Source organism: Falco punctatus (assembly GCF_963210335.1).
Source record: "Falco punctatus genome assembly, chromosome: 5".
In the NCBI taxonomy this organism is placed as follows: domain Eukaryota; kingdom Metazoa; phylum Chordata; class Aves; order Falconiformes; family Falconidae; genus Falco; species Falco punctatus.
In genome coordinates, this window is record NC_137584.1 from 58,502,943 (window position 1) to 58,570,453 (window position 67,511).

Consider the following 67,511-nt stretch of genomic DNA (forward strand, 5'->3'; position numbering starts at 1 on the left):
AGTGCAATTAAAAAAAACTGGAAACAATATTTATTACTAATCAGATGGTGGTCAATGATAGATATACAAGTGCTGTAATCATGTTCATGCTAGTTCTTGCTAATCTTCTATCAGTCTTTTTTTTTTTTTTTTTTTTTTGCCTCTTCAGCAGGTTTTTCATTAAGTAGATGGAGCTCTGCCAGATTCAGCTTTCATTCATATCATTGTAAATTATGGCTGAAACCTGTGGTATTATTCCTACTTTCTCCATGTTCAACTTAGATGAGCTTTTAGGCTGTTGCCTTAGGGCTCGATACATCTTGATACCTTTTGGAAAAATATTTGAAGAGTGAAAGAACAGCTCTGAGCCATCTTTCCTATTCTTCTCTTCTCTCTTCTCTTCTCTTCTCTTCTCTTCTCTTCTCTTCTCTTCTCTTCTCTTCTCTTCTCTTCTCTTCTCTTCTCTTCTCTTCTCTTCTCTTCTCTTCTCTTCTCTTCTCTTCTCTTCTCTTCTCTTCTCTTCTCTTCTCTCTTCCCTTCCCTTCCCTTCCCTTCCTTCTTTTTTTCCCTTCTTTTGCTTGCCTGCTGCCCCAGGCTCATGTCATCTCCCCTGACTATCTGAAAAAAATTGGAAAAATGCAGTTGTGATGAGCTAGTGAGGTAATTTGGAACTTCTCCCGGCATTCCAGCAATGTTGTGGTAAAAGTGAAATACCTGCATTTCAGAGTTGCTACAATGGCATACCTACTCCTTCTGCCATCTGTTCTCTCACCTGCAAGCCTGTTCACATGCTAAAATCCTCTCATGTCAAAAATCATGCACAATGTCAAGCTTCATAAAGGCATGAAATGTGAGACTCCAGTAACAGCAGCTTTCTTAAATAACAACGTTTGCACTAGGATTTTCTTACTGCCTTAGGTGGAATTCAAGTATTTTCTTTTATATCCCGCCTTTAAGAAAATAAATTATTTAATTGTTACCTTTTTGGTTGACTCAAGTCTGAAATTAGTGCTGCTTCAAGCATCCTGACTATCATTTTAAAATGCCCCAAGCTTTTGATAGCTGGGGAACCTCTCGGTAAGGCTGTGGTCTATTAAAACAGGTACAAGTATGGTCAGTGGAGTACCAGGCCATTCAGTAAGTTATGAAGGCAGGTGTGCTTTGAAAATACCTATGCAGTTACATAGAATAGATATGGTAGATGACACAACAACCCCTCACTGAAACTGGCTTCCAATCCCAATTAGGTCACAAGTGAATTAATTTCAAATTTCCAATTCATTGTGTTGTAAACCACCAAGTAATTGTTGTAGACGGCAATGTCTGCTCAGCAGCTGCTGAAGATGACAGTCACTGGACTCAGAACAATGATGTTCTCCAGTACCCCAGCTGGGTTTACAAAGATGAAGCACCTCCAGCATGTGCAGGTGCTCACTATTCAGCCTGGCACAGAGCTGTGCTGTGTATCAGGCACCACGCTAACAGGGTGCCCCAGAGCATTTTGTTCCTAAGAATTTCTTTCTTCCTCTTTCTTTTTTGCTCTCTTCACATGATCCTGCTACAACCCAGATCCACTATACACCTCAAACTACAAATTTTGCTTGAAATAGGGCAGCAAAACCTTGCCGGTGTCAGAGCCTTGGAAAACCAGGATGGAAGACGCTGCTGAAGAGTAAGGCCAAAAACACAGGGCTGCAGTTTCTGCTGAGGCCACCTGGACTGTTTCTGCCTTCACTTCCAACATTCCTTGGAAGCTGTACCTATCTTGCTTCTCCTAGCCTCTTCCTGCAGCTCTGTTCCAGCTCCGAGCATGGGTGGAATAATCGGGCCCCTGCCTGGCACAAGCCCTGATGTTTGGGGCAGCTGACATCAGTTTTGCTTATGCTGCAGGTAAGTTTTGAACTGGTTCCTGTTACCTAGTCACAAGATTCAAGTCTTACCTTAAAAAGTATGATTTATTTCAATTCTTTCTGCATCTTCCTCAGCAGGTTACACTGTCCCTTAGTTGTATCATCCTTACACAGGCCTGATATTACTTGAGATAGGAGATCACACAGTGAGTATATGCATTCCTTTAGGACTAATTATTTAAAGTTTGCTTCCAGCATTTTTTGGTGCATATAGTCTAGGGCCAAAGGACATAGCCCGCCTTAGTGTTTAGGAGATGCTAGATAAAGAGAAGTTGAAGAAAACGTGCTGTGCTGAGTGTTGTAATTGCTGACACATTCCTGTGGTATACTTGATCATTAGAACAGCTCACTTAAAACAATATTTTCTTTATAGAAAGGAAGTTAGTAATCGAGTTGTCATGCTTCTCTGCTTTGCATTTTCAGTTTAAATATTCAGCTGGCATTCAGTGTATGGTTATTGGTTACCAGAGCACGTTGATTCAAATTTTCATTATCTGACTGGAAGATGATTTTGTCGAATGCTGTTTAAGCACTTGGTTGCTGCAGATTTTCATGTATGGGCCTTTTGGACTTAAGTCATGAATGTGGGCCATTTGAAACTGCTGTAATCTCTAACTGCTCTGTGATTACAATGGCTGTGACACAGATTTGAATTTGGTCAAGTCTGTCCCTATACCACTGTGACCAAAATGAACAGGCTGCAGAAACCATGCAAGGAAATACATTATGTAAAGTGCAAATCTAGCTCTTAAGTGTATGAGAATAAGTGGAGTCTTGCTAAAACAACCCGTTTTATTGGCTGGGGATGAGCTACACTTGTACTTTTGATGAGTTTCAAGTGCTTGTGGCTGGAGTCTAAAGTGATATATAGGGAAAGAGTAGCCCTACACAAGTCCAGCTTCTTCCCTCTAACCCAAGCTGTTCCCATTTCAGTATTGTCACTCTCCACCACTCAGTGTCATTCTGCTAGCTGAGCCATTCCCACTCTCTGCTGTGAAATGTCCTCATCTCACTGTTGCCCTCACTGCCCTGCAGCATGCAAGCCCTAGCTGAATCCTAGGTTCTTCTCTCTGAATTACTTTCCCTGCTCAGACTCCCCTTGCCTATATCATCCTTCCTCAACTTTTTTTGGCACTTTTGAAACCAACACAATGCATTCAGAGGGGGTTATGTGATGGAAATGAAACAAAGAGAAAAGGGAAAAGATAATCTACCTCCTCCTGTGAAACAGTCTTTCCAGCAGAAAGGACTCTCCTTCTCAAAAAAGCCTGATGCTAGTTACTAACTGCCTTGAAACCTCTATGAAAAAGAATCTGCAGTGAGATAATACAAACTATGGACTTCATTGGGCTGGGATTCATCTGATCTCTCTTCAAGTTAGGTGTCTTGTCCACATATGCCATCTCTGCTCCTTTGGAAGAAGTAATACTGGAACCTCAGGAAAGTAATTCAGTGCACCTATCTGAAACCTCTGCTTTAAGATAGCGTTACCTGTGTCTCTCCACTGAAAATAGAAGTTGTCTAAACAAGTAACTTAGGCAAGGTGCTAACTTTTTCTGTCTTGGATTAGGTCAGCTGAATCCTGCATCAAAAGAGTAATTGTGGTAGCTCTTACAGAGCATGTAGGACAGGAGAGGGTTATAGTTCCAAGCAGGAATTTACAAAATTATGATATTATTCTTCAACACAGACTAAGAAGTTAGGAACTCGCTCTGAATGAAGTCCTATGGGTGAGTTAAACCTATGGTGCCTCACTTAGTAACAGCCACTCTCTTATTTATTATAGAAATGGAAAATGAATACCTCAAAACACTCCTGGAAAATCCCAAAATAATTAATGCAGATATAAGTTGCCTGGGCACGTCAGTTAAAACTTTAAATCCTGCATGCTTGATTTAAAAGACAATTTATGTCTCAGAAAACTACTGAGGTCAATAAATCCTCCATTAAAACAGAAGTGTGCTCATAAAAGTCATCTAGTCTGTGGACTAGATCTTTTGTCAGCAGTGACTCCCTGTGCTCCCTTGTCTTTGTGAATGAAATGCGTATCCCTGCCATGAAACACTGATTTCACACTATATCCAGATTTTTTATAAGGTCTGTAGTCTTTCAATACTGCTTGAGAATAGTTTGTAAACAGTATTCAAAGTCCCAGTCTGTGATCTGATAGGATACATTTCTGCAATGAATTAACACAGAAATAATAGCTAAGTCCAGACAGATCACTTAACTTTCTTTGCTGGACAACAGCAAGAAAAATTCACAGGGAGAGTCATCTCTTCCTGAAAAAGGCACATAAACAACTGGGAAAACCTTTCTACAAAGGATATGAGGGTCCTATTTAGGTATAGGTGAATAAATTTTTTGTTAGCCTAATGTCAGACAAGATGAACAGAACACTCTTCTTTTCAGGACAGTAGAACATAACCCTTGCAAAGCAAACATCTGATCAGGCAGCTGGAAGTTGTCATGAAGTAATACCATCTCTGACTCTATTTCAAGTTTTAGCATGTGAAATTATTTCTAAGAAGCCTAATTAAAAGAGGATTAAAAATTTCAGCTAATATTTGCAGATGTTACCATATTGCCCCACTTCCACAAACATAGACCTTTGCTTGCTTCACCTTTTGTTGTTTAAGATCTATTTTTAGTTCACTTGTTCTTAGAAGTGCTTCACACTGTTGAACACTAAACTGCACTGGCAGCTCAGGAAGAATGACAGTGAAAGATTTACAACATGGATTTCTTGAAGCTCCAGTTTTCTTTCAGAGACTGTTATAAGACTATTGGATTGGTTTTCAAGCCAGGCTTCAAAAGAGTAAGTAACAGAACTACTTCAGATTTACTTGTTAAATGGAGCAATTACTGCATAGCGCGAATGTCTCAAGTTCAGCCTCCAAGTATTCTCTGAGCTTGAAATGTGTTGCACCAACAAATGGCCTCACAATTTAATGTAAGCAACCCCTTCTACTGACATAAATTTTTCTGTACTCACCATGAGGGAAGGAAAAAGGGACGTATGGGATCAGTTCTCCCTCCTCTAAGTCTCAGATATTGTTTATTCTGCAATGCATTATTTGTTTTAGCTTGGTATTTCCTTTTAAAATGTCTTTACTAGACTAGTGTGCTACAAATTTAAGCCTCACAAGGAAACTTTAGCAAGTTATGAATAACCAGGGAGTGGGATTTCAATGTTATTCAGGAATGAGAACTAAGCAAAGAGAAGAATATTCAACCTTTTCATGGAAGGATTGAGTATTCTTTTCAAAGTCATATATCAAAAAGCCACATACAATGGAAACATTCTCTCTCCCTAGAACATAAAAGAAGAGGGAACTGCCTGTTATGTGTTCTGAAATGATCCCTTTTCATTACAACTTCAGAATTTTTCTCTCTGGGGATCTCTGACTTCAAACCATGAAGAAAGGGAGAAACGACATCATACTATTTCCATTAAAAGCAGCCATGCGTAACCTATATTTTTTCCTTTCCTCTTTTTTTTCCTATTTCACAATAATATTTGCATTCCAAAAAACTTATTCTTTTTTTTTTTCAATGCACTGAGGTTAAGCAAATGAGGTTGCTGCCGACAATGTTGTTCATACCACTTGCATCCGCCTTGTTTTAAGCCAGCAGCAGAGAAACTGCTACATCTGTGTGAAATTCATTAGAAAACAAAACAGTCCATCTTTCTTCATTTGGCCTGATCCTTTCTTGTTTACCATAATTAAGTTATAAGGAAATGATCTTATGCAATAGCAACACAAAATTCTCTCAGTCTTGTAAATGCATAAGCTAGAATTGACTTGATTTTTTTTAATGATCCCATGTACAGTATATCCAGAAACCTCTTGTATATGAACAGTTAGAAAGAAGAATAAATGATTCAGAAACAGTAGAAGAAACCTGGAGAAAAGACAATAATTATGATAAGGCAAAGGTTTCATCTGACTTTTATTCCAGTGAAGAAAAATAAAATTAACAAAGAACAGCCAGTAAAACACAAGGAGTATGAAAAGAAAGAACAACATAGTCCAGAAAAGAATTTTTCTAGGTCCAATGAGACTGAAGCAGGAAGCTAACTGGACATTTCAATATTAGAAATATAAGAATACTGTAGGAAAAGTTTAGAGGAGAGAGATAAAAAATGAATGCTAGACATAAATAGACTAATTAATGAAAGAGAAAACAGCACTCCTCATTCACATATTGCTCTTCAGATGCTCTAAGCAGTGTACAGACATTATCAAGTAAGTCCCATATAATATCTGTTTAAGGCAGGTAGATTTTTTAATGCCCTTTCTACAAATCAGGAGACTAAAATAGAAATGTAAAATGGCTTGACTAGGGACCACATAATTGGATGAAACCACTTTAGTCTCATTCTTGTGTTTATTCCCACAGATAATAATGCAGCACTAATCAAAAGACATGTCTAAAGCATACTGCGTAATGCAGATTTTCAATTTTCTACCGTCAAATCACGGCAGTTACAGGTGCCATGATTCTTTATGAAATTCTGAAATGTGAGCTATCAGAAAAAAAGATAATGGTATGAAATTATTAAAAAGTCAGAAAAAATTATATTAAAGATTTCATATTTTTTATAAAAAAGGCAATGTGAAATCATTCAGATGGTAGTGTCTGGAGGCCTTAAATGGTTTCTCAAAGCATATTTTACCAAGCCCATTGCTGTGGTTTCTCAAGCCTAGACTCTTCCAACTTTGTGCTAATAATATCTAAAGCAATTCACAGTTTACAAGCAAAATTAGCAAATGTATTTAACGTGTATGTAGATGCAAATGCATGATGGTTTATGAACTTGTCATAAGCTTCAAATTCCTGACCTTTGCAACACCTGCATGACACTTACCTTTCTGCAGCCGCACAGTTATCAAGACTCTGTGAAAGCAAACTATGTACATAACTGGAATTGCTAGTGAACATCAGGAAAAACTGTTTTGAGTTCGTTAGAAAAAGTCATCTTCTCAGGAAGTGAAGACGGTAAATCTTGCTATGGGATTTGAAATTAAAAGGCCTTCTAAATATGTTCATTGTTATTACCAGTGTAAAGAAAATGGCACTTACAATACAATGTTTGAACAGGATATACGATTGCTGTTGTCTCATATTGTTTGCTAGAATAACAACACATTATAGCAGCACTAATTTTGTACTGTCTTTTCTGGAGTTTAGGAGCATAACATTGGATACTGCAGACACTTCTATTTCCTCCTGGTGCTTCCAAAGACTAAGACATGAATATATTTCTTTCTTTGTCATCGATTCATTCTCACATCTATATTAGTTTTAAAAATGTTTTCAAAAATGTTTGCTGAATAGCTACGGGAAGTGATCTGGACATCCGGTATGTTAGTGATGTTAGATTCTTTCTTGGTTTTATGAAAGTTGTGTTCTGTATTATTCCCAGCCTTTAAGTGTTTTATGATCTTTTCCCACTGCAAGTCATCTGCAAAACTGATTAATATGCTTTCTTCTAATCATTCCTGAAACTATTGCACACAGAAAAGCCCAGGAGGCACCTTCTCTCAATTAACACTGGAGTTTTTTTGAAGGCATTTATTTGCATTCCCATACTACAGATTATGACATCAAACAATTGAGATTAGGATCAGAGTCTGAGCGAGCAGGAAGGACATATGTTCTTAGGGGGAAAGATCTCACACACAGAGATATTTTCAGTAAAAGGCAGATTATAAAAGGTCAGCAAAAGCCCAGGCTTTAAATTGGCTTATTTTTGGCTGTTCATTCCTCTGGCACTTTTAAAACAATATTTGGTCCTCGTGAAAACAGAAAACTGAGAGCATGAGACCTAGTCAGTCTTAGCAAAAGTCTGGAGAAGGCACCTCTTATATGGAAGCTTTTGCCAGATCCCCATGCTTGATGTTTCCAGCTTTCACCATGTTTTCCTGAGGAACTAAGATTCAGACTTCAGACAACTCTAACGTGACCAAGACGAGCCCTTTCTGATGGGCCATCTCCTTCCTTTCTGCCTCCAAAGGAAGAACAAACCAGGCATGGGCAGAGAGGCAGAAGATGACAGGAAGTTTTTCCTGAGGGAAGGCAATTCTAGCCATCATGCTTCTGCTCATTCAAGTTGTCTTTTCTCCTTGCACAAGCAAGGATGGTGGGAAGAGAGACATTTGAGGTGCCACCTAGCCACAGGCCTTTCCTTTCCAGGGTTGGAGAGGGAGCAGGGAGGTGAAATAAAGGCTGGATCCCCCAGGCTCTGTCTGCATGGTGATTTTTGACCCTTTTGAGGTCTGCCAATGCACAGAAGGAGGGTCATCCTTATTCTGGAGTCCCTGCATTATGGAGAGCCCCATATGCTCTTGGGTATAGAGCACTGAGATAAGAAAAAAAATTAATGTTCATGCCACCGGGGTGATTCTTATCTTTTCTGTGTGGTTTTGCGTAGTGCCATGATCAAAGACCGGCTTCAAGGCAGTGGTCAAATTATGCTCAAAGCTAGACACCAACAGTTTATTTTAATAAAAAAGTGAACAATATTAGTCATGATTAATAAATAATGAGTCTTTAATATATAGTCCTGTTAGATACATTTTAAAGAGTATATGATTTTTAACTTGATGTTAACATAAAAGCATACTGGATGTAGACAACAGTAGATTATTTTGATAGTGTAGAGTAGCACTCCCATATATAGTGTTTGGATATCAAAAATGAATAAAGACCTTGATTTTGGGGGCCCACTTGCTGCCTTCTTATCTACTTAAATCAGGCACAAACTTGCAGAAACACAAGTGTGATAATATTAGAAATTAGGGCCCGTATTTTGCCAGTTAGACGTATAAACCTAGCTAGTTTTTTGTTAATAAAAAATTCTAAAATTAATCCCTTTGGTCTTCCAAAGACAGTACCTGCTTGGCATTTTCCTCAGTGATGTACCTTTGTCCAGTGAAAAAAATAGCTACACAAGCTGTCGAATGCATTTGAGCATTCATTATTTCCATAGCCAATAACACAAGAGCTGCATGACAACAGAAGCAGCAAAGCAATTTAACTCACACCAGTAGGAAAGAGCTGCTTGTCTAGTCCCACTATGTTAAATGGAAATGTTATTGTTTAAAATCACAGCTAGCCCTGACTGAAGCTGTAAGGGAGTGGAAATAGCCAGAAGAGTGCAGTGAGAAGTGCATTTAAACTTTTTCTTGTCACTTGGAGGAATTTCTTTTTTCTACATAAAATCTAAACTAACATTTATTTTTGAGTTTTTTTTTTAAAATTACAGCACGTGCACTGCCTACATAAAATGACACAAATTTATTGGTTTGCCTGACATTTTTGCATGAACTCAAAGCACATTGTGACCTTCCTAATAAGCTAAACACAGTAATTTTTAGAATGTGTCTTAATCAACGTAAAACTTTAAAAGTGATCAGATGAAAATATATGTCTTTTAAAATACCAGTAAACTGTATATTTAACCACTTAATTCTCTTTGTACTTGAATTCAAAGGAACAATTGATCTGATCCAAGTGTTTCTTCATACATAGAGAAGAAAAGTATCTTAAGACAAAGAAAATATTTTAATTCAGTGGTCTGATCCTATATTATCTGGAGACCTGAAAATATCATTCTAACATTTCCCCTGAAAGGGATTCATTCATACAGAAAAACAAAGGGAAAGGAAGTGGGAAGGTTGTCAGGCAATGCTTATTTTTTGTGAACCTACAAGCTCAGGCTAGAGTTGGTTTATTGGGTCAAATGATACTTCGTCATATGAAGAAACATATTTAAGAAATTAGGAACATCCTAGTGGTTTACTATGAGAATTCTTTTTATATTTGAATGAATTAAACAATGCATTTTCTTGAGAGGGAAAAGGAAACTTTCCTCCCCCTAGTCTTCTGAAGTTTAATTTTAAAGTTTTCCAACTGCATATGGTTGATGTTCTTAGGATTGCTGAAGCAATGAAACCAAGAATGAGAGTTTAGCACTACAATTTCATGAACATTAGGAGATATAAGGGCCCATTGTTAAGAAGTATTGATTGACCTAAAAATCAATCTCTTGAATATACTACTAGTTAAAAAGAATATGATTCAATTGATTACAGTAGCCTTCATTATGCCATGGGTTAGAAGTTGAGATGGCAATTATTATATAAAAAGACAGAAGGTAGGATGCAAAAGAGGGACTTAATGTATAGCAAAATAAAAGACAAATTTTATTGTATACAGGTTTGCTACTGCCTGGATGAACAGAAATACAAAGTTGCTACGATAGTATTTTCTCCTGGAAGTAGGAAAGGTAAACAGCATTTTTGAGGACAGCCATGGATATTGATGTCTAAAACCCTTGCGAGTATAAAAGGAAGATGGAAATAAGGAGCTAATTCCCTTGTTTCTAGAAGGTAAGGGGCCAATAGCAGGAAGGGAAAGGCACAGGCATGGACCTGCTTGAGGTCACTCTGATACGTTTATCTGATTTTTTTCTACTCCTGGCACTTACAGAAAATGCAGGAAAGAATTGAAAAAGGTAGACTCTTTGGTAGCCTCCTTTTCAAAATGGAAATCTTTCTTCAAATGCTAAGTACCTTCTTCTGCCTCTTCAGCTGGGAAAATTCATAGAAAGATCTGGAAAAGTTTCACCTTTTTAACTTCAGCTAGTAGGTATTTCATGGAAGTTGATCCATGTGAATGATAACGAAGGGAAAATTTGGGCTAGCAAAACTGAATTATACTTAGGTCAAGGGCTGAAAAGTGAGCCAGAAGTGAATTAAAATAATTAGCACTTGATTTTAATTCTGTGGGCAGTGGGATAGTAAGTGAGTGAAGTTAAGAGAAGAGAGATGAAGCCCCTTAGCAAATGATGTGGTCTGACTGCAGTTTTCTGGGCACTTTAAAGTCTAGTGAGTATGGCTTCGAGAGACCATTAAAATGAGAATTACAGTAGCTGACACAGGGAATAATTATGGTGTGGTTAAGAAGGATGGTTACAGGGGTGGATCCTGGTAATGTTTCAGAGAAAGCAGTAGAAATTCAGATACAGAAACAAAAACCAAGACATTTTTGTCAAAGGATATTCACAGATTTGGAGTTTCAGAAGTAAAGTTCAGACTTGAGATACAGATAGTGGAAACAATGTCACAGTGATGGAGCTTTTTACTGACAAAATAGCTTGATTCAGAAAAATATAGTACACAGAGAAGCTGAAAATCCTGGCAGGAAAGGAGAGTATGAAGATATCAGAGAGGTACTTCTCTGATCAGACAGGGATCTGCAGCTGTCATTTATGGTACTTGTAACAAATTAGTTTATTGAGCAAGTAGTGAGCACGTTTCTTTCTCCATTTGCTTCATATCTCTCTAGCAGCATTTTCATTCCTAGTAAAGGCTTTACATTTTCTCCCTGTCTTTCCCTTGAGGGAGTGTGCAAGGTGCTTCTTTACTTTGTCTTTCTCATGGGTGATTCATAGCTAGTGTCAGCTCTGGTCATCCTCTGCATACATTAAAAAAAAATTATATTAACCTTTAATCATCTGGTTTTCATCTTAGGATGCTTCACTCACAGAAGCAAAGTTTCTGAAGCACTTGCCAACTAGTCCAAAAGTATGATTTATAGTTGCACTTTGTCTATGGAGAAACATTTGTACAAAACATGAAATGCAAACATACAGTTTATAGACATCACTGACAAATAGCACTAAGAGCAAGGTAGACAAATAGGACACAATGGCTTTTTCATTGTCACCTCCCTCTGCGTAGCCTAGAGCTTAATATAAGAGCTAATAAAGACTAGCTGCAACTTTGCAGTTCATCCACCAATTTTTAAAGCTTTAAAAATTAAAGAAAATATTCTTGCTCTGAAATAGCAACTTTTGTCCTAAAGTATTTAATTCTTGATTAGCAAGTATTTTTGTCCCAACTATAATAAGGTCTGCAGCTTTTTTCTTCTTTGTTTTTGTTTTACAAAATGAATTTTCATGTTTTTAGGATAATATTCTTGTACAAAAGGTGTACTTATGTACTTAAAATTTTATTTTTCAATTCAAAGATACTTATGGAAAATTTTCAGTTGCTCTATCACTTCTAGATTGCCCACTTATGTGAAGGGCAAAGCATTTTTGAAACTGTGCTGTCTATCCAAGTCTTGCCAGCACTTTGTTTTCTTTTTTCAGCTTAAATAAATCAGACCCATCAAAAGACTTTGTGTTGCTCTTCTTCCTGTTTCATTCTATGCCAGGCTACTTCACGATATGCAGCTCTTCCTTCCTTCCAGTTCGTTTCAACATTTTTACAGTATTTTCTGACTGTAGCAGCTCCCTGTTTTTGAAATCTGTTCATGTAATTTAGTGATCCTAAAGACTTGACTCTCCTTTTGTACTTATGTTTATCACATTCAAAACTCATTTTCAACTCTTCTGACATTATTTCCACTAGACCACATGGGAGAACACTGAATACGCTTCATAAATTCCTGTACTTAAGCATCAAAGAACCTATACCAGCCCTACTGGCATTGCAAGCCATATTACATCTTTTGTAGATTGATACTCATCTGCAGGGGGCAAGATCTTTCTCATATTTCTTGAAAACTGTGGCTTAAAACTTTAAAAAGATGAATTAATACAAGAACATCATTTACTTGTGAAAACGCACTGAAGTCATCCAGAACAGCATACTCCAAACAGAAGTATACCACATAAAACATGCCCCTCTCTGTGGCTACAACTCTCTCTGTTTCTTGTATACAGATGTTAGTGCGGACAGTATGGGGAACATCTCATGTTGCACTCTGATGACTACCAAGAAATACTACTGACAGTCTCTGCTCTGTTTCTCTCCCTCTGCATTCAGCTCAGCCCTCATCTCCACTGTAGGGAGTTTACAGTATAAATTACAGGGACACTAGAAACTTCTGGAGGGGTGCTTAAAGTACCTCAGAGACTTTGGGCTCTTTGCAGAAAAGGATGTATTTATGAGCATAAATCTTGGCTCTCAGTGACTTCAGTGGGGACTACAGGTCTGTATGAATCTGGAAGGTGGTGAGGAGAAGGCTCTATGGAGGAGTGATACAGCCACATACTACACCAGGTGACACTGGTGGCTCCCCCATCCTCACAGGAAATGTTAATCTGCCCCTGGGCTTAGGTCATGACACCTGGTTCCTGTCCTCACATACATAAAAATCTGAGCATCACAATGCCTAGATTTTGTACTTCACCGAGGAATTCAGAATCCCTGTGGGGCATCTCAGACTCCCTGCCCTGTACATACACAGCAATAGCCTACGGTGTGGGACAGTTACGAGTAGTACCTTGGTTTCTCCACTTTATGGCACTCAAAGCAAGGAACAGCCTAAATTTAACATGCCAACCTTACCTACAGCTACAATTAAATTCGGCTGGAGGCAGGGCACGCTTTCTGCCTTGGAAGAGCTGTTCCATAAAATACACTTCCTTGCAGCAGAAACCAGCAGCTATCTGAGTTCCTCAATTGCTGGTGATGTGCTTTCTGACGCTGCTTTTTGTAGGTAACCAGTTCAAAGTACATTTTTGAGGCTACTCCAAGAACACCTTTTGGCTGTGCAGGTCTAAGGATCTAGATTAAGGAAAGACATATCTTTGGACCTTGATCAGGCTTAGATGTCAATTGGAACTTGGCTGTCCAACTATGTTATGGCCAAGGTGCTTTCGCTCATTCCCCATGGTAGACCTTTCGGGTGTCTGTACAGTTTTAGGCTGTAAAATTTCTTTAAGTTTTGGTGCAACCTGGATTACTTGAAACTGCATAAAGACTTCCAGGATTTTATCTTTCAATCTAGTCAATCAGTTTTCTCTGGAGTTGTATTTTCTTCCACTAGATCCATCTGCTTTAGATTTGTTCACTGAATGGGGAAGGACTGGGCTATGTCTTGCAGAAGCAACAAATTCTTGCAAAGTTCATCCATTATGTCATTTTTCTGCCAGGTAATGGAAAAGTTTTATATATTTGTGCCTTTTTTATGAATAGTTTTGTTGCAACTTTTTTAATGGAGATAAACTGCACTGTTAATTGACAGATGTGGATCAAGATGTTGGCCATGGGAAAGCATGCACTTTGACACGAACTAGAGCAGGAAAAGAAGAGAAGAAAAAAGCATCGTAAAGGATAGCACTAAGGAATTTTACTTTTTTTGTGGGAATGTGAGGGGTGAAAAGTAAGCTGAGGAAACCTATGTTGTTCATTAAAAGAACACAACATTGTTCAGGCATGACCCTACTTCTTCCCATTAAAGGCAGTATCGACATCTGATCCAATCTGGGGGTAAATGGCTGATGAAAAAAGGGATTTCAGTGAATAGATTTTTATTTAAACCTAGTGACAGCAAGACAATGAGGACATATAAGCAGCTTTCTTAGACTTAATTCAGTAAAGGTTTAAGGAAGCAGAAAGGCCCTCAGAAGGCTGATACAGTCTGGTGGCAGGGCATAGCAGGCTTCCAGTGCTTCTGTAGAAGATCTGTGATTACCTAAAAATAGAAAACACTTATTAAAATTGTAGCTTTCTCCTCAGTTTTTGACCAGTACTGTTTATTAGTCGATATGCCACTGATTCCAAAAGGCCAAGGCAGTTCCTATGCAATTAGAAGAAAAGTGTGCTTTGGCTCCCAGGAAAATTTCCCTCCCAGCTCCGAGTTTCCTGCTCAGGTTCTTTGTGAGGTGAGTGGTGAAACCAGCTTTTGTGAAGAAGAACCACACATGCAATCCAGACCTCTTCAGACAAGGCACCTTCATTCACATCACTCACATGTTAACCAACACTCCGGTTGTGTTGCTAGAGCAATGGCAACTGGAGCAGTGAGCACATCCCTGTTAAACACTCCCCCAAGGGCAACAAGGCCGGAGGGCAGCAGGACCAGATGGTTCCACTCATTCCCAGCAGCTGGCCATTGCTCTGCATAGGTCCAACTGGTAGCCACTTTCCAATTGTTCAGCTGGCTCAGACGGCTTGTGGGTTGTTTTTCTTTAATTGCCACTTTTTGAGAAACATATCAAAGGCCATTTTCTTCTTCTAAGCAACTCATTTGGCCACTCAAAATATTTCCAGGCTGTGTGGGCTGCAGCAGCAGTGTGAAGGATCACTGGGGTGTTGAAACACAGATGCACAAGGGGCAGGAGCAAGAAGCAGATAGCTGCTGAGACTCGCAGCCGTAAAGGGCTGCTGCCTTCCCCCTGGCCTCTGCCAGTGGCTTTCTGTGTGGCACAACTCTCTGCAAAACCCCCGGGTATTTGGACAGCCACATGCATTTGTGATGAGGGTGCAGGAGCTGTCATGGGAATGGGAGCAGGAGAGTGCACTGATGCCAGAAAAGAATGCACTTGGACGCTTTCCTTTCTCTTCTTTTTTTCGCACAAAGGTTAAAAAAAATTAGCGGGGCATACCTGCTTTAATTCTATTTGTTTTATTCTCATTTCTCTTTGCTTGGGGGGGATAGCACGTCGACGGAGGCGGGTTGCCACAAAACATGAGTTTCTCATCTTGCCTGCGTGTGCAGATCCAGTTTCCTGTCCTTGATCCCAGATTATTTTCTCCTGTCAGGAGACAGCTGCTTTGGCAGAGCTGAGTGTGGGGCGGCTCCGCAGGCAGCACCGGGGTTGCCGGGTGCGGGGTGGGGGCAGGAGGGCCGCCATGGCCGGGCAGCTGAGCTGTGCTTGGGGCAGCCTGCGGGTGACCGGCAGCAGCAAGAGGTCCTGTGAAAGCTGGTGGGGCAGCCTCCCCTGGCTGCCCTCCAACCGGGCCTCTTCACAGGCCTGTTCTCAGCCTCGCCTCTTCCATAGAGCCCAACTGGGGACAGAAAATGAATTGCTTTTTTATCAGCCTCAAAGAGGCTCTTTGACGGGCAGGCCTACGCCTGCCATTGCTGTTTGATCCCCCTCCTGCTGGGCTGACCCTGGTGCCCCTGCCCTCGCCCCGGCCTGGTAGCAGGTGACTTTCCCCCAACCCACGGGTGCCCTGAGGGGGTCCGAGCCCCGACACAGGGCACGGCCAGACCACAGCATCTCCACTGGGACCTGTGCTCAGGGCCAAGGCCTGCACCCCGCACACACAGTCCCCACAGCTGTCAGCGGCTTCCAGGAGCAGGAGGTGGCCACTTGCAGGGTGTTTATAGCGTGTTTCCCTGGCTAGGCGTTTTTCTTTCCCCCCACAGCTGCCCTAGGAGCAGCTTCTGGAGGGAGCCTGCCCTTCCCGATGACACAGCAGTTGATCCCCGCGGGCAGTCCTGGCTGCTCGTGCCCTGTTCCGGAGGCCGCAGAGCAGGCGTCCCCTCAGCACCATGGCACGGGCGAGCCCTCGCGCCACTGCTGCGAGGGGGCTGTTTGACATCGTGTGGTGTCTGGGTTTTGTAGTTGTGCTCTGGAGACCATATATCCTGGCTTTTGTGCACCTCAGGAAAGGAGTGGGAATTGGCTCAAGGAAAATAAATAAGGACTTTTAAAGACATATTTATTTATGGACTGGCTTTCATGCATGCATCTTACAGCACTCCGCATAAAATATAATTAAAACAAGCATCATGCTGAATATGATTCAGAAAATAAAAATGTCTTTAAATACAGTTTAACTGCCAGCAGCTCGACATACTTCATTCCTCAGGGGAAGGAATAACAGAGACATGAAGTTATGTGACTACAGAAGCCACAAGATGTGGGTATTTTTAGGGGAAGTACAACTGGGGGAAGTAACTGACCTGTGACAAGGGTTTAATACAAGAAACGCTCCCGAAGCCGCCAAGCTCCTGAGGGCAGTCAGGCGGCCTCAGATGGCAGTCGGGCCCTTTGGGAGGAGGATGAAGATGGAGGCCAAGACCCACCAGCTCTGCTGCTGTGGCTGGCCTTGGGACCCCATGGAGGCATACCATCACCCTAACAAAACTATTGGCAGGGCTGTCTGAGGGCTAGTTAACATCAGTAAAACAGTGTGGGATCCCGAATGCCTGCCACGGGTTTCTACTATTTCTGCCTTTCCTATTCAGGTGCCTCTAGGGAGGCACATAAAGCTGCCTGGGGGGCACCCTGTGATGCCATGCAGCCAGAGCCATGGGAGGTACTTCCCACTGCTCCACACAATATTATACAGTACCTGCTACTAAATCGGGAGAGTAGGAGTTTGGTTACAGCCCTTAAAAACTGGAGGTGCTTTTCTGCATTTGTCACTGCATTTGCCACTAGCGCTGAGATAACACAGTGTGCTTGATCGCAGCCTCTGTTGAGCAATCAAGGATGAACACATGTCGAACCTGAAATAACCTCAACTTGTAGTTTTCTTTGTCTTGCCTCCTCATTGTCATACTTACCAAGTCAGAAAAGCACCTTTTTTGGAGGTAAATACTGGTCCGCTATTGCACCGTAGAGTTGGGAAGGAGAGTATGGACTCACCTAATGTTTTTTACCTATAGACATTTTACCACTTGTGTGACTTCTCGAAGACTTTTGCCAGCATTCTTTCCATTAGACGTACCAGGACAAGAGTGTTTCTCATGGGATTTGAAAGAGACTTTATTTTAAATACCTCTGGAAAATAATATGTCAGTCTAATACTGTCTGTGATTTTCCCACATTCTTCAGAGCAACATAGGGAACTTTCAAGCTTTCTTCCCTGTTAAGTTTCATATTTTCTGTTTATTATTTGAAAATTTTTTAGGGGAAGAGCCTCAAATTCATTTTCACAGAACTGTTGTTCTAAACCTCAAGCAAGAGCATGCAAACATTGTAAGGCACTGAGGAACCAGGTTTTTTTAGCTAATGATTTAATACTGTAAATTTAATTTTTTTCTTTCTTGTTTACTCCAAGTCATCTCAACATGTACAGAATAATAGGTACCTGTCCCTGTTTTTTAATTTCCTCATTCTGTTTTCAAAAGAAAATACAATTCTTCTTTAGCTCCTGTTGCCATTGAGAGCAATACTAAAAACCCCAAAGAACACAGATGGAGTCAGGATGAATCTTGTTTAACTGTAAAATCTATAAAATAAAAGTAACCCCAAAGAAAATCCAGATTTAGATTACAGATTCATGAAATCAGAGCCCTAAAGTGATAGATTTATACATATCTTTGCAAATTCTTGAAACAAGCATTCTTATTCATTCTTATTTATTGTTAGAAATACTAAATACTTTACCTGCATAAATGTAATTATACTGCTATAGCTCATGTCTTTTGGAAAATGAAAATTGCATATAGAAGAGTGATCTATGTTCTTACTATTTCATTTTAAGTATGTTTTCCAAGAGGTTGGATTCAAGCCTTAGTTTCCTTTTTCTTATACTGAATGTTTAAATTTATTTCTAGATTTGTGTATATGATGGATGGGTTCTCTGGTTTGATGGATATCCTTTCTACTTTGCATGCACCTAAGTAGACAAATAAATGATATAGACATCAAAAAATAAATCCAACTCAAAGCTGTGTATTAGTGTGTTATACAAATATAGGTGCTTTAAATGCAGGAGTTTTATCTTCAGCTTCAGCTTCCCGTTGCACCCTGAGAGAACTGGTAACAGGTAAGGAAATAAAGAGTCAGATTTAGAGCAAGGTTTTCTCTGCTGAATTGATTGGAACTTTTCCACCGATTTTTCAAGGGACATGTCTGAACCAGCATTTACCCCAGCTGCATAAGGTCTAAGTCTGCCACTTATTCCAGATTATACACAATCCAGTGGATTTCTTCATGAGGCAATAGATAGTGACTAGGTCAATGCATTTGACCTAGGCAATGTCATCTATCAACCTCAGTTTCCACTAATACAGGCAAACCAACAACACTCATGAAAAATAAACAGACTGTGTGTGGTCGTATATTTCTGTACATAAATGTATACCAGCAGTCAAGGCACTACTATGCCCAGGTGTTAGCTGTTTAATGTGCATGAGTGGATTTGGAGGAGGAAAGGATTCAAATAGTGCAGCAGAGCTAGGAAGGTGAAAGTGGTACAATGATGCAGAAAAGTATTCAGATTAGTATACAGAACAGAAGTTCCCTTTTAACTTGCTACATTTGAGGAACTTCCCAAAAATTTTTACCTTTTTGTCCACTTGTCCAGCAGTTTGGTGGTCTGAACAGAGAAGACAAAAGGACAAAATGGTATTTGCAAACAAAAAAGCAATGCTGAACATCCTTTATAACCCTTGCAAGTATGACTTTGGCACCTTGGAGACCTAACACTCTGCCACAGGTTAAGATGAACTTGATCTCCAAAACAGATTCTTGTAACCAGTATAAAACCTACAGGTGCAAAGTCTCAAACTGCTGAATAAATGGACTCCACCATCATCAAACTACTCATTTTCAGGTATCTAAATGCAGATTTGTAAAAATTACTTCTTGTCTCTCAAGGCTAAAAAACGTGGTTTGTGTTCCTTACTGATCACCAAATATCTCAGCTGTGTCCAAATGCGTGGCCGTGTTTTCCCATGCACCGGGAGGAAATGGAGCGTCTCATTGCCCTGCAGCTGTGACTCCCCCCACAGTGAATAGGTGATGACAGACGGGACATTGGTTTTGGAATTCACATGATTTCTGAAATCCCATGTGCTTGCTGGTGGGCATGGCAGTATTTATTCTCATCATTTTACACCCAGATTTCCCCTCTGCTGGCTTATCTTAGAACAGATAAAGACAATTACTCTGTGTGTATGTATACATTACTATTATTTGAAAAAAACCTCAGATATTTCCTGCTCTTTTTCCATTCCTGCCTCCCACTATAGCCCAGCCCAGCCCACCCCACCCCGGGGAAATACTCTTCATGCTGAGGGCGTGCATTGTGTGGGTACTGGCAAGTGCTCAGAGGTTACGCTAGGAGGGAGGCAGCAGCTGAGTCAGAAGCACTGTGGTAGCGCTGGGCTGGGGGCAGTCAGCAAAGAAACAGCAGAGGCAGTTCTTCTGCTTCTGGCTGCTAATGAGCTTTCTGGTGGCAGTTCCCTTCTCATCAGGACTATTTGTTTTAACAGGCTGCTCTTTGTTGACTTTAGGCTTGTTTTCCTTGCCATGCAATACAAATATTCTCAGGCGTTAAGCTTTCCTTGCCCCTACTGCCTTCTTTTCATCTGGGACCCTGTAGGAGCTAAATTTAAACTTGATTGATAGCGTTTAATCCAGAGAGGGTCAGGGTGCTATTTTCCTGTTAAATGTTCTTTGGTTTGCATCTTCTGTTTACAATCACGTCTCTAAAGAACTGTAGTCAGCCCTGCTTCCCAATGAAATCTCTTCTGCTTTCCTTGCCACTGTGGGATAGTTGCTCTTAATTATGTGGAGCCTCATGCTGCTTTGTCTGATCCTAGATGGAAAAGAACAACAGCTATGGGCCTTTAAACCAGATGATGCCATGACTTAGATAGTCTTTCTGTTATAATAGATAGCAGGCCCCAAATTCCACTATTGTAAACCACTAAACATGGAAATATGAAAGCAGTCCTTGTTGTTTTCCCTTTCCTGACAGTCTTTGAGAAACATCTTCCTTGAACAACCACATGTTCAGCATAACCATATGAGTTCTTTTTTATAGCTCTGAAGACAGCAATCTTACTGTCTGTTTCAGTTACTGGATGTAAGTAAAAAATTTCTCTCTACCAGATGTCTGTGCAATCTTATACACGTTATTTGCACATACTTTGAGCATGACACCTCTTGCTGATGTCAGCTAACTGTATGCATAGGCTTTTATTGACTGTACCTAGTTACTTTATATTGCCATTGCCTCTGTGGTAAAATTCTGATATTCCTAGCAAGATGGAGGGGTTTAGGGCTGGGGAAAGAAAGGTAGGATGTCTTGACTTTCAACTTTACACATTTTCACTTTTTCGGGAGAGTATACACTCTTTTGTTGAGGAGTTACAGTCTTCTGTTTTCAAAAATAAATCCTCTATCACTGATGATATATGCACACATGCACACACATGAAAGCAAATGAAAGAAAAACACCTGAGCCACTATGTGAGGTTAGAATACTTTTTAATAGTTTTAAAAGCCTTTTTCATTTGTTCGCCTCTATAGTCATGTCATATTCTTCATGATATACCTGCAGTGTTCCAATGTACAAGAAGTACATTGACAGTCCTCTGCCTGCACATGTGTATAAGGTTAACTAGTCAGTACTCTTCCATGGTAGAGTCAATCAGGGTTAGAAATTGTATTTTATGAGTTGTTGACAAATTTATCCTAAAAAATGCATGTCCTGACTCTAACACTGCTCTCAAGTAGCTGGTGCTTTCTGTTCAGGCAACCTGTCAAAAAAAATTCTTTAATACACAGAATTTTGAGTATGAATTATTTTTAAAATATATCATAGCAGAGAGATACCTCACAGGCAAGAACCTTGCCGTTTTTACGCAGTTTTTACACATGATTATGCGTTTACAAGTTGTTGCTGTAATAGTTGAAGTGTATATTCTTGTGCAGAGTTATGCAGGTATATGCACACACACTCAAATGCTCTACCTCATGCAGAGAGAGAACACATTTAAACAAGTCAGTACACCTCTTGAACTATGCTGCTAGAATCCTTAGGGCTTAGCTGCTAGGAAGCCAGCAGCACTAGACTGGCTTATATGTTAAAAATGATACTGGATGGAATAATACTTATTTGAAGTGCAAAATTTTGAAGCAGAAAATTACTCTCCTGAGAAACACAAAAATAATGCAAAAAAACCCCAACCAAACCCCTCCAAAAACCTAACAAGAAAACATGAAGAAAATAGATGGGAAGAACTGGGGACTAGTGCTTGTTGAAGACCCTGTGAAGTGCTTGAAAATAGGAGAAGGATCAACTCATTTTTCAAGAAAGAATCACAAGAAAAAAGATGAGGAGATCTCTGCATCTTATATATACAAGATGAGGGCTCAAATTTACCTAGTTTAGTTGTATAAAAATTAGGTGTCTGTCTTGGGTAGTGCCTTCATCTCACTTTGTCAGCATGGGATGCAGGAGTGGCCACAGGAATGTATGTACTAGTTGAGAGCAGACGCCACTCTTACCTGGTCTTCCTTTTCCAACAGAGTCCATAAATGCATGATTAGGAGTAAATAAGGACAGAAAAAGTATGCATTATTCTTACCTCTTTAAGTCCTGTGCCATACCCAACATTTTTTAGCTGAGGAGGATTTTGGGGGACCTGCTGCAGTTTGTCTGTTTAACAGCCTTTGGCAGCTCCTTCCTCCAAATACTTGTCCAGTCTATCTTTGAGCCCATGTGAATTCTTTCCTTAGACAAGAACAGCTATAGATCTATGTTGCATGAAGAACCATCTCCATTTTTTGCTCCAAACCTGGATCTTACTGCCTTTGTGTGATGGTTCCTAGTTCGTATATTGGAAGAGAGAGGGAAAAGGTAATTCCTAAGCATCTTCTTAAGGCCACTCATGATTTTGTAGACATCCATCATATTTCACTCAAGTTGCCTCTTTTCCAGCCTGAGGACTCCTACTACTACTCCGTTGTTCCTTATGTAGAAGATGTTTCATGCCTTTTCCATCTTTATGGCTCTTTCCTAGTTTTCATATGTCGTTTTCAAAAGAAGGTGACCAGTACATTACACACTGATACAGCATCTAACTTCCCTGAGTGATCATCACTTAGCATTTCTGGACTTTCTAGAGGGCATTTTCCTCCTATGTGCTAGAATAATTTAGTCCTGTTTTTGACTCCTTCAGCATTTGCTTCTTGCTCTTTTTTTGGTTTCCTTATGTTTTTATATTTGATATGCTAGAATGCATATTACTGTATATGTTCTTTGCCTGGATACCACTTCCATCTTTTTTAAGAGTATCTTGTGTCTAATTAAGTGCCCTATTTTGCTATTTGATCATATCAGCTTCCCTTTAACCTTCTTCAAGGCTTACCTAATAGATGACAAATGAGGAACCACTAGCAAGATTTCAGCACTGAGCCCTGCACTATTATCTCCATCACATTTTTACCTGCATCTTCTACCTTATTTTTAACAAAGTTCTTGTAAAATCAAAACAAACCAAAACAAACCAAAATACAGTTCTCATCTGGAAGCTGAGCACAAGGGTTTGGATTTCTTGACCTATGGTGTCCTGAAAGACATCAAATTTAAGCACATTGGAGTCATGGTACATGGAGAGGGCAGGTAGCCCCAAGGGGATTTATTCCCCCTATCTTAAAACTAGACTGGAAACTGCCTATCTTGTCTCATCGCTGACTACAGGGGGATCTGGGTGACCAACTTAGATATGAGGCTAGATGACTCATGGTTAATGTGCTATAGTTAGTTTAATTTCAGTGTCAAATAATCCGATGCTGCTTTCTCAGTCAGCTTGGAAAAGCACCAATGTTAGGTAAGAAACACATCGCTGTGGGTAGAAGCATGTGAAATAAAGGCTCTGATGAAGACAGTGGTTACTGGAGATTAGCTGCAGAAGTAATTTGACGAGAACAGCTGATTTTTCCCAACTTTAGTTGAATCAAATATACTTGAAACTATTGGTGTTAGATTTATATAACTTGAAGTTATTTGTCCAAAGCATTCAATATTTTCCTCCGTCTTCCTGCTTTCCTTTAAGCTCCTGCAGCTTTTCCTTCACCCTCATATAACCATAAGTAGGGAGGAGGTTTGATAGTGATATTTTCTATTCTCACTTTCCTTTTGCTTACCTAGCTGATCTAAGTTGGTGTGTGGTGTGTGATCCCAAGATTATATAGTCAGTAAAGGGACTTGGGGAGATGTATAACAGGAGATAGTGAAAGAGGGACCACAGCTTTGGCACAAGTTTGCTCATAGACTGGACTAAGCCAGTCGTGAAACCTCACCCTTGGTTTATAAACACTAATTATCTTTTAATGTTACCATTGTAATTAATACTCTATTCCCATTTTTTTTGTTGTTTATGCCACTCCCTGGGGGAACAATTTATATTTTCATTGTGTTTCTTTGTAGAGAAAAGGCTAGGAACATTTTAAAAATGCATGAAAGCTTAGTAGTCCCTTCATACTGTATTTTAAATGAGTTGATGTTAAATGACTCACAATAACATTACCTTAAATCTTAGTAAGTGTAATATGTCTGTGGCCAAAGCAAAACTGTCTAAGCAACTAGTCTGAACGCCACTTTGTGCAAATTTCATGACTGCAGAAGAAAATCTGTGTGTAGCATTGAAACTCAGTTTTACATTTTTGCTCTCCTACATGCAAATGTGTATGTCCAATAAGACAGTGGTGGTGTTCATGTGGGGTTCTCGCAAAAGGCAGCTGAGTTTTTGTTACTAGGGTCCTACCAGATATGCTGACCACTTCAGGGGAACATCAGGAGGCAACTTGTCTACTAATAAATAATGTTTATGAGAAACATCATGATACACATATGAAAGGCTAACATAGAAAAATGTGGGAAAGGTCTTCATCTTCAAAATGAATACTCAGCTTGTGACACTGCATGAGTTTTGCTTTTCCAGAGCAACTTATACAGAGGACAAAACTATACATCCCTCTTTTCAGTGCCTTGCCTTTAGCCTCTCAGCCTTCATATGTTTTTAAATGAAGGCCTTTATGTATTAGGTCACAAATGCCTGAGCTTCCAGAAAGCACTTCTAATAAAAAGCAGTTGTGTGGGGTCTTAAATGGGACTCAATAATTCACAGCTTTCAGACTTTCCTCTTCTATCCTGTTTAATGTCTCTGTTTGCCCGAGTTCAGAATCATTCTTCCTCTCCCTTATTACTAATGGCAATGACTAAACCGTTACTGGTTTCAATGCTGTACTTAAACCCAAAATTACTTCAGGTCCTCAACCTCAACACAGCTTATCATGAACACAAGATAAAAACTCTCTTCCTCCATCTTGGTGGCATGTTGCTAAAGTTAGTTAATTCATGGTGTTTGATATTTTTTTAATTCACATATGAAGTAATACCCCGTATCTGTGTGCTCAGGACATGACCCTACCATCAACTTCTGTAAATGGGGAGCATCCTGCAGATTTCGATACATTGCTTTTGAAACTTACCTTTCTGGCATTTCTGGGGTACTTTCCTACTGTAGGATGCTCTGCTTAGAGTATTTGTCTTTCCCCCCTCCTTTCCTCACTCACCCTTTTTCCTATTAATGGAACCAAAATATCAAAAAAGAGACTACAGCTGTGGACACTACACAGATGCCCTGGCAGTATGTCAAACACTTCCTGTTTTCACATTGAGACTGAAAAAAGTTCCTTCTCTCTTCCTCTGCTCCTGAGTCTACCAGCCTCTCCACAGCTGTCATTTTGCCAGACTTTGCTAGTCAATAACTGAACAACCAAATTGACAGCATGGCCACAGTAAGATAACTTCTATAATAACTGTGATGATCTGAAACAAAATACATTGCAGAAATATCTTTCATTGAATGAGAAGACAAGGACAAGGTGTCCTGTGAGGTCCTAAAAAGTCCAGAAGTTACAAGTTTGGTCTTGCATATTTCAGTTTCATCGTGTGTAGTAAAGGAGCAGAAGAGTAAAAAAACCAAAAAACCCAAAAAAACAACAAACCAACAACAAACTTCTGAGTCTCTTTCAATCCAAAGCAACTGCCTGAGGGGCAGTCTTGTCTATTATGTGCTTTTCTCATAGGCTGTTTCTGGTAAACAGTTTGCCTTAAAAATGTCTGTCACCATTATCCCTGCACTTACAGGGAATGCTATTATTTTGAATGCACAACATGCCCCACTGAGACAGCCATGTAATCAATACAAGACTGCCTGATGATGTTCTGAAAAATATTCCTTGAGGATCTTTCTGTATAGCTATTTCTTGAACTTGCTCCCTGTGGTAAAGTACAATTGCCTGAATTTTTCCAGTAGAGAAACCTCTAGTAAAAAAAGCCCCCTATAAAAGTAGCCTGGTGAGCTGCAGGACAAGAACCTTTGTGTGGGCTTTTCTCGGTAATAAACCTTTTTCTTTTTTCATTGCACTGCTTAGTTACTCTGAAAGATGAGTGGCCATTTCTTACTATTTGACAAATGGACTTTCTGAAAGTTAAAGTCCAAGCTACATGCTATTCCCTCCTTAACTGCCAGATAGATTGTATTTCTCTCTACTTTGTTACATGTACTACCAGGAAGAACCTGAAAAAAAAAATATCAAAACCACTGCAAATTCAGACAGCATGTATACAGTGGTGGTGTATGGGACACTCTAAGAATATAAAGAAGTAACACAAACATTGACTGACTTTGGGAAAGTACTACAGGTCTATCTCTGTCACTCTACAATCTTGCCCCTTCTGGAGGCAAAAATATTTTTACAGTACAATTCAGTTCCTGAACCATGACTGAAGATCAGTTGTAAAATATTGAAGTGACCAATATAAATCACAAAGTTACATTCCAATTTGAGGAGAGTTCATCAAGATCCTCACATCTACCAAGACAAAGGAGGACCTCAGAATTCCCACCTACATTTTATTTCTATTTATTGTAGATTAACATTGTTACTGCAAAGAAGGAAGACTTCTAAAGTGTAAATTCAGAAATTTTATTCATAAAATGTAGGAGGTTATTGTCTCCTCTTCCTCTGGTGAGACGTCCATAGTGCAAATCTCTCCTGGGGAAATGAAGTGACCTTGGGACCCCAGGACACCACCTCATGTGAAGCATGCAGTAAGAAGAATAGAAGGAAGAAGGAGCTAAGGATAGGGAAATTTGACCTATGACAAGAGTCAGAGGAAGGGAGTTTGTTTAGTCTGGAATGGTAAAAAATGAGAGAGGTCATGATGGCAGTTTTTAATACGTAAGCAGTTACAAAAAGATTAATTAATATTAAAGAAATATTGAAACAGTAGCACACACAGCTAGGGAAGGTAGAAGGTTTCCTCCACTGGAGATTTTTGAAAGGAGGTAAGATAAACCTCCCATTCAGATTGTCTTGGTAAATGTCATCTTACCTCTAAGCAAAAGGAGGGCATAGATAATCCTCTGTGGTACTTTGCAGCTCTGTATTTCTATGATTCTAGGATTCATTTCTGGAGATGTGTAAGATCTCTGGCAGTACCCTGCTCTTTCCAAAGCTGCTCAGCAGCCTTCCCACCTCCCTGGAAAACCCATGGCACCTGCAGAGCTGGATCATAGACCCTTTTCCACCTTGGCCACCCCACAGAACCTTGCTATGCCTACTGGATGCAGAGAGACTGTGTGCTGATAGATACCCAAGATGATTCTATTTCACTCTGGAAATGTCAGGCATTATCTTCTTTTCAACCACCTACAAAAGGCTACATTCAAGAAATCCACAGACACATAATAAAATGCATGAGGATGGAAGATCAAAGCAGTCAGCCAGAACCTTATAGTTTTAATATACAAATGCCACGGCTGGACAGCAGGTGAGAACAAAGTCTGTTTTTCCTGTTGTCCATCTTCGAAACATTCTTAGCAATTACATTCAGCATCTGCTACTGTCGAGGTCTTGACCATACTTGTCCAATTATGACAGAAAGATTTCTCTTCTGTTTTTCCCACTCTTCTGCCTAAAATAAAACCATTTTACAGCTTCCATTTTCTGCTGTCTCACCAATAAATATCAAAATTGCCCTGTATAAAGGAGGAACCTTATGTGTCTCTACTCACTGCACAGCCAGAAACAACTAAAATGGGAACCAAGGAAATTGTTTGGCTATTAAGTTCTGAGGTTTGATAAAAAAGACATTTCTTTAGAATTGTGTTTTTTTCTTGCTAGGTCTTCCTTTCTTCTAGTATCCTCCCAAATCAGATCTGTTCTTTACTTACCAAAATGTGAAATGCTTGTAATGGTGACCAAGAAGGGAAAAGCAATTGAGGAAAAGAAGAGATGGTTTCTTGCTAGTGCACCTCACTTAATATTCTTCAGCTATCTTCTATCCTTAGTGATCCCTGCTGAGTTACCTGATCAGAGGAGTTCCTAACATTCTTTGTGAATGTGACTGATTCAAACCCTCTTATTCAAAACTAAACCCTTTTTTCCCCCTTTCCATGGACTCACCTGTCCATGATGGGTCCGTGAGGATGTCTCCAAAGGCTCTGCAGTCCCATACTAGGCCTGTAACAGAGCATACAAGAATGCCCTGTGAGAAGGAATGCAGGGAGGCCACCAAGCTCTGCTTCGTCAGTTCTCGCCATCCCATTGGGGAGAATAAAACTCTTAAATTATTTCTTGTTCCACAAAGTTGTCTTTACTCTTTTAATTACAACTGCATTGTTGAGCAATCAAGTACGTGATTTCTAACAACCCCAGCCAACAGCCATTGCCCCAGTCTCTTCAAATTTGGCTTGAAGCAAGCTGTAGGTTGCACAACTCCTCATCTGATCACAATATACATAGGCAGTTTAATGAAATACCTGATTCTTCTCTGAAATGTAAAATCCATTGCTTTTCTATAAAGATGGTATCCCAACACCTTCTGTCACCCTTTGCCATCGCATCCTTTATTCAAGTAATTTCATTGTTTCAAAAACCTAATTGTGTTGCTGTAATGCTGCCATCTCACTGTAGCTAAAAAATTAGTTACAGTAACTATAAGCCACATTTTCCTTCATTTTCCTTCTTTCTTTTTACCACAAGACATGCTGCCATATATTAAAATGGTCATGTCAAGCTAAAAAATTGCCTGTAATCCATCCATTCATCCTTAGAGTTTGAGATTCCTATACAATTTCTCTGTGAAAATTTCTTCCCATGTAATTCTTTTTTTAATTTTGATCAGCAAGCTGTCAATATTCTCCACGTTAACTCTGTTTTGGCTTCTCCATAGCATCTTCACTCCCTGTCCCCTACTTTCTCCTTCCAGCAGCATTCACAGTCTATTGTATCAACAAAAGTCCTTTCCTCTGAGTTTAACAGATCTTATTCAAAGTGGGACCTTGATCAAGGGTTGCAGTTTACTCAGAAACTGGTCACCTTGAACTATGGAAATGATCCTTATGCAGTTAATGATAAAGATTATCATCTATTTTTCACATGTATTCCACACACAATTCCTTTTCAATATTCTTTATATCAAAGGCATTAGGTCCACAACATGTGAATTTTCTTATTCCAGAACACTAGCACAGACAATGCTCGGCAGAACCATGGGTTAAACAGGTTTGTATTGTCTGGAGCAGTTACAGAAATGCTTTAGGAACTCATTGGAGAACTCTGTGTTGTGTTGTCATTGAAAAGCTCAATGCCACAACCAAATCTGCCACAAACTGTTGTAAAATTTGTCAGAAGTGAAGGAATGTGATTTAAAGATATGGTTGTTTTATGATCGTTGAAATTGGATCCAGAGAAAATAATGATACAGTGGGCACTGAATTCTTTGTGTTTCCATTTGTACCAGAGAGACTATTAATAATTTCAGCAGAGTCACAGCAACAAAAAGCAGGTGGGATTTGGGTCCATGTCCCTGTGTAGTGGAAGGTGTGCATTTGAGAAACACCATCCTGAGAACATTTCTGCTGAAAGGACCATAACCCTGAGCCTACACAAGAGTTGTTTGTGGCATCTCCTACTTAACTCAAAGGAAGACCCTTACCTCAGATGCTGTTTGCCTTGCCTGATGTTTGCTTACAACACGATTGCATGCTCTGGGTCTCACACTTTTCCTGTCTTTTTAGTACTGGGATTTGAATGAAAACAAGAAATTCAATTCAGATTCTAAAAACTGTCTGCTCCAGAGCACTAGTGGCTCTTGTAACATCTGAACTGGAATAGAAGCCCTACAGTGCTGATGGGTCCCTATATGGGCAGAAAGAGGCCACAGAAGTAGCTATTTTGTTCATGTTTCTGGCACATAATGACGCCAGTGGTGATATGGTGTTTCCCAGGAAGATCAGACAGTGAGAATCACTTCCCATTTACCAGTGGCTCTCCCTGGTGACTGCTCACAGGCAACACAGTAAACACTGTTTGCTATAGACCATCTTCTCCCCTCAGTTAAATCCTCCTTGCTCCCTTGGTCCCTGGTCTGTAGGGTACAAACCCTTCCCTGTTACAGCAACAATGTTCATAACCTTGGTTGATGATTCATTGAGTTCAGCTGTCTTTGGGAAGCAATTTCTGCCTCCAGTTGCAAGGAAGCGGCACCAGGTTACCCAGATGCTTAGGAGAACAGAGCACTTTCTGCCCTCCACATGGGATGCTGCATCCATCTCATCAGGAAAATGAGGGAAAAGTGAGAGCTTTTCTTTCCCCTTCCCTCTAGTTTAAATACCCTGAAAATGAGATGCTGGCTTCCTCAGAGACAAGGAGTGTGCAGTCTGCTCTGCTGGTTGTTAGCAATGCAAGTCATGTAAACTCTTTGGATTTTCAGGCATCAGCCAAGCCCAAAACCTTTAAGTGTGAACCTGCCATGTGCATGACTGGCTGATGAACTGCATCGGCCCAGACAAGCTTGACTAGTATAGAGAGATGTGGCTGTAGGTAGACCTGATGCAATGATGTGATAAGACTAGACCACAGGTCCTAAACTGACAAGGGAAGCGCGATGGGAGTCAACTCAATGTTTGGAGCCTAAAGGGGAAGTGTCTCAGCCCCTCCACCAAGGGATGAGCTTGCTGCACATGGCATAAGGAGCATTGCTGCTGCCTTCATCATAGACACATTGAGTTACAGTGGTCTGTTTTACACATCTGTAGATCAGAAGATTAAAGAGAAGACAAAGCTGTGAGTGGATCACCCATATAAAATGAATTTGCTGTTTCACTTTGTTCTTTTATGAGCAGAATACAAACATTGAAATTGTAGCTGAAATACAAAAGACGTCATACCTGAGTCTGCCTTCAGTTAAGTATTTCATCTATGTCTTTAAGAGATACAAACTGGTGAAACTCTGAAGGTAGAGTGACATAACTTACTCTGCACATATGGAGATGTAAGAGAGAAATTACATCTCATGAGTGTTACAGTACAGCATTTAACAGTATGGTAGGGAACTCCTCTTAGCGCTGAAAGTTACAAAAATAACAAAAAAACCTAGACTCAACTTTCATTTTGAGCATTTCATCATACTAAAATTTGAATTATAACTTATTTATTGTGCACTGTTTTGAATTTCTAACCCAGATAAAAATTCCAGTAACTGGTTTCACAAAGGCCTGAGTAAGGCATTGAGAACTGGAAGCATTGTTTTTGTGTGATAGTTTCGCAAACAGATGGGCATGTCTTTGAATGAAACCAATGAGAATATTAAACATTGCCTTCTGGGAATATTAAACATGGAGATTATTAGCGGATCTCCAAGAACACAGCTTTGTGTCAGGTTCTATTTTCTCTGTTTCTACACATAAATACTGCATGTGCAGTACGGGTGGAGCAATTTGCTTTCATACTTCCTCGTTTAAAATTGTGTTTAGTAGCTTAGATCAAGACCGGGTTTATATTTTCATCTTTCTTTTTTCTCTTAGAATTTGGCTTTGATATGGGGTTTGCAGATGTAGGGGTACCTGGGGTGTGGGAGGCAATGTGGAAGAGGAAGCTGGACTGGGAGCATGTAGTGCATTTTTGGTTCCTCCCCGGGGCAGAGATGACAGCTGGGATTCGTGTGCCTAAGCAGCCTCTAATGTGGGAATGCTCGCGGGCAAAGTGCCATGCCACAGGCTACGGCATAAGACATTGAGAAATGAAAGGAAGAAAACCATGTTAACATCTGAAAGTTACTTAAAACTTAAGGAAAGAAAACTTTGCCTGTCTTACACAAAATACTTAAGAAAACAAGCCTTAAACAAAAGGATTTTTGGAAGTATTCTCAATAGCTTCAAATGGCATTGTTCCAAAGTGTCTTTTGGAAATAAGGAAGAGAAGATTTATTTAAAGGTGCCTGTAGGGGGAGATGGTTGCCCAGGAGATGGGCAGTAAACATTTCATCTCCAGGTCACCAGCCCAAGCCAGCTCTGCTCACTAGTGGCCAAAAGCCTAGTGTATTATTGTCATTAGGAAAGGACATGAATCATCTGAGGGACTGTGGAGACATGAAAATGTCTGGTTCAATAACATATATAAATTGTTGTCTTATAATCCTTCTGGGGACTTCTGAAGTACACACAAACACAAACATCTTTCTGAATGTTTATACAAACAGTAGTCTAGAAAATACTAGTCATTTTAATTTTAGAAAAATCACTAACTACAGCAACTAACTTAAAATCTCTCCTCTCTCCTTCCCTTCCTTCCTCCCTTCCATCCTTCCTTCCTTCCTTCCTTCCTCCCTTCCTCCCTTCCTCCCTTCCTCCCTCCCTTCCTTCCTTCCTTCCTTCCTCCCTTCCTTCCTCCCTTCCTCCCTCCCTTCCTTCCTTCCTTCCATCCTTCCTTCCTTCCTTCCTCCCTTCCTCCCTTCCTCCCTCGCTCCCTCCCTTCCTCCCTCCCTCCCTCCCTCCCTTCCTCCCTTCCTCCCTTCCTCCCTCCCTCCCTTCCTCCCTTCCTTCCTTCCTTCCTTCCTCCCTTCCTCCCTTCCTTCCTTCCTTCCTTCCTCCCTTCCTCCCTTCCTCCCTTCCTTCCCTCCTCCCTTCCTCCCTTCCTTCCTTCCTCCCTTCCTCCCTTCCTTCCTTCCTTCCTTCCTTCCTCTTTCTCTTTCTTTCTTTCCTCCCCCTTCTCTCTTTTTCTTTCTTTTGTAAATAATTTCAGCTGACTTGTGAAGTCCCTTAAAGAAGACACAGAACTTTATAAGAAGCCTTTATCATCTGTTTTCTTTTAAAGTATAACAGACCATTGGAATTTTGGAGAAAAATAAATTATGTTTGGGGCCATTTTTCCTCTAGAAAAACAATAATAAACAAGGCACTAAACAAAATGTTTTGCAGCAGCCACTGTCTGAGGTGTATTGTAGGAAGGCATGATATGCTAAAAGGCAATTTGATCAGATTTGATTCAGGGTGATGTCTTTCTTTAATCCACTGGAGAAGAGAACAAAGCTTAAATGATTTTATTTAATAACAAACAGACAATAATATCAATAGTACTTCCCATTTAACTTATGGCAACCATTAATATGTGTTGTGCGCATACCCAAGAAAAAAAAAGGCATTTTCCCCATTTGGTTGGTTTCATCTTTTGAAGCATGTCTCCACCAAAAAGCAGATTTCAATTTCCTTCAGGGACCACAAAATACCCAGCTCTTTTCCCCTCCCTCACTGTGGTTAGAAGTTTATTTTTCAGTTGTGGTAAGCACTTTGCACCATATTTATCTGCATGTTGTTTGTTTTAGGAATGGAGCATAGAACATACTATTTTCAACATAGTCTTCTACCAGGGGGAAGACTAACAAGCAAAAGGCTGTACAGAAGTAGTTTAATGAAACTGTTATGGGTAACCATACTGGTTGAATCAGAAAGTCTGCAAGAGTCTCTAGATCATAGCTGAGGAGCTTCTGCAAGAAATATGTGACTGAGGCATGCACACAGACCCAGCCAGCAATGAATCTGGATTGCCCTTGACTCTGGAAAACTTTCCAGAAGTTTTGTCCATATAAGGGACATCTTCTTTATAATTTCTGCCCTTGCTTCTCTCAGTGGCCTTACAGCCTGTTAGGACTGACATGTACAAATTGACATTGACAGCTGGTGAAAGCATAAAGTATCATGGAAGTAGGCAAGCTGTTCTAGGAGGGCTCCTAGGTTCTGTAATTTGTTTGTGTGATGATTCTACCGCTGGCAGTTTCAGTAACTCCCATACATTTCTAAGCGATTTGCAGGTAAGCCTGAACAGGAACTGGCCTTCTTTTGGAGGACATCGGAGATGTGGTGGTGGAAGTGATCACAGTGTAACACGATGAAAAGGTTTGTCATCTTCTTTTCTTCTATTTACTCTGAGGCAAAGAGGAAAAATAATAGTTAAACCAATATCAAAATGCTTGTTAAATATGTTTGTGTGTGCATGAATGTGTGCACACATATTTTTCACATTACAAATGCAAAGTTGACTATATTTTTCTTCCTAATAATTATCTCCATGAATAGAGAACAAATATTGTAAGGTATCTCTAAGTAAAGTCTCAGCAGTTTTGGAAAGATGATTTTAATTTATTGTATATTTATTTGTTGTGAACATCTGTTTAGTACAAACAGTCTATAAATCATTGAATGAGATGACCTAGAAGATTCTATCTGAATGCAAGAAAGAAGCAGATGAAATTCTGATACTTCCAGGTAAGACTCACGAGGAAAAATGTGTATATTTCTCATTTACACGCAGAAAACATGTTTTACTTGAGTTGTCAGGTTTATTTTATACATTTTTGCTTTGAATTTGCTCCGTAAGATTCTGGTGCTTATTTGCTATGTAAACAACTGCAGGTTTTGTACTTGCAGTGATTCTGATCCTGGTTTCATTACAGTATCGCTCCTCCATCTTCTGATGCTATTATGTTGAAATCAGAATAAAATCAGTGTGTCTCTCAGTCTTGTCACAACATCCCTCTTACATATCACTACTCTTTTTCTGAAGTGACTCTTAAGAGGTATTCCAAATTTATCTTTCTGAAAAAGTGGTTTTGTTTCTATTTCCAGAAATCCTGCCCTGTCTTAATGTTGAAGTAATTTTTCATCTCTACATTTTTTGTCCTTAGTTACTTTACCTGTGCAATGAACAGTACAATAGATTCTTTGCCTTCTATAGTTGCCCATATATGTATCGGCCTTATACAGAGCTGCATTAGGCAGTGTCACTAGCAGGTCAAGGGAGGTGATCCTTTGTCTCTGCTCATCACTAATGAGAACACACCTGGAGGGCTGGCTCCCCAGTGCAAGAAAGACATGGACATCCTGGAGCCAGTCCAGCAAATGCCACCAAACTGGTTGTGAGCTGCAGCATGTGATTTCTGAGGAGAGGCTGTGGGATGTGGGCCAGCTCAGTGTTAAGAGGAGAAGGCCTGATGGGATCCTTGGTGGGATCTTCAGGATTTGGAATTGCCTTTTCTCATAAAGAAATTCTGCATTGAAAATGAACATAATTTCATAGTTAAAAGGAAAATAAGGCAGCAGATATGTCTTACCAGTCTGCTGAGGTTTCCAACAGCTACAAGGAAATATTGCATGAATCATAGAATAACAAAGCAGGTGATAAGGCATGCAGTACAGAGGTATCTAAATCTTGGAAAAGTGTGTTATTTGTTTCACCAATAAATGTAGCATACCAAAACAATAATGTCAGAGAAGAAACTGGCTCGCTGTTTTGAACATCATTATTCTAAGTCATGACATGTCTCTGACTGAGGGAAGCTAAGGATTTGAGTATGCAACACGTGCCCCCAGAAGTCAAAATAATATAGCTGAGGAAATGCTCTCTATTACCTGTTGGATAATAAATTGATAACATAAACTTTCAGGACTTTTGGAAAATTCTCTTTTCTACATCAGTAGGGTTTTTTGGGGAGAAGCGGCATGGAACAACTTAAAATTGATGACACTGAGGCAACATTGCTGTGCATATTGGATAACATTTATGTGTAGTGTTATTTCATAGAATCACAGCATGGTTTGGGTTGGAAGGGACCTTAAAGATCATCTAGTTCCAACCCCCCTGCCATGGGCAGGGACACCTTCCACCAGACCAGGTTGCCCAGAGCCCTATCCAGCCCGGCCTGGAACACTTCCAAGGATGGGGCACCCACAGCTTCTCTGAGCAACTGCCCTCACAGTAAATAATTTCTTCCAAATAGCTCATCTAAATCTACCCTCTTCCAGTTTAAAACTGTTACCCCTTGTCCTATCACTACACTCCCTGACAAAAAGTCCCTCCTCATCTTTCCTGTAGGCACCCTTTAAGTACAAGAAGGCTGATACAATGAGTTTCCTTCGGAAGATGAATTCGACCCACTGAAAATGGGGTCTGCTTGTTCATAGCTGAGAAGGCTTTGGCTTTCATTAGTTTTTGGCACATGGAACATTTTGGAAGAAAATATTCCATTTAATTAAATAGAAAAAGTGGATAGAGCCTAAACAGCAAATAAAATATATGAATGAAAGTGGGTGTGCCCTTAAATGGACATGAACTGATGGGGCTGCTCTATGACATTTTTCAAATCTACAATCCAGTTCTTTCCCCTGCATGCTTTTTGGGTTTGGGGTTGGGGTTTTAGGTTTGGTTGTGGGTTTTTTTGCATGTACTTGCATATATGTATTGGTATTTTGTATTAGCCTGCAAAGAAATGTCTGATTTAAAACAGAAAGAATGGAATTTTAGCAGCTCTACTAACTCTAACAAAAGCCATATTCCACAAAGGACTTTCATCTAAATCCCTGCTTAAGCAGCATTGAGAAGTACTAAGGGTTTACTGAAGAAAAGATGGAATTAACAGATTTATTTATTTATTGGGGGGTGGGGGGGCGCGGGTAGTGTAATTAAAAATGAATCAAATCCAGCAGCCTTGTTAGCCTTTGAAAAATCATTTTTCAGGACAATCTCCACCAATATTGATGAAAGCCTTGACAGGGTGTAGACTGAATTAATATTAAGAAATACCTACAGTTAAGCCAGAAGGGTTTTTTTCCTGCAAGCCTATAACATACTCTGTTTTAGGGCCATTTCCAAGTTTTTAAAACCTGCATTTAAACAGATTTTTCTTTTTTAATATCTAGTTTCATGTCAAAGGGAGCTTAAGAAAGTTTCATGCTAAATTGCGGGCACATCGTCATTAACGCTAAAAGTGAACCCCCCTTTTTTCTTTCACTTTGGTTCATGTGAACTCATACCTCTGTACCTTTTAGGCACTATATTCACCCAAACCCCCTGTCAACGTGCAGCTTAACTGAACTGTACAGGACAGTGAATCTTGCATGATTCCAGTTCACTGAGTTTTCCCCCAGCTTTTCTAGCTGCTGACCTCAGGGTACTACCCATCAGTATACAGCAGTTGTGTTGCAGAGCTCACCTCAGATGTGGGATGATTTCCAGCAGCCTGCTCAGGCTCTGGTGCGAGGTTCACATGGGAGGCTTGGCAGGAGCACGGCGCTTCCCTTTGGGAGTGTTTGGTGGGAGGAGGTGGCAAAGCCATTGCTGACCTTCCCTGAAATGAGTGCTCAGCCCCCAGGGTAGAGGGATCTACAGGGAACAGCTGCTAATGCCAGGCACACCGAGGCTGTCCTGTGCTGTGCTGTAACTGCATGAAATGACAGCTTGGTTTTCGAATAGTACGAATTTGGGGGTCGATCTAGGTTTTATTTACACACAACCCCCCAACTCATTACAAGACCAGTTGGGGCATAAACTGGGGCTTTGCTGCTCAGGAAAATGGTACATGACTACCAGCAGGGAACCTGTCAGCTACTACTGACTCTGCATTAAGTAAAGATGCTGAATAATGCTGCGTACTGTGGCTGTTGACAGGTTAATGAAAGCAAGAGGTCTACAACCTAGCTAGCCCAAAGAGACTTGCAGCTTTAGCTGAAAATGCCTGCAAGCAGAAAGAGCTCCAACAGCAGTGAAGAGGGTGTTTTTGTGGTCAGCCGTTTTTGCAGTGTAGTGGTTACTGTGCATATGTATGAAATGTGTACAGTTAACTATGTAGCTAATTAGCAAATGTATGCTACTGTATTTTATAAGTATGTTGTTTATATAGAGATGGGCTAGTGACTTCTGGATCCTAGCTGCAGGGTGCTGTACCCATTGCTTGATGTTTAGCCAGTATTCTGCTGCCTGTCACACTGCCTGAATGAAGGAAACTTGAGTAATGAGTCTGATACCAAGTAAAATTTGTAGCAAGGAGGGGGTCTCATGTCTCCAGTTAATGGGAGTGGTAGCCCTGGGAGAAAAAGTCATTTCCATCTCCTAGGAATCCTAACTCCATGCCAATGCCTGCTCCACAAGACCAGCATTGTCTCAAGCACTGATTCTAATCAGAGACCAACGCAGAGTCTGCCTTGTTCATGCCCAGCTCCATTTATCCAGCAGCTCTCTTAAAAGAACCAACAGTGCTGATAGCGTATGCTGTTAGCATGAAGTCTTGGCCTACACAAAGGCATGTGTAGGGTGTGCTTTCGGGACAGACCTTTTGCCTAAAGGATCCTAGACCTCTCATGTGGGCATCTAGTGCCTTCTACCATGACAATAACAGTCTCTAATTGTCAGTCACAGCTACTTAGCTCTTTTTGACCCTGGTTCTTTGCTGCAGGACTCACCCTGCAATGAGAAGACAGGATGCCACGTGCTTCCCAACAGCACCCGCAAAAATTTAAATGAAGATTTCTGGTCTAGTAAGTGTGTATCATATCATTACAAGTTTCGGTACACTCCATACTACTTCTAAGACTTCATGGTCCTAGGACCAACTTTTCCTTAGACCCTTTCAGCAAGACAAGCAATCATGTGCTGAATTCAATAGAAAGGATTGCAGATTAAAGCCTGCTGAAGGTACAGGGACATTCCCCTTGCCTGACTGGGAGGAAGAAGCTATTAAGCAGCACCAGGAAAAGAGTTAAAGAGCCGTGTGATGATGTGATTGCCCTGTATGATTAATTGTCATTTCAACTTCTGGAAAGCCAGAGTAAATGTGATGTCAAGAGGGCAGTATTCTATATCCCCCTTGTATAATGAGAACAGCTACCTAAAATATAAAGCAGCAGCATCACACTCAGTATCTCCTGCTGAAACTGAGAGAAAATTAGTTGTCCAACTTTAGTTACTTGTTCTGGAATTTGGCCAAGATAACAAGGCTAATCTCATTCTTGCCAAATCTATGTCACAGGGTATTCATGTGGTCAGCACCTTGGCAGCTGCATTGTACACAGCCCCTGTTTAGATAATACTTTTCATACAAATACTGTAGAAGGACCTGGCTTTTACACACAATGTAATTGTGAACTGGAATGTACTTATTGCATGAGTGCAGCAAAATATTTCTGGAAAATTGTTTTCCTCCTCCCCGCTAATCGGCTACAATCTCATGGAATAGCCAGGGTGTAGAGCAGATGGAAACAATCAGGAAAATATTCAGTTTCCATTAGGAGACTTTTTTTCCCCAAAGCTTAGTGTTTGATTACTCTTATTTTGACGTTCTTCAGTCTCTTCTCCTAAAACATCTTAATTACAAGTTTTGGAGTTTGGGTTTTAATTCAATAGAACTGTTGACTTCTGTAGAGAGGAACCCCATATCTTGCTCTAGGTGATTCTCTGTAGACTTCCACCATAATCAATGGAATGACAGATGCTCTTCCAACTGATGATTCGCAGCTTCCACTTCAGGCTCCTACTCTGAATCTGGCAATGACACCAAAATTAGGTGTGTAAAGTGAGACCAAGTGAATTCTTTCCTTTGGTTCTTTCTGATGACTAATGGGCCAACTTGCAGGAGATTTGCTAAAGGTATATGTTTATTTTCAGAGAAAATAGCTAATATCCAGAGAAATGGTTTAGATATGTACAAACAAAGCAGGAAAGAAATGTTCCTAGCTGCCACTTTGCAGTTGGTTGACATTTGCTTTGTGGCAAGAAAAAATACCGAGGGGTCCACAATGTCCCTTACTATTCCTTGTACCAAAAGGTTGTCCTCATCCTAACCTCTGTGCAGAGAGTTCCAGCAGAAGGCATTTTGAGGACAAGCTGAGGAAGTGAGATGAAATGCCTAAAGGAATTTCGTACATCGTAGAGGATCATTCCAAAAGGGATGCATGTTGGGGTTACTGGTACTGTACCAAGTTGATGCATATCAGGCCTCAAAAAATTCCATATCATTACCATTGACACAAGGATATATTTCCCTGTTATGCTTGTATAGACGAAAAAGTACTGAAGGGAAGGCATGAGGGATGTGAATCACCTCTATTAACTTGAAAAAGTCATGTACATGTGTCAAAACAGCATATTAAAATGGATTAGCCATTCATACAAATAAGAACAACATGTGCATTTGTTTCAGCTAGGATAAAAATCACAAAGGCAATCAATTCTCATACAGCACATGTGAAAGAAAACTTGGCACAAAGGACAGCTTACCCCGAGTGTTCAGATACACATTTCAAGTACGCATATTTTTTTCAGGTTACTGGTCTGCTCCAGCAGGTCATGGGAAACCACACCTTGAAGGGAAAAATAACAACTTTACACTCCCAATATATTCTCTAAAGTGACTATTTTTTTCTTGTTTGTACTTTTTTCCATGTAGCTTTAAATCCTATTCACATAGCCATGCTAAAATGACATTAAACTGTACAGTAAATACATTGTAATAAATACAGTTTTCTGGATAATAAATATATCTTTGGACATTTTTTCCATGACACTTTTTAATGACAATTTTACCATATACAGAGCTGCCACTTAGCATGCATAGAGCACATCTTCCAGCAGTTGGACTCCTACTGTTCATCATGCGTGGCAACCATGTTGACAGATGGACTGTATTTACTCAAAAGGTTTTGCACCAAAGAAGGAGGTTACAACTTAGAGAAGCATAAGTATTTTGTTATTACCACACAATATTCCCAATAATTTGCTCCTTTCATTGGGATTTTGTAAACAGCTCCCAGTCATGTTTCGGAGATGATAAGAAGTGCCACTTTGCTCATTGGTTTTCACATGCAGCAGAAATTTGTTGTTGACTAAGAGCATGAAGCCATGTCATATAAAAAAAAAAGGGGGGGGGGGGGGGGGGGGGAGGAGAAGAGCAGTATATCGCTTGGTAAAGTTGTGATTTCTTAGCTTCAAAATCACTTCCACAAGCTCTCTGCCAGAACAGGGGATCAGAGTCACATTTAGACATACACCCAACCTCACTGCCTTACAGGTATGCCTTCTGAAAAGCAGAGAGATACAAACCTCTGAGGTAGATAAAATCGTAGTAGTCAATTCTCCTTCATTTCCTCTGACAGCTCAGCATATCCACATATTGCACACTCTTAAATTAGACCCCAGTGTTCTGTTTATGTCAATGGCAATGACAAACTTACAGAACTACAGTAACGCTCTGGAAAACGATTAAAAAGCCCGAGATATTCTTTTGGTCACACTTTGGGTAAGTGCCCTGGCAATTCCAGATGCTGCCACAGTTGCCCTATGTTTTCAAGCATAGAGGTGTCAGTTTCTCTTTTGAAGCAGAAGCACTTATGCCTTGTGCAAATTGCATCAACACACAACCCTGACAGGACAAGCTTACTGCTAGTGGCGTCAGGCTGTGAGGCAAGGCAAGCTAGGAGCCTCAAGGTTTGCTGGTGGGTTTTGTTAAGTGTTGGCTATATTCAGTCTTGGGTAAATTAGGGGAATGTGATATAATCACAGCACCAGGCATCAGGTAGTGGCCATACATGAAGATTGCTGCCTGCTGCTGTTGAGCCAAATTGGCTTTGTTGCTGGTATCAATAGCAAGGGATTTGATTCTCAGGCATCTGGCTGCTAATTCACTTGAAATCTTTTAATTGATTTCAAATAATGTTTTTTTCTCAAATATACTTATATATATTTATAAAAATATATTTACTTGTACAAAAATCAAGTGAATTAAAACCCTCAGCCATTCCTGAGCTTTTTTGCATTTCTGTCATTCAGACATGGAAAGAAATTTCTGTTTTAATTAATTAGGGAATAAAAATCAGTATCCAGCTGAGATATGGGGTCTTTTTTCCCCCGTAGAATCACTTCTCCCACAGAAACTAGGTGCTTGTGCTGGAAATGTAGGCTCAGACGAAATCAGAAGACTGTGATCAGGGATGTCGAGAGCACCAGAGATTAACGTTGCATTAAATCCTTGTGGTCAAATAGAAGCCACAACAGTCAAGCCCCTTCTCCCTGGACACCTGCTAGGTTTCTTTGCCCTCCAGGTTCTCCCTTCTTTCTCATATTTCATGACGTGGGTGTATATGTGTGTGTGCATACACATATGTGGGAGGGTGTTAAGCTGTATTCTCATTATGGTCTGTTTCCTCTGGTAGTGCCTGCTTCCTCCCTGCTGCTTGCATTGCCGTGTGTGCCAGTAAGATCTGTGCACACTCAGTGAATTATGCAGGGTTGCTTCAGAAGCCAAAGGAGGAGGTGACAATTGGTGGACATCTTTCTCTGCCTGACAGCATATGTAGAAGCAATCCAGCTGGACAGATTTCTTTCTGTGCTGAGGGGACCATCAGATTATTTTTGCTATTTACTGGCTTGAAAGCTCAGCATTTTAATGCCTCACTGACTAGAAAACTACTGGGTACAAAATCCTGAGAACATGAGAACTGGCCTCGGAAAATGGTGTTTGTTCCTCCCCCTATTTTTCCATCCTCATTTCAGCAGGCAAAAAGTATAGTCAGTGTTGAAAGGAGAGGTATAATAATGCTGGTAATTTATAAGCTGGCAATGGGATGTAGTTTATAGAGGCAAGCAACACCCATTCAAGTTTCTGAAAATCCCTGTAACAAGCACAATTGTAGCTGAAGTTGTTTTGCCTTCCTCCTGTCTCTTCAGAGAAAGCTCGGCTGGTAATAAAAAGCAATGGAAACAGAAGCGGGCTTTCATTCACAGAGATGGTCCCTTCAGCTCAGGTGGAAGTACAAGGGCAAGGAAAGATAAAAAACAAATACTGCTGCTGCATCAGCCATAGTTGCAAGTCTCTGGTCTCAGCATCAGGTAATGCCACATCTTTCAAGATCTGGAAATTTTTTTACCTCTTACAAGAGTTTAAAGGTTACTGTTATTTTAATGAAACCTAAAGCAGGATGTGCAGGGGGCAGGTGAAAGGGACTGTCATTCTGCTAGCAACACACCCATCACCAGTGTGGGAGCAGACTGCTTGTTCATGTACTTGCCAATGAGTTTCCTGTCAAAGGCCCTTGTCTTGCCCAAAAGACCATTCAGTTCTCAAGGGAATTATCTTCTTGGGCTGCATCTACCCTGAGTGATACTCTGTGCTGTGCCTCTGAAGTCTTGTCTTGTCCAGGAAAAAAAAAAGGCTGGTCCTCTGGGCAAGTTTGCTCAGAGCTCCCAGCATTAGCTGAAGCATCTCTAGGGAGCTAACCTCCACGCTGGCCTCCATGGTCTTGTGCCTAGCTCTGTCACTAATGGTGCTTGTGCTGTGCATCGCCAAAAGGTCTTCAGCACTAGGCCTGACACCATCCCCCCAGAGTAGCAGAGATGCTGCAGAACCTCTCCTTGGCAGCACTCACGGACTTTTGAGCACCCCTACTTGGTTTAAAGAGACCATCAAAGAGATTCTGCACTCCAACTGCCTTTGCAGGTGAATTGTCTTAGAAAGCAATTGTTCTCCCCAAACCTTGGGGAATAGTCTTTTGCCATTACAATCTTTGTAAAGGCAGTGACCTAAATGCAATGGTGCTTGTGCAGTGGGTGCATAAGCAGTTTCCCTGTATGATCTTGTTTGTGAAAAACAAGCCACATTTTGAATCAGCATGTCTTGGTACAGGCCTTTGGGGCAATCAAAGGATATGTGATAGACAAATGATGTTTCCTTTGACAGAAAAGTCCTGGTGCCCTTAGGAGAGCCAGGAGAAGTTCTTTTTAATTTATGCATTTGGACAAACACCAAATATTATGAGCCAGATAGCGTAAAGAGGCTCTGTATGAACATTTGACTTGTAATGTGATTATTCAAGTGCTTAAGCTGGGACAGGCTTCGATATTTTCCCGAGTTCGGCATCATACAGTCAGTTACTACCTCCCCTGCTGCCATGGAAAACATAAACTCAGTGTTGCTCAGATCATGCTGAAGTCTTTCAAGAATGGGATGGCACAGATCTGGATTCCTCTTTGCCTGATCCATGAGCAAGTTGTAAGCATAGAGTTTCTCCATGTGTCTTCTATGTGCATTGTTTAGGGCAAAGAGCACTTGTCTATTTATCTCTTATAGTGTAAAAGATCACATTTCCCTGGTATTGCAATGCTAATTTGTCCCAGAGCTATTCATACTTTTCTTGTAAAGGAAAAACATAATCTTCAGGTTTTTTGTGTAGGCAGGGTTTCACATCTGCAATATTCAGGTTTTTTTTAGAAAATGGGAAATCCTAAAGCAATCTCATGACAGGAAGTGAAAAACAGACAAAGAATACAAAAAAGCTTGGCGCTGGAAAGTAAACTGTTTTTTGAGGTAATTGAGCTTCGTACAGTAAAATAAAAGCTATAGTTCTTTACCTTTGACAAGCTGAAGGACTGTTTTTGTATGAAAGATTTAATTTTCTCCTTTAACATGCATGTTTCAAAAGGAGTCATACTACAAAATAAAAGATGCACAGAAACAAAAGGCTTGGATATAAATAAAGATGACGTACAACAGGTCTGGGACACATTATCTTCCAAATGTAAAAAAGGAACAACCACAAAAAACTCAACTCATAATATTTTATGTTATCATATCAACGAATGGAAGTTCTAGTCTATGGTCATTTTCAAGATGCTTCCTAAAACCTATCTGGAACTTGAATGAAGTCATGATGTGTACTTACTTCAAATCTGTAAAGCCAAGTAACTTGGCCTAACTATGTCTCTTTAGTGTTAATTTAGAAATGGAAGGCATTACTTCTCTAAGACAAGTAAACTTTTCTAAAACAAGCAGTTTTACTGCTCAAAGAATTACTTATTGACCATCCTATATGTATCAAAAATGGTAAGTAAGCGTAGTAAGAAAACCTGCTGGGTTTGTCTATCCGTGTAAGGTTATTTGTGTATATAGATGCAAACCCATCTATATACATCTGGGTTTGTAAAAAACCCCTTCTGGATACGATGTACATGTCAGGCAATTCTTAGAACAGCAGGTATGTGCAGCTATGCTGGTGGATCTCTGCAACCATCACACAGGGTATTTCTGTTTCTTGCTGCTATTGCCACTGCTTTCATGAAACATCCCCTGCAGCCTTCACACACATGCTTCCCACCTTCCAGACACACAGCCATAGCCACACATATACGTGTATACGTGCAGATGTAGTCTCAGAGAATTTACAGCTATTCCTTACCAATACCTAACCCGCTCTGCCTGGAAAACTCATTATTACATACGGAAGACTCAACCAGACTGAGCAGGAGGTGATTTATTAGCCCCCTATTTAAATTTAATCTTCATAATCTTGGAAAGAAATATTGTCAGTCTTTGCAATGGAGTTCCACTGGATTTCCCTAACAATTTCAGGTTTGCAACATACCTGCCTGCAGAGGAACTCCTGTTGTAGCTCCCTAAAGCACACAGGCTGGCACTTTCAACTCCGGCATCATTTGTGTTGTCACAGGTTACCCAGAAATTGCAATTATTTATTGCTGGGTATAGTATTCCCGCATTCTCTACAGATCCTGCAAGCAACTTAGTTTTCTTTCAGGCACCAGTGGTTCTGCTGACATCAACTGAAGTCAGATGAATCTAAATTTATTGTTTAAAAGTGTTCAGGATACTGCTTGGGCTTTTTCTGAAATTTAGTGCAACAGCTAGGAAGACAGGTCAGCTGCTTGGTACTTCAGAAAACCTCAGAAATAAATTCTGAAGAGCTTTCTGCAAGTCTTGTTAGTTTCGAAGACAACAGAAACTTGGACGCTCCATATTTTTAGCAAATGGAGAGAGGTCAGCTCAATGAAACTTTTCCAAGTAACTTAACTGTAGCCTTAAAAGCACCAGGCAAAGTCAAGGTTGGAGCACTGAAGTCATAATCAGCACCATGTTCCTGTATTTTCCGGCAGCCTAGCTCAAAGTGACCTGCCTGTATGAAAATGTTTCCCTGCCCTGGTGAAAAGGCTGGAAAAGCATTACTGGCCAGCAGCTCCGACAGTGATTTTATGCCCAGGTTTCTCTCCTCTTGAGTCAGGGACAGGACTCAGCCTGCAGAATACTGTCATCCAACCTATCCACAAGCCTCTTTCTGCTTTAGCCCATGCCCCTAACTTCACCCTCATGGCTCTGGAGGGTCCCCAGGGTGGCTTTCCATGGTGCCTACACAGCTCAGCCAGGTTCAGCATTGCCTGTCTTCAACTCATTCCGATCTGAGTGTCCTCCTGCCACTGCTACTGGACTGTGACCACAGCTTCACAGGTCCTCCCATGATGATTGCTTATGATGGATGGAGGCAGGTGAAGGAAGTTCAGAGACCGAAGGAAAAAAACAGAAGGAAAAGCCTTCTCTTTTATCTATTTCAGTAAAATCTGTAACCATCAAATGCATGTTCTCTTTCCTGAAGGGATAATCCTTCCCCCTTCCTGCATGACCCAGCTGTAACTCTGGGAGGAGGAAGTAATTTATTTCAAGTCTTGTTTTTTTAAATGCGTCTCAGCCTTTAGGCTGGCATGTGAGGTCACCTGAGACACGTTTTTCACCTGCCTGCCTTCTCGCCTGTCTCCAGTCACCCGGCAAGCAGAGCTGGGGACTGGGCAGCTGCAGCAGGAGCCCCGCACAAAGGGCTAACATGAGAGCACAAGTGAGGTTTATTTGTTTCACACCATTTCCCCAGCACCCGTGCTGACAGACAGACAGCCTCCCACCAGTCCCCATGGGGCACTGAGCAGCCCTGACACCGCGGGAGTGCAGCTGGGAGGATGCCAGTGCTCTGCATCTCCTACCTGTTGCCTTAGAAACAAACAAAGGGACATAGGCTTTTTTCTTTCCTCTTTTCATTTTCTTTTTTCTTTTCCTTCTTTTTGCTCCTTGGGTAATGTGCTGTGTGCCAAGTCTCAAGGTGGGAGGGAAGAGAGAGGAGAGAAAAAAGAAAGGAGAGGAGTGAGGATATCAAGACCAGGGAACATATTCTGAGACTCAATATGAAAGCAAGATGCATCGAGACAGCTACTGGGCTGGTCCCTGACTGCCGCCCTTCTGTGGTGTGCAGCAGGAGGTCACGGCTGCCACACCGAGAGCAGTCTTATGAACCAGCTGTGACATCTGGCTTACATTGAGGGATCTGAATGCTGGAACCGGACAATGTTTGTTTTCCCTTGCTTGAGCCCGAATCAAAGTTTTAATTAAAGAAGGCTCAAAGATGCTTTCAGTGACACTGCCCAGGGTCAGTATGCAGAGGGTGCTTTTTCAGGGGTATGAGCTGCTCATGGTCCAACCCCACTCCCTAAAGTGACGGGTGCATTTTGAGGCAAGGGAAGAGTTGCAGAGCCTAAAGCAAGAGACAGAGATTACACTCAGAAGGATTCTCTAGCTGCCTTTGCATACATACATGGATGCCCAGACCCCAGGGAATAACAACTGTCCCCAAGGATCCCGTTGCCTCCTGTATGCTTCATCTTTTTGCCAGCAGCTATTCCTGTGGCTGATCAGCCTTGCTGCCCTTCTCCTTGTAAAATCACCTGGTTCTTCCTATGGTTCCACCTTCATTTAAAGCTAGTCCTAGGGTTCTCCTCTTACCATTCCCAATGAGAACCACCGCAGTGAGGCTGTCTGCCACCACTGGCTGTAGCTCTGTTGCTGCTTAGCTACTACTGTAAGCTATTCTTCTCAAACTTTAGTATTAGGCAATACTTTTTTCCAGATAATTGTTTTTCAGACTGTTAGTAACTCTGTAGGATAATTTCTGAAATAGAACAGCCTTATCCCAACTTCTGAGCAGCCAGTACCACCATAATAAAATACTTCAAACATATCAGATCTCTACAAACCCCTTGAGTCGGTTCCCAAAATTGCATCAGCAGTTCATCTCTCCAGGGCTACACTTGTTTATTTTGAAAAACACCTGGCACACATCCTACACCTCCAACGCAAAGTACACCCTGTACAGCTGCAGCTTAGGCAATTCAGCCCAGAGCCAATGTCACAGTCAATCTGTACCAACCACCACAAAACAGAAACCCAAAGCAGAGAGGTAGGTTTGTGGGATCCTTTTCTACAAAGAATGGTATTAAAGGGCTTTAGTCTGTTGGATATAGCTGAGACTTCCAGATTGGCTGCTGGTGATGTCACAGCCACCCGTGTGCCCTATAAATCTATTTTTTTGTTTTTATGTATAAATGATGTAATGCCCACAAGCTTCCTCAGTCAGGGTTCATTATTTAATTTCTCAGGTGGCTGAAGTCATAGGCTTTGTGGCGTCTATGGCCACCCACAATGTGCTCTCACTGCCCAGAAATGAACTTCCTCTTAGGCCTTGTTTTCTAATTGGCATCTGCAGAATTAAAAGTCCACTGACCACTGAATGTCATGGGAACACTTTGGAAAGTATCTCTGGAATGATAAAATGATTTTGATCTCAAAATAATGCGTGTGCTTAAACTAAGGCCTTCTCTGATAGAAAGAAGACAATTATAGCCAAGTTTTGATTAAGAAAAACCCTGGGTTTTATGAGCAAACATCTACTTGGAAAATAACAATTGCCAAGCAACATAAAATCCTTGCTTTAGCTAATCTAATATTCCATCTTTGACAGAATTTTATGCTGAATTTTCTTTACAAAGTGGGAGCGCGTCTTTACAAACATCATTGGGCTCCTAACTTGTTCCTGGAGGTGGTTCTCACCAGTGGAGTCATGAGGGTTTATCTGTCTCCTTTGTATTACCTATTGATGATAAACACATCTCAGGCTTTCTTTTAATCCTGCTAAACTCACATCTTTGGTGTTGTTTTACCTAAATGTTTATAAATCCAAGGAGTTAATCATCCATGAAAAACAGTTTCCTGAACACAGAGGCTTTCCTACACTGGCCCAATTGTCCCTGAGAAATTAGCCTTCTCCGTAACACTGCCTAGTGTCATGGTACCAAAGCCAGTGGGTTTCTGATACCTGTGATCCTTCACTTTTTGGCAAACTGAAATATTGTGCCTTATTAGCAATTTAAATAAATTGAATGGAGCAGTGCAGAGGTCAAATTATAACCGTTTATAAACACTGATTAGCATTCCTTAAACTGTGTAAATCCTTAAAGCCTGAAGGGATAATCTTTACAAATTACAGTTACTTCCATGACCCTGGAATCAAGCATCTCAAAAAAAAAAAAAAAAAAAAGCTTTTAGAAGGGCCTGGTCCAAAGCACAATGAAATCTATGAAAATCAGGTGCATCCCAAAGATGCAGTAAAGTAAACTTCCTCCCTGCCAGACTTAGGATTCTTACTGAGGAAACAGAGTACAAACAACAAGAGTAGATGAAAGCATGTGTTTATATAGGAACACAAATATATTTGCAAATATATACTTGCAGGCAAGTTCATTAGCTAATTCTTCTACATGAGTAAAGTCATATACAAGACACTTTATTTAATTTGAGTCTATACATCATAAGTATTAAAAGAAGAAGCACAGGGAGAAACATAATTTTCTCACAGAACAAAATCTGATTAATAGTATTTTTAGTTTACATGGTTGTGAATGACTAAAGCATATTATTTATCCTCTGAAAGAACTTAAGCAAAAAAAATAGCACCATGAGAAAAATGGAAGTTCATACTGTAGACAATACAAGTGGTCCCTGCCTTTTCTCACACTGAAAATGCTCAAAGAATGTTTTTTGACAGGATTTTCCAGCAGAGTCTCAAAACAGCATTTTACTTTCTCTCCATTGAACATAAACCAGAAATTAAAAGGTGGCAACGAGAAAAAAAAAAAAACTCATAAGGAAACCTTCTGTCCTCAGCAACACCTTTTTACTCGGAGAGAATTTTAGCTGTGGAAGAAGAGGCAAGAGCAAAGGTCCATTGGGCAAGTGCAGCTAGTCAAAGGCTTTGCTCCCAAATATTTGTTCCTGTATTTTTATTCATTCTTTTCTACACCAGATGTCTATTGACCAGGGTTGCATTGCTGTAAACCTATTCTGTCAACCTTCCATCTGATTTTGATGTCTTTGGCTTATCTTAGGATTTATGTTCCTCCCCCTGCTTTCCTTTAAATCGACCTTCTCAGTGGCCTATGGCCATTTACCTTCTGCTTTGCTTGTTTTCCCCACCCAGCGCTTCTGTCTAGCTGGAGCACTGCACCACGGGCATGGAGGTTACAGGGCAGGTCCTGAGGGACTGAGTGATGTACCAAACCAAAACAAATTTGGCAGTGCTAACTTCCAAATATTGCAAAGTGATACCATTTCCACAGAGGGTATGAGCAGGGACCTTGACCTGAGGACCTCCTGCACTTTGCAGGACGGCAGCCGTTCAGGGATGCCCTCTCTGTGCCCAGCCTGTGGGGTTCGATGGCAACACTTGGCCGTCTGGAAAAGTCACCTCACCCCACAGACCCGCAGCTGACATCCAGAAAGCCACACCGTGAGGACAGCCAGGCTTTAACCCACCTCTGCATACACACAAGGTCTGCTGCTTCCCAGGTCTTGAGATGTCTGCCCAGGCCCCAAGGGTTGCGTTGTGGAGGGCAAAAAATAAACAGCCAAGCACCGCAGGCTGCCGCCGGGCACCCTGCATTCCCATGAGAAACTTGCAAAGTCTGATAAACTGCGTCACAGCAGCCTGCAAACCGGGGGCCTGGGTGGTTTAAAAATACTGCCTGCTGCAGATTTCCCAGGCCATATATAGTTCACACATCTCACGGTAGCAGGAAGGAGCTGCAAAGACATACAGAGATACAGAGAAGGAAGAAAGTAACAGAGGACACGACTGCCAGCGTGCAACAAAAACAGGTTAAAAATAGCCTGGGCTGCAACAGCTCCCTCCTGGCAGGGGGGTGCGGGGGCTGCTGGTTCTCCCTGCCCTCACTAGCCCCTCTCTCAGCTGCCTATTTTCTGCCAGGAAGAAAGGGGAGGAAGGAAGCGTTTGGTTCCTGTAGGTAGAAGGAGAGAAAATGACAGTCGTGCTTGTTTTGACACCAGGCAGGCTCACCAAGGCTTGCACAGACACCTGGCTGGTGCTGCAGGACCCCCTCCCTGAGGGGTGGGCTGGGGACGCAGGGAGAGCACAGCCTTGGATGGCCTCATGCACAGCCCCCAGCAGCAGCAGGTGTGACCCTGGGGGATGTGGTGCCACGCTGCCCTAAAATGCGGTGCCACGCTGCCCGACTGGGAATGCAGCCTGTGCTTTGAAACTAGTCTCCTCTTCCTCCCCCAACCCTGTGCGTGTACAGTCCTGACCTGGAGGCGGAGACAAGCTGTCCACCTCTACTCTGGTAAAATAAAGAGAAAGCAAAAAACACTTGTTCTGCCCACCACCCCTCCCACAGCCCAGCTGCCCTGAGGGCCATTGCAAAAGGAGAGAAGTCATGTGCCGAATGGGGTTGTCTCTCTGCCAGAATCTTCTCCATCGCTTTCTCCTAGCCCAGTCCCTCGCAGGAAAAGCCGGAGTATGAAAGCAGGTGCCATCAGGCCAGAGTGTGTGACCTTAGTTTCCTGAAATCTCTTGGCTTGTTGGGGTTTCCAGCAGCCGGGTGAGCACTGCCTAACCTGTGGCATGGGTGGAAAGACAGAGGTGCTGGTAAGTCCCCAAAGGCCACACAATTCATCATGGGGCCAGTTTTAAATCGTTTGTTAGAGTGCGGGGTGTGTGTGTGTGTGTGTGTGTGTCTTTTGTTCTTCGTCATTTGCATCCTGCAGGCCTGGCTGCCCCAGCTGCAAACAACTTCTGTCAACTCCTAGATGCCGACACGAGGCACCGAGAGGGGTCCAAGCCAAAAGCCCAGATTCCAAACATCCCTGAACTTTGGAGAAGTTCAAATCAGAGCACACATCTTCAGCTAGAAGAGGAAAGCTGTAACATGATCCTGGCCCTGGGCAATAGAGGTAACACTCCAGTGTGGTCTGAAGGTGACTTCCAGAATATGTGGTGTGGAGCAGAGCAGAGGAAGAGAGGGAAAAGCATGAAGGCAATTTTCATATGTTAAAAAAATAAAAAGCTCTAGGAGAGAGCTGGGTGCCTGCTCTCTGTGGGAGGGTGAGGAAGGCTGCTGACAGAGTAAAGGGTGTTAAGAGAGGTGGATGAACTCTGAATGAAACAAGGAGTGATACCAAAGAGCTGTCAGAGAGGTGTCAAAAGTTGGGAAGGAACAGAAAGACCAAGAATGCTAGCATTCAGGGGGAAGTCCATCAGATCACATCTGCATATCTATGAGATCTTGAGACTGACAGCTGCATTCAGGCTCACACACGTCCCTGCCATGCTCTCTGCCTGCCTTTCACATGGATCAAAATCCTTCTAGTGCCTCAGCTCCGGTTCTGTTTGCGGGGGAAGGATGCCTTCAGCTAGAGGTCAGTGCTGAGCACTGGTTGTGCTGTGTGTGGGACCATGAGCAGCATCAGCACCTCCACATGCTGCCGGCAGCACCTACCCCAGCATTTCCAGCTAGAGGGGCAACGCCAGACTTTTACTTCTGGAGCCAAGAAGCTGCATGCTGCTTCTCCAGCTCTCCATCAGACTGCATCTCGGTTTGTCACTTAGGCTTGCAAGAACTGAGGCTGGGCACTAACAATGTCAGGCTGCACAAGCAGAGGTGCCTTTTTCACTCCACATCAGGATACAGACTCTTTGATTCCTCTTCCCAGAAAGACTCCTTGGATGGCCCACAGGGAGGCAGCGAACAGCCCGATCGGGTTTGCCTAATGCTATATCGATGCCCTGGGTGTGCTTAGACACACCAGTCTCTGTACGCCCCAGGAACAAGCTTTAGCCTGAACTTTGAGGGCTGCAGACTTGGGGATCCGCATTTAAGGCCAGAGCAGTGCACAGCTTAAGGTGAGGGTGGCTCAGACCGTGCTTTGCAGGCAGGTGGGATAACAATCCCAAGTGTGACCATGCATGTGGTGTGTGTGCGTGCTGTGCCCCTCTCATGGGCTAGAGGACAAACTCCTGGAGATACCTACCCTCTCTTCAGCCAGCTGCCAGTCACTTTCATGCCATGCCATGCCACTGGCCACAAAGAGTAAAGGATAGCTTCCTGGCTCTCGCTTCCTCAGTTAACCAATACCACCGCTAATTAACTGACAGTAACATGGAGCTGTTCTTGGCATAGGTGGATCTTACTGAGGTCATACTGGTTGTGGGTAATGTAATTTATTACCCTGTGAGGCACTTTGGGATAGAGTGTGAGAAGACCACTCGGAAAGTGCCAAAGCAATAATCCAAGTCAGGATTTTCCCAGAAAGGTAATATGTTCCATACATGCTGTGCCTCTGAGAAATAAAGCATCGAAGCTGCACTAGCTCTGGTGGAATGCTGTAAAGATTTCCAAACGCATTGGTGGAAACAGAGGACTACTGTGCTCAAGAGGTGGGTCCCTCTTTGGAGCAAAAGAAGTGCAAGGCATTTATCTTTTTCTTAAAGCAACTCTGAAGACAAAATTCCCACCCTGTGGAAGGCACTCAGCTGCCAAAGAGAAGTGCCGTTCTTCGGGCAGGCGGGTGGCTCTCCCCGCACAGCAGCAGGGTCACGCCAGCCGGCCCACACATTAGGGCTGGAGCTGTACTCTAGGTGAACTCTACCAAATTAGCTGTACATGATGCTGCGTTCCCTCCTTTCTTGGAGGATCAAAGTGGCTGGACCCAGTCCCAGCTTTCTGCAGATAAGCAGGTCACAGGACTAGTTTGCACCTCTATGCTGCTTGTAATACACTGTGTTACAGATTCCTCTGGATTTCCTAGTTTGTGCCCATATACACTGGATACTGCTGGTCACATTTTTCTGCTTTAGTCCTCTGAGCTAATCTAGTGACCTGGGATACTTCTACAGAGTCTTAACATCAGTACGGACTCTGGCAGTGTTACATCTGATTATAAACTACTACTGCTGCTGTTCTTGCCCAAATGCTCTTTATGACTCCCTTGTTTTATAGAAAAAGCTGATTCTGTCCTTCAAAAGGCTTTTCCCACCAGCACTGCAGCATGAGGGCAGGTGCAGCAGCTCAGCAGCCTGACTTGGATTAAACCCCTTCTGAATGGTGGAGAGAGAAAGACAAGGCTATCTCGTTTGGTAAGCCATGAGGCATCCCTAATGCCTAAGCAAAATGCATGTGAAGAATAGGGGGCAGGGGGGATACAGGAATAATTGGAACTCCATTTCACTTGTATAGAAGTGTTAATTAGTTGTTTATCTGCAGGCACACTGCAGGCTTCACAAAAGCACACACAAGTTACAGCAATTAATTACTAGCAGGGTCTGGGAGACTATCTCTGTAATTAAAATTTGTGATCAAGCAGCAGCGATGGGTGATTCAAGAGCAAGCAGCAGAACATGTACATATATATTCTTCTTTAAAAAGATAACATGGTTTTGTGTCATAGAACTAGGTGATAAATCGACTGTAATTTTAACTTGTTGCTGTTTAAGCAACAGATACATTTCTAATATGCAAACGATCATTTTAGAAAGAGTATTTTTTTTTTTTACCTATGCAGTTTATCTGTCAGTAGAAGCAGACACATGTTGAAACTATGCAAGAATTTATGTCAAATTTGGCAAATAGTTTTGGATGAAAAAATAGAGATAAAATGGAGAAAAAGGTATTTTCAGAAAGATTTTTTTTAATTTTGGAATAATAGCTCATGATCTAATATTCCCATTTTAATTAAAAGATGAAAACAAATCCCTGATTTGCCCAGAGTACTCTGTTGATTTGAAGAGAAATATTTTTCCAGTTCTCACACCCAGTTTTAGCAGCAATTCAGCACATGCTCCTAGTGTCCATCCTCCCCAGAACATAAAAAGATTTTAAGCACTGAATGAGGGATAAATTTAAATAGAGGCATCCTATCACAAAGAAAAAATACATGGCAATGTTTTGGATAAAGCATTTAAATATTTTATTTAATTTGTGAAAAAAATACATCAGGTATAATACTAGAATGGCATTGAACTAAACTTGCACAACTCCAGTGGGAGTGGAAGCATCCTGAAGATTTTGGCTTGGGATCCTTCTTTACAACATCTTTTTGAAAAGATCTGAAACTGGAGCAGTGAATACCATTCCCAAAATAAAAGTGCTCTTCATAATTATTTAGATAGGCTACTTTTCACAAGGTTGATTGATAGAAAATTATTTCCATAAGTGTATTTTAAAAGTGACACATTTGTCTTTCCTCATTTATGAGGCATTGAGTTAAAAAAACCAAAATATTTATTATTAGAAATCAATTATAACCTCTTTTCCAGAATATTTTTTGGCCAGGAGATTGTTTAAGACAAGCTGTGAGTATTGCCCAGCCTAAATCTGAGCTGTGTCCATCACAGGCAGTGACTGTGGCATTTTCTGTGCTTTGCTGGATGGCTGAAAACCCCTGCAAACAAGGTTTTGGAGGTGCTGCTTCCAACCGTTCATTGAAATTCCTATTTCCACATTTTGCAAGTCACGAAAGATCTGCTTTTTTCAGGAATGTTGCATGCAAAAAGCCAACAGAAAGGTTTGCTGAAATGTTTCCATCTAGAAAACAGAAAAAAATGAGCAGAATAAAGTTCAAACCGACGCCAACAAACTGCGTTTGGTACTGTACTGTCTGTTTCTCACAGCTGCATTCAGAGGTGCCGAAAATGTTTCCCTGGGTCTAAGGACTCCCTGAACAGGAGTGGGCTTCCAGCAGGGTGGACGCACAGCGCCGTGCAAGCACTTCATGGCAATGAAATACGGGATCGTATGGCAGCCGCTTACTGTAGAAGGCTTTCCCTTTTTATATGTGGCAAGTCATAAATTCAAAGCAAAAAGTTGCATGAAATGGAGCTGTTACTTTATATCTAAGCGCGGAATTCAACTGTCTTGGCCATCAGCCACGATAAAAGAAATGTCTGATTAATCTGTAGAAGAAACAGTTTCATATTTCAAACATGAAAAGTTAAAATCCAAGACCAGCCCTTAATTACTAGTCAATGACCACAAAAAAAATAAAAAACCCAAATACAATTACCTGAAATATTATTGTTTTATAGTACTTTAGCCTTCTAGTTAGGACATTAAAACATTTCTGATATAAGAAAAGACAAGGGTGACACCACTACTTTTTCCTCTGACAACAAACTAGATTTTGCAGTTTTTCTTGAGCAGAACAGTTTTTCCTCTCAGAATAGCATCTACTTAAAACACTTACCTTACAACACAGCTAAGCTATGAGAAAACAGGAAATTGAAAAAAAATTGGGGAAAAAAATTGGGGGGGGGAAGAGAAAAAGAAATTGAAAAAAAATGCATCTTAGATCACGGAAAATAAGCTTTATGAGAAAATAAAGATTTATCTTTCACTTTTCTGCACATGCTTATTATTTTTTTTTCATTTTATGCCAAAATATTCACAAGAGAAAGGCAAATAAAAGCAATGAATAACTGACACCCCAGTGTAAAAAAATTAATAATATCCAATATACTTGTGAAATCAGGGATTTGGAGGGAGGGGATTTGCAGTTGCCTCTTAGAGTATTTTTTTAAATATTTTTTTAAAAAATAAAATGCTTACCATTAGTAGAGTCACAATCCACACCAGGGAAGATACAAAACTTGAAGCCTTGAACCAAGGCCGAGGAAAAAGTAATTATGAAATCCACAGAGCTGAACTTCAGTCTGCCAAGTAGAAGACTCCCCTTTTTACCAGTTAATTTAGACAGCCAGTCCTCTCCAGCTCAACAGCCATCTGCACCTCTTTAAGTTGTCATATTTGGTTTGACTGAAATGTTCATATATATATATATATATATATAAAAAATCCAGAACTTTGAGACAGCAAGAATCTTACTGACAAGCTTTGTAAAAATCAAACCTATTAACCAAAGAAAAGCAGCTAGACAAAGAAGCCAATATACAAACATTTTATTGGGGTAGGTTTTATTGTGAACTGTGAATTGCGCAGTAACTAGTTTACAAAGGTCAGCCAACTATGTTATCCAAGACAGTTACAAATCTCACCCCAACGACTTTATAATGTGCCTCTCTTGTAGCATTATTTGGAATGACCCTCCAATGGCCAAAAAGCAGTGAATATTTTTCATGTTGAATCATTGTTCAGGCATTGCTGTCATCTTCCTAATGTCACCGCACCGACCTGTCAGTGCCCTACAAAGGAACACTTTTGCACAGCAGTTTATCAGGGTGCCTTGCACTGGGATATTGCAACTACCAGAAGTCTTGAAATGCTTTCTTGAGTCTCTTCATGCATGCTATGGCACTTTCACACTCAGAGAGCTCTCTGACAGGGATCTTGATCCTCTGCTTAAGAAAACATTCACTGATTTTCCTCTTACCAAAGCAATAAAAACCAAAATACATATTCTCACAGAGCAGAAACACAACTGCACCTAGCAAGGCATATACAACACTTGCCAATGTACTTGGTCGAAAAGCCTAACTGAAACACACAGTTCACAAAAAAGCATGTCTTCTATTTAGAAATGTCCATACAATCTGTAAATTCATTATAAATTTGCATTAAAATATAAAATATTTTCAAGACCAAGTGTCCAAATTAAGGTGGAGTGGTTGGGGGTTTTTTGGGGGGAGGGGGGTGCAGAGCAGGGAGTAACTGCATATTTGCTTCAACTAAAGAACCTTAGTTTAAAAGGCAGGTAAGTTAAAATCAGTATTTTTCTGCACAGTAGAAATCCAGGTTGATACTACCGTATTAGATTTCCCATATGAAAAATACAGGATATGAAAAACAGTGGTGCCTCAGAAGACAATTCATAATACTGAAAAAGCCCTAGGAATTTCAATGGTACATGGCTGCAGGTCTTAGCTTTAAAAAATTTTGAGGATTTACGATCCACTTGCAAAGAAACAGTAAAATTGTGGGTATAAAGAAGCAGTTCATAAAATCCTTGCGTAAATTTTTACATATAACTAAAAGAATGTGGAGTCAGCAAAGCAAAAAGTGGAAATGTTAACATCTTTTTAATTCTCATTCTAGTCTGTCTTTTTGGCTTTTCTCTTAAACAGCTGCATATAGGAGGTTCCTCTCTTTTTAAAGGTCGCACAAAGGGATGATATTTTGTCACTGAAGATGACAAATAGAGGTTGCGGAGTCTTCATCCTTGGAGACAGTCAAAAGCTCTATGGACATGGTCCTGGGCAACCTGCCCTAGCTGACCCTGATTTGAGCAGGGAGGTTGGACCAGATGAGATCCACAGGTTGCTTCCAACCTCAGCTATTCTGTTTCCACGATCTTCATTAACAAGAATGATGTGTGATGTTGCAAGAGCATGTCTACTAATCACATACTACTGAATATTGTGTATGTGCTGTATGTACAACAGAAATGAAGTGTTTTCAACATGAAAAACACAGGTAACTGTCATAGTTTAACTAATATTCAATTATTAAATTCTGATTTCCTAGGAAGTACCTTTCAGCTGAATGTTTTAATGCATAAATGCTGTAAGACTGAAGAATATTTTCCCTTGCCTGACTTCTCTTAAGTCTTTCTTTGATGATCGCAGTCAAAACAAAGGGGGATAGCTTACAGTTCTAAACGTTACATTTTGTTGATGGTTCATCATGACATATATGATGATTTCGTAAGATTTTACACGCAACATATAACAAAACTGCCATTGTCCATTCCTGCTGTGCACTGTTTCTTAGAAGACAGAACTCCACAACACAAAGTGTAAACTCATATTTAGAAAGCATCTTTGGGAACCATCAGTGGGGCCTTTACTTCTCCCCAGCCTGAGTCCTCTTGGCCAGTGTATCTGTCTAAGATCACAAATCATAGCATTTGTTTTTCAGTGCATGCCATTTTTTCTGCTTTCTCAGGAAAGCCGACAGTTGGCTCCTCTAGTCCCATTTCATTCTTCATACTGGTGGATGGCCTAACATAGGGAGGAGTGGTTGGACTTTGCAAGCATGGTCATTTTTCATAAATTCACTGTGCACAGTATATACTCCATCCCTCTCTTTCTTCCTTACCTAGCCAGGATGAACTCGCCACCAGCCCCAAAGTGGCTCCCACCAACTTGCATGCAACTGCAACCACTTGTCTTCACATCAGTGGCTGAGGAGGACTGCAGTCATTCCCAGTGGTTAAACGGTGCGTAAAATGAGAACGATTTGCTGATACAAATTCGAGGTGTAATTAAAGTTACTTCTGGGTTAAGACATGTTGGTTAGTTGTAAAGCAAAGATTATCTTGCCCTACCTCCTGGAGGCTCTAATATTTTTCCCAGCTCCCCCTTCATAGTGCCCCATAGTTTGTAACTGCATTTGGCAAAAGCTTATCTTCCACAGTCCGAATGTAGAAGAGTTTTGCTTATCTATCATGCCCATTATTATGTGATTAGACAGTAGCCACCACCCACTGTAAGTATAATGTGAAACAAGGAATGTGTGAAGATTTACTGCTTACTGTCTAAATGCAGCTTGGAAACATATCCCTACAGGAATAAACTTGCTTTTCAACTTAAAAAGAATAGCATGTGCCTTGTTTCAGAATACTGAGGAAAATCAACATAGTAGGAAACCCCCATGTTGACACGCTCCAGTTGGTGCCACTGTTCTGACCTAATCAGGAAAGGAAATGACTTACAAGTCATACTTACAGGCCAGGGTCAGCAGCCTCTGCAAGGCAGCAGCCAGGGGTGTTCGAGGCTGGGGCTCGACTCTCACGGTGGCATTCAGTCATGCCTACAGCACCTTCCCAGCCTCCCGGCTTGTTAGAAACAATAGGGCCAGAGACCAATTAAGAAGAAAAAGGTTACAGTGGAAGTCAAGAAAGGCTGGTTTCCTCCCTTCTGCTAGAGCACGGATGACAAGACTGTTTTAGACCCTCACGGGTTTCCATGGCTCCTCCAACACTGTTCTTCCTGGACAAAAGATTGCTCGCTGTCACTCGTCTTTGTAGATCTCTCATGCTTTGCCTTCTACAACTGCTCCACAATGGAAAAATTCCCCTGTCACCTTCTGATTACTGCCATCCACTGCCACAAAACCAATAGTTCATCACCCGCAGGAGGGCTTGTGGGCAAAAGATAAAAGCTGCAGGTGGGTAGCATTTCACACATAGCCAATTTTGGGAAAGTGGGAATGGTAAAAGGAGCCACCATGGACATGCCTCCAGGTGCGGGGGTGCAGGTATTCCCTCCAGCCATCTTTGGGCTGTGGAAAGCCACATGCACACCTCAGCCTCACCACAGGGTGGTCAGACCCACTGCCCTGTCCCTGTGGCTGGGGGACCAGGCCCTCAGGGAGTACTGCTGTGCCGTGTGGCAAGCCAAGGCTGTGCCCCGTGGGCATGCTAGTGCCCGCTCAGGGCAGGGCAGGATGCCAGAGCCTCAGTGACACTGGATGGAGACAGCCACACACTGAACCGAGGTGGCTGAGAGAAGAGGCTGGTCTTGCATGGCTTCCCCTGTGGGGTCCATGTCCTCCACAGGCTGGTTCAGAGGTGGAGACTAATTTGAGGAGTGGTATCAGGGAATGTGGAAACACATTTTCAGCTGTCAAAGCTCATTAGTATTTTACCTACATGTCTCCTCCCAGCAACGGCATCTCAGCAGTGCAGTGCCCCAAGACACAGTGTCAGCCCCAAATGCCGCTGAGGGCAGGGTACCCCCCGGGCCACCCAAACCCCTCACAGCTACATCAAAGGACTCTCCCCAGAACTTATTCATGAGTTTTCTTTAGAGTCTGCCCAGCTGAAAAGTACAGTGGCATCAAATTGTATACGCAATTTTTTTTTTTTTTAAACAAACAAAGCCTCCAAGCCTGACAGGCAAGGGCAGGGATGGGATTAGGCAAACATCCTATACAGACGGTTCCTCTGTCTGTCTGTCAGCTTGTAAGTGTTTTCTCTTCTGGAACTATACAGTACTAACTGAGCCGGAAACAGCTATTTAAAAAGTGATTATAGTGTGACATTTTTGTTTGACCTAACATCAAGCCATGTGCAGCTTAAATGTCAGGGAAGCTATTTACTATAGGGACAGACAGGCCCTAGCATGCTTAAATCTACCCAGCGTCTTAAAACTGCTTGCTGTCTCCGCTGGGTGCACATGAATGACACTGAAGCCAAGATGTAAAGTATAGCGCTCCCTAAGCTGTGATGATTGACTAATATGCTGGGTGGCACAATGCATTCAGCAAGAGGCTCACAGGGAGGAAGACAAAATAATGGATAATTAAAGTGATTCTCAGGTTAGAAGGCAGCAGCCTGTGCAAAAGGTTCCCTTGGATTAGCAAGAGCGTGCCAATAGCTGGTGTGTTTTGTCCAGCGATGTCTGAGGAGCTCAAATATTTGGACAAAAATAGCAAGCACAATTTTTTTTTTTATTAGCGCAGGAGCTGCATCGGTCACATGAGGGAGGAGGGAGCACAGCCCCCAGCTGTGGCTATGGGTCCTGCTGTTGGAGGGAGCACAGCCCCCGCTGCCCCCCAGGGCTGGCAGAGCACAAATCCAGCCGCCCAGCTGCAGCTGCCATGCAGGGTGACAGAGGGGAAGGGAGGCTTCGGGGCTGTGTCACCAGCCAGCAAAATAATAGCCGAGCAGTGGGGGAGCATGGGGCTAATGCAGCTAATTACGTGCATCTCTCCCTGTGTGAGAACCGACAGGAATGAAGCAGCTTCAGATCCTGCAAAGATGCATGAGCACGTACGGCTGTGAAGTGATACACAGAGTTGTATAGTATCATGAGCTCTCTCTGGAAGGCAATGAACTGGTTTGCAATGGATGGAGATAAGTACACTTATAGGTCCTTAACGGGACCAGAGGCATGTATTTGGACAGCGTTTCAGTCTGACCTTCTTCTCAGAGCCTAAAATAACAAACAGATCAGTGTGCCTTTATTTTGAGAAAACATTGCTCAGAGTAATAAGGGTGGGTGGGGACACTCGAAAGGAAGCAGAGCTGTGATAAAACTTCCATTTTGTTCTTTCTTGCATGTCAGAAAAAAAATCTACATTATAATTCAGAGTGCCTTTCAGGGTTTATTTTTCTTTACATTGTTACATGCCCAATCACATCTGATTTTGGAAGCTGAGCAGGGTCTGACTTGGCTGGCATTTGGGAGGCTGCTGAAAGTGCAGTAGACTGGGCAGGATCTGTGTGCTGACTATATGAATGTGCAGTGCCTAAAACAATGATGGAAGGGAGAATGGCAAGAATATTCACAGCTTTTCCAAATTTTAAAATATTGTTTTTCTCCATATATAGCAACTGAAATTACCCCATAACTGAAAATAAAATCATGAATCTTAAATAAACATTTTAAAAATAATAATAATAAAAAAAGGACATTGCTTGTGAATACTGGCTAGTACTTTCCAAAGAGCACAGAAAAACCCTTTGAGCAAACTGATCATCAGGTCATTAGAGATAGGAAATAAATTCTTTAATTTCTGTCTGCTTGCTATTTACTTTACTAAGTGTTGACAGTGGCAGGGGACTGTTAAAATCCCTTCAAAACTCATTGAAGTACAGTAAGTGAAAACAGTATAAACTAGTGAACAGAAAAGATATGAGAGGTAGCCAGAGGATTTTTTTTTTATGTGCAGTTTACTGTTGCTCTTGTTGTTTGCAATGACAAAGGGCTTAATTGTATCGTAGAAAGGTTCCTTCCTTCTTGCTTTACCTTAGAAAATTCCAGAAGGTCAAGGCTGATTTGTTATGATTTTGCTTGGAGGGTCCCAAGCAAGAGTTAAACTTTAACAAAAGTTTCCTTCATTAAAAATGTTCATTAGTCATTCAAGTTAAAACAAATATCGTCTAAAAAAATAACAACTGTAACTAGAACTCCCTTCCTCTCCTGCTTTCTTATCAAATGTCATCAGTGAGTACCTCTCAGATCCTGTGTGGGCCTTGCAGTCCAGGGTGAGCTTCATTTTTTTTGTCGCCTCCTCCCCCCACGAAAGTTAAAATAGCAAAACTGACAGTGAAAGTGTTATAAAGAAAACAAACATCAAACAGTTCTTTGAGTATCTTTCTTCCAGCTTTAAACAAGAAATAAATACAATATGGCAAAGCAAGGCAAGCTTCACACACTGCACGCCTCTCCCAGGTAGTGCCTGAGGTGCCCTCATTCAGTTTCGCAGCCCTTCTTTGTTGTATCAAAATGTGATGGATTTCTAAATCCTGATTTGGATGCACCTCCCAGCAGCAGAGAGAAACCAACAATTACTGAAGCAAGGCAAGTTGTTTTCAGTTTAGCAGTTTTTTTCTAAGCCTGGCTTGTGGTTTCATTTAAAGTTTGAATGCTTTCATTCTCTGAGAAGCCCAGTGGCTCTTCAATAGCAGAAGATCAAATGATGTTAATCGGGCAGTGTGACCTAATCCTCTAATTCAGCTGCCTTTTTACATTAGAAATGTTCTGCTCATGTAAGATCGATTTGCTCTTAAATTGACTTTTTTTTTCTTTCCTTTTTTTTGTTTTGTTAAATGTGCTATGCTAAAGCTCTACTCCTGGCTCTGCAGATGTGTTACACAAATAAGGGAAAATCACCTTTTCTTCATTTGGTAGGTTTAGATAGTCTAATCCTAAGGGTTCTGATAGAAAATCTCTTGTTAATCACAGAAAGCCGAAGATGTTATGCAACAGCAGACGGAGGAACTTTCTTTTTTTTTTTTTTTTTTTTTTTGTAGTGATCCCACAGGTTACCTACACTGAATGGGGCTACTAAGGTGAGCTATTGCCAACTATAGGAAGGCTACCTAAGCGTACTTTCTCCTCAGCCTTCTGATATACCTTCCACTGAGGCTCATACGCATTTCACCAAAGACTGAAACAATGTCCTCATTTCCTTTTTGTTCCCTCACTTTTCCTGATGTGGTGGCTCTGGTGCACTAGCTCTTGTGATGGGGCTGGTGCACCATCGCCAGGAAAGGGCAGCTGGAGCAGAGCTCCTTTGCCACCTCTCCCCTCCCTCTGTGCGTGGGTGGATGGGTGGATGGCAGGTTGCAGCCACACCTGACCTGCAGGATCACAGGAGAGAAAACAGCCCACTGGGATGCTCCACAAACGACTGATAGCTTACGCACAGAGATTGCCCCCCGCTGTGCACGGGGACAGCTGGGTCGCCCCCCAAACACAGCCTGTTGGTCTTGGCAGTTTTTCTGATGCTATCACAGCAGAAGAGCTGGTATTCTACAAGTACCAACAGATAGACCATCAGCACTGGTTGTGCCTACCAGCCTTCACAGCAGCATTCCCTAACGAAGGCCATAGGAAGGAAGCCTAGCCAGTTCATAGGCCATGTGCACTTAACTGCATTAATCATTTCCCATGCACACATTTGGAACCAAAACCCTACAAAGCCTGGAGACGGCTGTCACTCCTACAGGCAACAGGCAACACACAGGTGCCTGTGTTCCTGCACAGACCCAAAGGCCAGACCCTCCTGAAACACTAGGCTCTGTGGTCAAATGAGTGTTAACGGCCAGCATGAATTCATGTTCAGTATCATTCACTTATCTCTGGGCTGGATTTGGCCAATATACAAATACACATAATAACCAGCCCATAGTTAACACTATCAATGTTAACCTACTTCCTATGACCTTTCCTGCTTGAGCTGCAGAGGAAGTCTCAGCAGATGTCCAGCCCTTGGCACAGACATCACTGCGTGGTGCCTCTCGCCTGCTTTGACAGCCTGCGTAGGGCAGCGCAGGACTCCTTGGGCACAAGGACACACAGCCCGGCATCTGCGAGGTGTGGGGCAGAGAGGAGAGAGCCCCATGGCACACACATACACCTCACTCCAGTGGTTTCTCTTTTTCTGTACCATTTCTGAGGATTCTTGCAACAGATTTTCAATAGCTACTTCTAAATCCTTAGTAGGGTTGCCTCAGGTAAAGAAATACACTCTGGAGAACTAAAAAAATGATCATTTACAGTGTCTGGCAGGTGTTTTTCAGTATTTTGCTCTTAAGGAGAACATCAGGGCTGTCATTCCTGCCTGTTGGCTCTGTGATATGCAGTCATTTTGCTACATCCAGTGAACTACATGACTTTCTTTTTTTTCTTTTTTTTCCCTTGCCAAATGGTAACAAATTAATCCAATCAATTAATTACTTTTTCTGAAGATATTTTGCCAACACAAGTTTTGCAGTGTCCATGCTGGCAGAACACACGAGTTTTTGAAATCCCACATGTTACTGTTGGCGTTATGTTATGTAAATCACACGCTGATTAAGATCCACCTCATGAGTAGTTAATGGGTTTGTCCCCAGTCATCTGGCATTTGTGGAGATGATTTTCATATTACCGTGCCAAGCGTGTAGAGCATCCCCTTTTCCCCAGTGCTATTTCTTACAAGAAAGTAAAGCATGATTTCAGCCTGGCATCGGGCAGCAGCAAATGTGGTCGAAGCAGAAATCTGTGAGCAGAGCGCGCCATCTTCAGCTGCCGACTGATAATTACTCTGCGGTAACCAACAAATTTGGTATTTCTCCTTGGGAATTGCCATCTGTTCGGGCAAAAGACAGAGAAAAAAAGCGACCTGAGAGTGATGAAAGATTGAGATTTAAGCCTTAACACTATCTTAATATCCTGTAGGGAGATTCTGAAAATCCTTGATAAAGTTTCTGAATTGAATAAAAAAGCTGCTTAAAATTGCAAGGAGCTGAGCATCCCAAATTTGTTTCTGTATTCAGGGTACTTAACCAAGAATAAATGCACATCAGATTTTAATAAGAGTTAGAATTCGTACTATATTATGGTCTTCCAGCCTACAGAGAGTCTATGCATCTAATAACATGTTTGATAAGTACTTGGAAAAGCTCACAAATGGTACCTCTAACTAGATACCCAGTCCCAGAATGACTGGGTAGAAAACTAGTGTAAATAAGCAATATGCCAAAAAAGCATACAAAGTGCATCAGAAGAATTATACACGTTCAAATATTACAAAATTTACAAATATTACAAAAATCACACTACACAAATATTACATAAATACATTTAAGTACATAAACACAAATATTATGACATTTACATAAATTACATAAACACAAATACAAAAGAATTACAATGGTTGTGTTAAGTAGAAGTGTATTTTATTGCACATATATGCTCCATATTAGTGTATATTTTTTAAAAAATAACCCAAGACATGATTGTTAGCTGATGCCTGAGAAATTTTTCTCCACCATGATGTTAAATGTTGATGTTGCTATCCTGTTATCCAGCATTTTTCTGTTCTTCCCAGCACCACAGGAAACCTCAGGTCTCCAGAGCATTCACAGCTCCAAAGGGTTCGCATGGAGCGGAGGTATTAAGTGCATTAGAAAGCCAATCTGTGAATGTGGGTATGCTGCTTTTGATAGCGTTCTCTAAACCAAACGGGCAGCCGAGGTCAGGGCCCGCAAGCCCAGCCTCCTTAATGTCATAGGAGAGTTCGTTCTAGAAACATATCTTAAGGACACTAGTGACAAAGAAGTTGTCACACAAATAAATTGAAACTCATGCCTCCTCATGTGTGCTGTACAAGACTCATCCATATTAAATATTATTTAAGAATCTGCAAAAGCAAATGGATTACTGAATTTAAAGGGCCATGAATACTAAACATGTACATTGAACAGAGTCAGGAAAGGTTAAAAGACAAAGCGCCTGTTATCAGATAGTCCTGGACTAGCTACAGCTTCTTATTTAAAATGCCAATTGTTAAATTCCTCTGTGTTATTTTTATGATTGTTTGAGCTCAGAAGGTATTTGACAACTGTTCAGAAAACGAGAAAGACTCAGTTTGCAGCCACAGAGACAGCAAGATACAGAAAGTAAGTTGATGAAGTTCTTCTTAGAAAGAGACCTGTAAAGGACAATGAGGCAATCAAGAACAACTGGCATGGATTTATGAAGGACAAATCATCCTTGGCCAACCTGATTGCATCCTATGATGAAATGGCTGGCTACACAGGCAAGGAGAGAGCAGTGGACGCAATAGATCTTGACTTCAGTACAGCTTTTGAAATAATTTCCCACAGCACTTTCACTCACAAACTGAGGAAATACAGCAAGAATAAGCTGGCTGTTGGATGCTTTGAAAACTGCCTAGGCTGACGGGCTCAGTGGGAGGCAGCTGGTGGCTTGGCAATCTGCCTGGAGGCCCACAGCAAGCTGAGTACTCTAGGGGTTGATAGTAGGGCCCTTGTAGTTCATTATCTTCATCAAAAACCACGGGACAGGTTGCACCCTCGGCACATTTTAAGACGAAATGTGCTAATGGGGCTGGCTGGCACACTCAACTGTGGAACTTCAGTTCTGAGGGCCATGTCCAATATGAGCAGACAGTGTGCTCTCATCCCAAAGAGGGCAAATCACACAGCAGCCTACATTAGAAATCTGAGCATGGCCCATAGCCTGAGGACAGTTCTGTCCCCCTCCGCTGGGCGTTGGCGAGGCCCTGGATGGATGCAGGGCTCAGTTTGGTGCTTCTCCAGAGCAAGAGGGGGCCCCACCTTCAGTGAAGGTGATCTAAATCACATCGCCTTGAAGGAGAGGCTGAGGGATCCTGGGCTTGGCTTGCCTGTTGAAGAGCGCAAGGGGTCATATGACAGCAGCCCACAGCTACCTGAAGGGGGTTTACAAATATGACAGAGCTGAACTCTCCTTGGTAGCAGCAGACAATGCAATGAAACCATGGGCAGCAGCGGCCTGGGAAGTCCAAAGAGGGCATTATGAAACAAATTATTTACTTGGAAGACGGCTAACCTAGACAAACTACGAAATTTTTATTTTGGATGGTTTCAGGAGCTGTCAAGACAAAACTGCAGCAGATGCGATTTACTTCTTGGTGGGGAGGCTGGGCTAGGTGACACCCAGAGGACCTTTCCAACCAGCCCGTTTATGATTGTGCACAAACATAGAGCTGGTGGCTTTCCTGGTCGACGATTCCTGTTTGTTGTGGGAAGACGGCTTTAAAATGGTCACCAAAATATTGTCTGGGCTTTACTATTAATTCAGGAGTGCGTTTCAGTATAC

At 41.4% G+C, this 67,511-nt stretch overlaps 2 long non-coding RNA genes across 2 annotated transcripts; one reads left to right on the forward strand and one right to left on the reverse strand.

Annotated features, from left to right (window-relative positions):
* Positions 1-32,770: 32,770 nt before the first annotated feature.
* Positions 32,771-50,131, reverse strand: LOC308064845. Its single transcript, XR_013928565.1, has 3 exons — positions 49,982-50,131; positions 39,790-39,872; positions 32,771-33,667 (listed from the first exon to the last, which is right to left on the reverse strand). It is a non-coding gene; the product is annotated as an uncharacterized lncRNA (long non-coding RNA).
* Positions 50,132-53,483: 3,352 nt separating this feature from the next.
* On the forward strand, positions 53,484-60,710 carry LOC308064847. Its single transcript, XR_013928567.1, has 2 exons — positions 53,484-53,597; positions 57,537-60,710. It is a non-coding gene; the product is annotated as an uncharacterized lncRNA (long non-coding RNA).
* Positions 60,711-67,511: the final 6,801 nt, after the last annotated feature.